General features: G+C 36.1%; 2 protein-coding genes across 2 annotated transcripts; both read right to left on the bottom strand.

Annotated features, from left to right (window-relative positions):
• Positions 1–19,937: 19,937 nt before the first annotated feature.
• On the bottom strand, positions 19,938–43,080 carry LOC129277220 (uncharacterized). Its single transcript, XM_064110199.1, has 14 exons — positions 42,899–43,080; positions 41,096–41,369; positions 40,219–40,320; positions 38,175–38,312; positions 36,044–36,139; positions 35,367–35,600; positions 34,112–34,260; positions 32,229–32,327; positions 31,713–31,782; positions 29,527–29,656; positions 29,004–29,125; positions 27,643–27,690; positions 26,148–26,341; positions 19,938–24,621 (listed from the first exon to the last, which is right to left on the bottom strand). The coding sequence occupies exons 2-14, from the start codon at positions 41,216–41,218 to the stop codon at positions 24,273–24,275; spliced, it is 1,854 nt and encodes a 617-aa protein (XP_063966269.1). The 5' UTR covers positions 41,219–41,369; positions 42,899–43,080; the 3' UTR covers positions 19,938–24,272.
• A 15,210-nt stretch (positions 43,081–58,290) lies between these two features.
• Positions 58,291–61,349, bottom strand: LOC129278303 (UDP-glucuronosyltransferase-like). The gene has a single exon (XM_054914503.2). The coding sequence runs from the start codon at positions 61,271–61,273 to the stop codon at positions 59,669–59,671; it is 1,605 nt and encodes a 534-aa protein (XP_054770478.2). The 5' UTR covers positions 61,274–61,349; the 3' UTR covers positions 58,291–59,668.
• Between the last annotated feature and the right edge of the window lie 4,291 nt (positions 61,350–65,640).

The following is a 65,640-nucleotide window of genomic DNA, read 5'->3' as shown; positions in this document are numbered from 1 at the left end:
AATATTTTTAAGGATTGTAAACCCTTTCTTTTGAAAATGTTCTCTCTTCAAAACATCCCGATCACTTGCAAATGATGGAGATAATCTTCAACATGTCCATGTTATGTTTAATGAAATTAATCCTCGCAAACAAACCGTGTTCTGAATACTTTGCGTCTCTGCATGACTTTTATTTCGCGATTATAGCCAGGTTAATACTCTAAATCCGGTATCAATCTATCGCTAATACCCCCGCCTGGTACTATTATCACCAAAAAATAACCCTTTAGAAGTTGTATCCCGTTTGTTAACTACTGTCAAGAAGCCCCCCTTTTGAATTTCAGAATACGTATTGAAATCGATGCTTTTGATCTTTCTTTTGAAGCTGAATCATTGAACCGATCGATCGATCGAGCGAGCGGCCGCCGCCAGCTGTACGCGACTTTAAATGAATAGCCAATCAACAATGGCATACGTTGCTAGGGGCGGAGCTTAGTATGAAGCGAAATTCGATCAAGTCGAACGTGCCAAGTATCAGAAATTTTCAAATTGACCAAAAAAAACACTCGCAGAAAAACTGCTTTTTTATCATATTCCCGTCATCAATTTCACTCATCTTTTTCACAGAGTAATTATGAAACATGGAAGAATCAGAAAATTAAAAAAAAAAATCTTCACAATTTTGACTTTTTTATTTGTGTGTCGAATTCCAAGGAATTTTGATTTGCGACTTGTCTCTCATTTCGGTATGATCGATCACATATATGGATGAAAAAATAACCGCCTGGAAGAATACAAAAAATCAAATCCGTGCAGATTGACACTTTCAAAATATCTATGACTGAAATATTCCTGGGATTGGAAAGAAATTTCAGACAGTGTTTCCGGTCATTTTATATTTCACTTTTTTGAAGCATTGAATGATAACTTTTGAGCATGTTTTTGTTTCTGGTCTTCATTTTCATAAAATATCAAAGCCCCCAAATTTTTAGATGGGACCTTGGGACTCAGATTTTTAAAGTCAAATCATTTTAGCCTATAGATGCCTTAACAGCTCAGGATGCCAGCTAACATTAAGTCTGCAGGCACAGAACCTGATTGAAAATTTGATGAACAAGTGGGTCCCCGCGCAAAGAATTGCGCAATCATGCTGTTTCAGAGGGCCTTCAGTACAAAAGGCATTATAGGCTGCACATTCAGACCCTTATTAACTCGAGTGAAGGGTTTGCAAAGCAGACTATGGGATGCCAGCTAGCAGTGTAGGCCTATTGATACGATAGAAGCTGTGACCTCCACGGGTGACTCAGATAGGTCATCTAATGGTTCATTACCCTAATTAAGGAAACAATTAAAAGATAATCTTGAATGGTTTCCATGCTATTATTTCAGGGTTAGCAGGAATAGACAAGATTAAATTTGAAATTTTTCAAATTTATCATGGTCACATAGTAAAAATAAAACAACAAACTTTGCCATTGTTGAGCATGCTTTAGAAAAATCCATATTAGTATGCATGTAATTGTAAAGCTATCATGTAATGGTACATATACATATTACACATACATGATATGACTCAAGTCCACACACAAGTTCAAACAGAAAAAATGACAACTCTTACATCAGTATTCAATTAACAAGGGGAAAAAAAATCAAGAATTCCATCTATGAATTCATTTCTTTAAAATATTTTTAAAAATTAAATATTAATTCAAGTCATTGTGTGAGGTAAAAAGTATTGCAGTTTATTCCAACCTACAACTCAGCCCCATATTTGTCGAGAGACCAGCCATAATTATCCTCCAGAGAAGATAATATTCAGATGGCTGAAATGGTAAAAATGAAATAAACATGTTTGTGCACGTTTAACTATTTTTTTCTTTAAAATGCAATGGAAAGTTTTCTAAAAGCTAATCGCCCATTATTAGGAATGAAATATGAGATCTTGATATAATTCATCAATTTCCATTTTGCTTCAAGCTTTTGAAAAAAATTACTTATTTCCATGTCTCTCAGCAATTCACCGCAATGGAGCAAGAGTGGGTAAGAATTTTTGGAGGGATTCTCCATTAGAAGTCAGAGGGATTAATTATTTTTTCCCGAAAATAGATCAACCTACAAATCCGAATGGAGCCCGCTTGGCTAGCTTTAACCCTGTCAAAGCCAGACATGTTGACTCCCCTTAAGACACTTTTTACGTCATTCTAAATGTTTTTTTTTCTTAAAACTAATTCAAGATTACCTGGAAATTAATTGAGCTGACTACATGTACATTCCTAGAGTGTACCTTTGCATATTAATAATTTATGCTTAAAGTTTCCTTTGCTTTGAAAAATAAACAAATATTTATTCCATAAAAATAATTAAAGTGATATGATATGAATGAAATTGAAAGTTAAGAAAGTCACTTTTAATAGCTAGTTGAAGCAATGTATGCAGGACTGCTAATTTCTCATGTTTATATCATTTTCAAAATTCATATGAAAACTCTGTTCTTTGAAACTCACAACTTTTTCAACTTCATTATATAGAGCTCTACCTTTTACTGGGGTTGAAATGAGTTGTCAATTTACTATTAGATTTCAGATAAAAATACATAAAAGGATTCTTGTAAAATTGCATATCGTACGTACAGAAACAGCTTTGGTTATTAAATGCACTTGACTAAAATGATTGACATGACTGTTTTTATAAAGAGGTCATTTGGAAATAACCACAACATATTGAATTGCATGACTTGTACATATCATGTACATACTGCCACACTCGGGCACCCTCCCAGCCCTACTTGCACAGAAACAGATTGGGATGTCAATGTCATTTCTACAAACTCAATCTTTCTTTGTTAATTCCCAATATCATAACTACGATCTACTCCCTTGCTCTCACTGACATCATCATAGCTGTCCATTTTTTTCAAATTTCTTTTTGGCAACAGACAACAATGATTCGAGACCTTGGTCAAATTATCAGGGCAGATGAAAGAGGAAATATGGAGAAGCAAAGAGGGAGAGAGGGAAGGAGGCAGGGAGAGAGAGATGATGATTAGAGGAAAGACAATGGAAGAAAGGAAAGGTATCTATGAAGTGAAAAGAGAGGCAAAAAAAGATACACAGAGAAAAGCAAACACTGAAAAAATGCTATTCAAAGTTTTAAGCATGTTGCTTTAATAGCCTATCACACTAATAATTCAGCAAGAAGGTAGGGGAGGGAGAGGAGAGAGATATGGAAGGGATGGAGAAAGATAGGGAGGGGGAGGAGGGGGAGAGATAGGGAGGGGAGGAGGGGGAGGGAGAGGAGGGAAGGTATGGGGAGAGGGGGAAAGATAGGGAGGGGAGGAGGGGAGAAAGAGGGGGAGGGGAGGAGGGGAGAAAGAGGGGAAAGATAGGGAGGGGGAGGAGGGGGAAGGAGAGGAGGGAAGGTACATGTATGGGGAGGGAGAGGAGGAGAGGGGGAGGAGGGGAGAAGGAGGGGGTGATAGGGGGGAGACAGGGAGGGGAGAGGGGACAGATAGGGAGGGGAGAAGGAGGGGGAGTGAGAGGAGGGAAGGTAAGGGGAGAAGGGGAAAGATAGGGAGGGGAGGAGGGGGAGGGAGGAGGGAAGGGAAGGTATGGGGAGGGGAGAGGGGGAGGGGGAGAGATAGGGAGGGAGGAGGGGAGAGGGAGACAAGGGAGGGGAAGAGATGGGGAGGGGAGGGAAAACTTAATGCAATTTAACAGACAATGAATGATGACGGATCAGAATGCTGATATATGCTGGACAAAGCTCTCATCGGTCATAATTGGTTAGATTGTTATCCTTGGAACTGAATTACAAATATTTGTCATTATGTCATCAACCAATTTCTATCCTACTCACGCAATTCCGCTGTGGACAGACTTTCAAATATTATGACTAAGTTATTATTACTTCACTTTTCTTATTAACAAGAAAAAGAATGGAGAGAATACAATGTAGATGCATGAAATATTAATGGATGTATGCGTGTAGGCCTGGTGAATCGTACATTTATTCCTTGAAATTAAATGTCGTATTGACCCGGGTTCGATTCCCAAGTGGTGCGCTAGTGCCCTTTGGTAAGGCATTTATCCTCATTACCAGGTCCCTCGGAGAGGACTTTAAGCCGTCGGTCCCCTGGTTGCTTGCTCACAGGCATTCGTGCTTTCTTAGCAGTCAGGTAAAAACCTCGGTATAACAATAACAATTGAGGCACTATTGCATGCACTTGTTGGTTTAATCATGGTTTAATAGATAAATGTCCTCAATTTTATGTACACTCTTCAAACAAATTGGTAAAAGCAAGGACCTACTAATAATCCATCTGGTGGTTAATACAGTATGTGTTCAACTGATAAAAATGGTCTGATAACAACTGAAATTCTGGTATATTCCCATCATTCTAACCATTATTGATTTTGACAGATTTTCGTCAGTCGGACACACACATGTATTCATCAGTTGACGCATGTCGTATTGGTTATTCTTACCAATCCTTATAAAGAGTGTAAAAAATAAAAACTCACTAGTATATACAGTGTAGTCTGCAAACAGACTCATTATGTAGGTCTAGAGTGAAGACTAAATGTTCTGTCTGCCTTATAGCAAGCCACAGTACATAGTAAACCTAGTCTCACTTCTTCAGACTCTGCATTACGCACTATGTGAATTGCAAAAAGTTTAAAACCAAGGGTCTGCATGTGCCTGCAAACTACATGTACAGAGTACATGTAGGCCTACATAACATGACCATTCTATATTTCTACATGTCATTGGCCAACGTACTATACGCATGAGAAACAAGGACTCAAATATCAAACTTGGACCAACTAGACTGGCCTGCACCCAGGCAGGTGCAATAAAACGTAACCAGGTCACGTTTCTTGAAAAAAAATCAACACTTCCTCCTCTACAACTCCGACTGCACAAGTTGCCAAACTTGAAAATATGAGACTTGGAGAAAAAAAAAACCTGCTCCAAAGGGAAAACGAATTACGATCCACTAAAATAATCAATTTCCTTTTTTGCGCATCAAATATCTACTCCCACCCAAGACGAGTTTGTGTATACAATTTCTATTTTGGTTTTCTTTATTAAAGTCTAAGAGCTTGGACCATACAAGACGTTTCGTCACCGTTATGCCTCTTACATGTAAATGACACAGCTCCTTCAATTGTTTATCTATAGGAATATTAAGTACAGTTCATGACTGAAGCTAAACATAGAAGTCTCAAAGTTTAATCTCTTTTTTTTTCTGATCAGAAAACTGATAAGAATGTCTTAAGTTGCAAACGTTTTCTTTTTCTTTTGTGGCACTCCCAACTTACTTGGATTTTCCCCCCTCCCATCTCCTTCCCTTCCAAGGCACTTATTTTGAGGTTTTATGTTTTCTAGATCTTTAATAAACACCTTTTAGTCAGGCTAAAATATCATGAGTGCCTTGGAAATAGATACATACATTATATACAAATATCATATTACAAACCAATTTGAGTTGGTTCAAACCCCTTTTCAACCCTAGAATTGCAATAAAAGAGTTTAAAATGAAATTATTAAAAAAGTTCAAAAAATTGAATTAAAATGATATTACTCCAGTTGACCCCCCAAAATAGAATAATGAAGTTCAATCTCTTTTGAAAATGAATGCCTTCGAAATGTAATATTACCAACTTGAGAGAAGGTGCAACTAATCAGGTTTTTTTCATCCTAGAACTTAAGTTAGACATTTACAATGTAGTTCAAAATAAGAAAGTACTGTATTATAATATCTACGTCAACGTTTGCCCCCTCCCTCCTCAAAAAAAAAGAGAAAAGAATAGAATTACAAAAAAATATGACCTTTGAAAGCACTTTTCATACCCCCAAAGCACCAAGAACTAAAACAAGATATTTTCACAATGACTTGACAATAAAACCAGCTACTTGTACATGTAAGACTAAAAATGTCTACACCTACATAAAGCTCAATAAACATGTTCATTTCCTATGTAATCTTTTCCTGTTTAAGCAATAAAGAAACTTGTATTCCTATGTACATGTAAATACTCCTCAAAACAATCTACATGTACATTATGAAATATTGATTTTCCTGAGTAAATGTGACAGCTGGGATATCTCAAGTTATGCATTAAAGGGGAAGTTCATCCTGAAAAAAAGTATATTTTAAAAGTAGCAGAAAAAAATAATAAAAAAATATTGCCCAAAGTTTGAGAAAAATTCATGAAAGAATTAAAAAGTTATTAGAATTTTAATTATTTAATTTGTGACATCATACATGTATGTGAGCAGGATTCCTACATAACGAATGGTTAAAAATCAATGAAATGTCATTTTCTGAGAAAATTATAAAATTTTATTGTACCTTTGTATACATGTACATGTATAAATCACTTCACACCTGATCATGAATAGAAAACAAAAATAAGACATCAGGAACCATTAACCATCTCCTTGATTACTAATTTCATAATTACTTTAAGGAACCTGCAGACATTACAAGCTCTGCTTTTTATGCAGGTTCCTTCATATTTCACTTTATTTACTGCCATTATCTTTTGTATTTTGTATGTAATCAAATGTATTTCTTGTATTACATGTATGTTATTATGTTGCTTTCTTGTGAAGTATGAAAATAAATTCAATTCATTTCAATTCAATTTATGCATTTTATGCAATTTATGCAATGCATTTTATATTACCTTACATAGAAGCAACTGCTCGTTTGTGACGTCACAAATCCCAAACTTAAAAGTCGAATAATTTTGATCTTTGAAAGATTTTCCTCAAACCTTCACCAATAATTTTAATTATTTTTTCTCCTATTTTTACAGCAAACTTTTCTTCAGGATGAATTTCCCCTTTAAGGGACCATGTTTGAAGAGACATTATTCTGGTGCAGGCCTGGAGTATCGCATTCTGATTCAAATAAAATGTGACCAATTTTAATAACGAATCACTTGATTAAAATTACACAAACTTTGATTTGTATATAGATCTATTACATGAATGATGCTTGGTTTCGGTTGATAACTTTAGCAAAAGGTTGATATTTAAACAGGTTTCATGCTTGACAAACGCACCAAGCACTCATTCAGGCATACAACAAATTAACAGCATACAAGTTGCTCAAAATACCTCATTTAGATGTTGACTTGATTCGGGTGAATGGGCGAATAATCACCCTTCGTTATCATATATTTATTTTTAAAAATACTATTTTACAGTACACGATATGTGTACAGGTACAGTATGAACTTAGCATCTCTTTACATGTACAATACTTTGGGGGATGGTCAATTAATGCTTTCCTTCGTTAATTAAATAAACCTCCAGCTTCCTTGTAAACAAAACACTGTCCCAAATTCGATGTCCATGCACTTCTACGTACTTTGCATACCGACATGTATTGTATGCATCAGTAAAATCCTGACACATGAAAGATATGATTTTCTCTACATGTAGTTTATAGTATTGATACAAGCCTTAGCTTTTAGGGAATATGACTTCTTCTTTAAACGTAACATGTACATATTTATATTCTTCATAACAAACTGATTTTCGTATGAATTTATGTTTACGAAAAATGTAGAAATTCGTGAAATGGAAGAGAATGTTTATTTGAATTGAATTGTATCAAATTTCTGGCTATATGTTCAGTCAGTGTACTGAACAGCTGTATAAATCATTTAACATGATCTGTCCTCAATACACAACTGTTCCCTTGATAAATCTACTTTGTGCTGCATCATTTTGCTAAATAAATGCATGTAGTTTTGGGGGTTAAACTCAACAAATTTAAAGGTTTAAAACATTATCCCCACTGCACTAAGATTTAAATTATGATATAATAAACATGTACTGTAACAAATGAAGATGTTTCCCATTCACTTTTTTTAATATTGCTGCATCTGGAATGCATCGTGAATCAAAATAACCATCTGGCTTTGGACAGAAAATCGCTCACGGATAAATAGGGCAAATAATACACACTTTTGAAGTTCTGGGAGTCATAGATAAATATCTTTTGCAAAAAAGAGAAAAGAATGTACTACATTCAGTACTTGGAAAATATGCTTAACCTGTGACATTGGATAAGCTTCAACATGGCAGTGAATGGGGATTTTCCAAAGCTCTTTTTTTTTAGGGATGGTCCACGCTGAAAGTATGTATAGCTTAATAATAGAGTAGAATTTACTGAGCAAAATGCAGAAAATTTTATCAAAATCGAATAACAATTAACAAAGTTATTGAATTTTAAAGTTTAGCAATATTTTGTGAAAACAGTCGTCATGAATATTCATTAGGTGGGCTGATGATGTCACATACCCACTTGTTCTTTTTTTTAAATTATATGTACATGTTATTAGGTTTATTCAAATTTATTCCTCCAAGAACTAGAAAAATTGGATTGACAACTAATTTAGTGCATTAGATATTTATTGCTGCAACTTATTTCATTATAAGGGAGACATGTTATTCACACAAGTGTGAAATAATGAAAAAATTATGATTTTATGTATAAACATCATAAGAAAACGGAAAGTGGGGATGTGACATCATCAGCCCACCTAATGAATATTCATGACGACTGTTTTCACAAAATATTGTTAAACTTTAAACTTTAATAACTTTATTATTTGTTATCCGATTTTGATGAAATTTTCTGCATTTTGCTCAGTGAATTCTACTCTATGTATTAAGATATAAATATTTTCAGCCCGGACCATCCGTTTAATTTCCAGAGCTCCATTTTTTTTATTTCTAGGGCTCTTTCAATCATTTCAGGGGCGAAATTGCCATAAGTTCCCATACACATGTATCCTCCCCCCCCCCAGTATTTAGATGTAGTTGAGCATACACCTGCAATACTGGTAGCAGAAAATATTGATTGACTTAATGCAATCAACACATACAATTAAAAATAGAATGTTTATCATAAAAAAGACTACTAAACAATTGTAATATTACTGAAAATAGACAAGAACTAATTATGAAGATAATTTTGTTTTGCCCTAGAAATAAAGCTTCAATATTCAATTCAATATACAAAATTCAAGTGAAATTTCACAGGTCCCCCCTACACTTTAGGTATTGCATCTGAATTCGCACTGTGCCAAGCGACATTAAAAATTATTTCAGGAGAAGTTTCAACACAGTCCAGAGCAGTATTTTAAACTGTGCCTTATAAAGAAAGTGCACCAAAATGCAAAACTGGAAAGAGAGAGTGATTAAAATGAAGAGAAAAGGAAAAAATCCCCATAAGAACCTGAATCTTCATATGTTGTTTGTATTGCAAAGAAAATGATTTGTCCATGTTCAGTGATTTCAACTTTATTTAACTCTGAAAATTTGATTTTGAAAACTTTTTCTAACTAATTCTATCCACAATTTTGTCCTATCATAAATGAATTTTCATTTGCTTGTAAAGAGATACAGGTACTGATTATCATTTTCTCATTCTTTAGTCTCTTGCTCTTTCCTGTTATACCCCTTTGTGCAATTTTTAAAGTAAAGTCTTGTTTTTTGTTCAATAATTTTCTTTTCCTTGTTTCAATGATTTTGTTTGAATTTCTTGATTCACTATATGTTGTATATTTTTTGTGTGTGAGGGGGACCAATGTTCTGCCAATCATAGGCTTTTATTGTAATTCCTAGGCCACATTTCACTGCTTTGTATTTGATGAAATTAATAAATCATCGGAAATGGGGAAAAAAATCATAGTATATGTAATGCACAATAATGTAACTTCACTTTTTAACAGTGATAGAAGAATATTTGATTTTACCACACACTGTAGTATAGTATAGTATTTATTTTCCGTATAAAAACAAAAAAAATGCAAAATGCAAAATGCAAAACGGATGGATAGCCCATTTTCAGTTTAGTCGACATGACTATACTGTTCTTCCATGGGGTCCATATACAATACAAAGTAAAAAGTAAAAAGTAAACACATATGAAAGAAGCATATTACATATACGGTAAATCAAACAAAATAACAAAAATGACATGATATATGTTGTTACTAATTAGAAAAGATCATAAAATTAAATAGTTTGGCAAGAATTTACACTAATTTTTTGTTAATGAATGAATTGAATGAATTAGGCTGCTATCACGTTATTGAAAAAGGTTTTCACAAGGAGCAAGGAATAGTAAAATGAATAATATAAATATACAATGAATATACATGAATATGTAATCATTGTAAACTGTCATAATAACACAGGATTCTGGTCCACGCATACAATTTTAAGAGGACAACAATAAAGAGGATAACAAAGGAGATACGATAGCAAACTTACCCGTGAATGTTTCCGATATTGTGCAATGATTGAGACGAGACAACTCATGTGATCATTCAGATAGTTTTGATTTCAACAATCGAATATATATAGATATATTGATTATAGTCGCCCACTTCCTCACCGTCTGCCTCACAAAACAACGATCGTTTCCTGAGTACTTTCCCCCAGAGTTCAAAGACCAAATACAACTCCACTGCGATGGATGGTGCTGGAATCCATATGAAAAAATATTGTAACTCGTTTAAAGTTGGAGTCAAGAGTCTATGAAAGACACTTGACGATGATGAAATGCTGATTTTCCTGCGAACTTTAAAAAAGAGCAGTTGCCAGTATACAGGGGTGGACAATTCGCCAAAATCAAAACACACAAGATGTCTCTGTTGACCGTTGAGGCTACGAAGACACCAAAAAACGTTTAATTACCTCTTCAACAAAATAAATAATGCTTGCACAGTGGGTATATGCATAACGCAGAGGTAGTGAATTACAGTCACAAACTGTGTATGAAGATTTGTTTAGAAGAATGTGCAAAACAGGTTTCGTTCACTGAACTTCATACTACGCAGTGTACATGTGCAGTGCACAAAGTGGTGCTCTGAAAACAGTAGAGGGTTCAACTGGAGTTCTGCACGAGACGGCGGTCTGCGGCACGTGTGACTGTCGAAGATTCCGACTCACCGCAAGTAGAACAGCAGTTTTAATAGGGTAATGCGCTAAATACGGACAGTCCTCCCAGACTTAAGCAATTTGTTCCTCCCCTCTCCCTCTCTAACTCTCTGGATCTGTCTTAACTTTCCTCCGATACATTTGACCACCTCTCTGTACTCTCTCTGTCTTTCCCCCTTTCTTTCCTCTGTTTTTAATTCTCTCTGATCATCAATGTAAATTTACATTTTTTACCCCTCTCTGGTTCCCTCTGTATGAAACTCACTCTAAATTTTACCCACCCCCCTTCATCTCCCTATTATCAATTTCCTATATTTACTATTAGATTATTTTCTCTCTACCCTCTCTCCTTCTCTCTCTCACATACTATTTCTCTGTATGAACACTCTATCTCTCTCTCTCTCATCTCCCTTTTCCCCTACTATTTCTCTCATTATATTGACTCTTCTCTTACCGTTATCTCTCTCTACCTCCCCCTCTCTTATCTTCTTCTCTTTCTCTCTCCCTCTTCTTCTCTCTCTCTCTCCCCCCCTCTCACTCTCCTTTCTTTCCCTGCCTCTCTCTCTGTTATTCATGGACTGACTCACAGTGGACAGACAGGACTGCTACTTCACAAGCACGCACTAAACTCAAGCTGATGGCACGAGTCATTCCAACATTTGTGACGGTGTAGTGATGACTGATTAATGCTCCCAGGCCAGGGAAATATTTCATATTTTTGCAAAATATTTTTGGATACCAATAGTTAAATGCAAATGTGGTCAATTTTATTGAGAAAAAAATAATAATGTTCACTTGTTACTTAAGTCTTTCACTTTACTAGTCAAATCCCACCAGTAGGAGATTGCAATTGACTTCTATTTTGTACAATATACTAGTAGTTCACGGTTTCAGTTAGGAAGCTATAGTTTATTATTTGACAGCTAAAAAAAAAATAAGGAAAGAGAATGATTAAAGAAATTATGAAGAAAATTGAATCCAACAAATATGAAGAAGTATGATTACTTGCACTGACTAGATTAGAAAATTAAGAAAACTGCATGAGTTATGATTTTGGAGGAGGGGAAAGGGAGGAGACCCTAATTCATTTCTGACGTATTTTTTTTGGTAGAAGGAAAAGGTTAAAAAAATCAATATAAATAACTGGTGAATATATATGTAAATGGGCGTATAGTCAGAGGAATTCATGTGTATGATGTGTAACTACCGTGCAATATCAAAGTACTATCCGAATATATACAGGTAGCTGCTATGCCCCCCCCCCCCCCCCCGAGTATATAAAACATACATTTCTTATCTTTTGATGACTTGATGTGAAATATTATGACACTTTGATGAGAAAACCATATATAGCAAATGTATGTGCAATATCAGTTTTATTCAATGTCAGTTACCGACATGTATCAATAAAAAGTTCAAATCAAAGAAAGGAATTCAGAAAAAACAAAGTTATATTCATTGAAGATTCCTAGGAACTCGGGTACGTGTACACTGTACATTGCATACTGCCACATCAAATACTCTGAGATGTGAAGCCCTGGACAGAAGATACAATGCACTTGATTCCACAAACTTGACTTTCGTGTGTTATCTCTATGGCAAAGTTCAGTGTAATGTCAGTTTACCAGCTTGGGCATGGAAAATTACAACAAATTATTCAATATTTTGACACATCTTAACCTAGTAACGAAGGTACATTTTAATACTTATATTCAACTCATCATTCTATCTGGGGATGAGATATTTCAATTTTACCGAACACCCTAAAATTGCATGTCCTTTTTGTGTAATGTCAGTTACCGACACATTTTTGCTCGTTGAATCGTAACAAATGTGGTTGCATTGAAAAACTTAGTATCGGTTTGTACACCAAGGTTCACTTTATTTACTCTATCAAAACCAAACTCCCGTCATTTGTTGTTTGAGAGATACATTGTATACACAATGAAAGGTGTGTAAAATTGTGCCGTGTAACATCAGTTACCGTGAAAATGCCCTTCAGAGAGCAATTTCAATCACCAAAATCAATTGCGGAGGCGAAGCACAACTTTACACTTCCGATATTTGGAGCAAAAAAAAAAACCTTTGGTAAACGCCCAATATTCGGTCACTTGAAGGAAAAATATGTAGACCAAATATCCAATCAATTTATTAATCCGCAATATCAACAGAAAGAAATAAATAAAACTTTTTGTATCCTTAATTTATTTAATGATTCATGTCATGTGTAAAAATGCAGACTGCAAAAAAAAAAGTTAAGAGGAATACATTGCTTTTTAAAGAAATTTTACATTGAAAAGAATGTCTACAGACAAGGAGCAAAATATCTGTGCCGCTAACATTCACACACATGTAACACAAACATGATGCACACAAAATACCCAGGTAACCAAATACTGAGCGGGTGCCGCCACATGGCAAGGATAATGTGTGATGCCCTGTACCTCCCTGTTGAAGGCAGATTTTAGCTGACCAGTAAAGAGAACATGAATTTACAAGTTATCTTCACAAACTGAACTCATTCTTACCAGCAGTCAGCAGACACATTGGACATTTGCAAGTGCCTATAAACCATGGTCATATAAAGAAAACCAAGAAGTGAAAACCTATGATGACACTGACCACTTGAGAGATCAGGGGGCCGTTTCATAAAACTGTTCGTACGTTAAGAGCGACTTTAAGAACGACTGGTGATCCTTTCTTGGGGTAAATAATATACACAAAAACCTTCATTGGCGAGGGTTTTGCGCGTAAGAAAGAATCACCAGTCGTTCTTAAAGTCGCTCTTAACTTACGAACAGCTTTATGAAACACCCACCTGTTTGACCACTTTAAAAACTCAAGTGGTCAGTGCCTGTTTACCTGAGCAAATACCTCTTAGCTGCTAACTAAATTACCAAATGTATGGTTGGAATTACCCCTTATCAACCACCTAATTTTCTAAGCATTGTATCTGCGAAATTATTTATCAGTTATTACCTAGTTTTCGTCTCATTCGTACTGAATATTGAGCAGATCAGAATCCCATACTGTTTAGATTGGTGACTCTGATGCTATGCGCATATATATCAGCGAACAACGAATGCAACGATTTCACATTTGCTCATTTGCACCCTTCTTTGATACCGACTACCCGCTATACCCTAACTTGATGGCCAATTCTTGTCGTGGTGGCGAAATATTTCGACACAAGTTTCAAAATCATTTCTATGTCACCATGCTAAATTATTGTCTCACTTCTTCCACTGTGAGCTCCCGCAAATGATTCGACGATTGACGCCGGATATTTGTTCTAAAGCCGTTTCCTATCGGATTTCTTGCTATGAACTGTTTTGCAGTGGGGTTTGGGTCTGGTCAATACAATTTTGATAGATTATACGAAATTTTTACCTTTTTATCCCTCTTCTTCTCTCATAAAATTGATTCTTATTGTTCCTACTCTCCCGCACGTATCGTTTGTAATATATGCAATAATCTTACTGCGCACAAGGTGGTCGATTTCAAAAGTGTCGATATGCGGAGGTCTCAGTGTCTCACTATACTTGAAAATAGATGCAGTGAATCTGCAGCCAAGTTTCCAGGTCTACAAATAATGTAGCTCATATCCCACTCACACAAGTGCGAGGTTAGTAGTTACAATGTAGCCGTACCAAGAACCGCATTCGGCAGTGTCGCGCATGCTGCGACACCACTTCTGGCGTCCACAACACACGACTTCTAAGGCTTGATTTTTCTGTGCGCGGCGGCATGTAATGAACCCGTGACATGCTTGAGTGCACATACTGTATCCAAGCTCTATCTCCCTCAACAAAGTATGTATGACAGTGTCAGTGTCTAGTGTACATGGTCACCATGCATTTACAATCAGATTTTTCTAATCATTTCCAAATATTTACTTTTTTTTTCATTTATTATCATGTGCACAACAATCAACATTCACATGGTCATGAATTTTGGAGTAACGTTAGTCTATGATTTCATTTGATTCAAAGTCCAAGATCTATTTAGGTCTAGACCTACCTCAAGCGATGTTCATGCAGGCTCCACTCCACTTCACTACCACTACACTACGCTCCACCTACCTGAACATCGAGCCCGTGAACTCGCTCTGATATTCCGGACCCTCGCGCATGCGATGTTTTGAAATCGGCAGCGAATTATTTATATGTGTGAGGAACTCCATGTTGGCTCTAAACCACCAATTTTGAGACTGATAGAAGCATGGAAAAGAAGTGAAACTTTGTGTAAAGTAAGAATATTAGTTTTAATTGTTTTAAAGATCGTGATGTTGCATGAATTTAATATTTCCCCCCCATAAAATCCCACCTTTGTCACTCGGAATATCAGAGCAAGTTCATATGGTTTTCTCAGAAATTATTTTCTTGGTAGGTGGAGCGTAGTGTAGCGGTAGTGAAGTGGAGTAGAGCCTGCAGCTGCACGAACATCACTTGAGGTACTCACTTGTTCACTGCAACCATCCTGCCTGTGGGGAATCTACAGGTAGGACTATGGTACATGTATGCCAATGCTGTACATAGCACACACTTTTAAAAATCATTAAAATATCACTTTTGTGACCAAAATTAATAATTTCCATACAGTTGCAATGCATTTTTCATTAGTAACTTGGAAATAATTTTTGTATTCACCAGAGCGCTCAAAAACTTGAATTTTGGGCATATTTTTGCGTACGCCCTCTATTGGTGGAAAGTAATATGGCAAGAAAATTTTCATTTTTCAATCTCTATTTTTAATTAAGAAAAAATAATTTAAAGTCTAAAGAATCAAATTTACATAAGAGCCAAGTTATATGATGAATAGCTGTATTGGAAACTGACTGTAAGAAAATCAAGGCATTTGTCCCATAGAAAAAGAGAAAATAAGCCAAAATTGCCACCCTTATTTTGCCACACATGGAGATGTAACTGAGAACAAGGTTATATCATAACCTTCTCCATTGAATGAGTGGAGGTACTCTAAGTCCACCCACGGGTACATTACCGCCGCCGTGCACAGGATAACCACTGGCACAGCACTTGCAATAAGTTTATTCCTCTTTTGTAAAAATTAAAAATAAATCTACTTGTTAAATCAAGTAAGCTTTGGATCACCCAAGGGTTCATTACATGCCGCCGCGCACAGAAAAATCAAGCCATAGAAGTCATGTGTTGTGGACCCAAGAAGTGAGATCCCAACACGCGCGACCCACTAGTTAGAAATCCACTGCCAAACGTGGTTCGTAGTGCGAGGTTAGTATACTAATACTAACCTCGCAATACGTGTGAGTGGCTTTGGATATGAAACTTACCAAACGATATGAAGCCAATTTCATTTCCTCTCTGTCTTTCTGGTACTTTATATCGATGATTTTTCTTGATGTCGAAGCAGGCATGGAGCTAATTCGCTGGTTTTCTCTATGCGCACAGAGAGGGCGCACGATATTATTTAATAAACTTGCTTGTTTACGTCGTTTACGTCAGATCAGCTGTACTGCTGGTTGCGTTCTAGGCGCTCCGCAGTTTTTTTTCGCTGTTCAGCGTTATTTTATGATGTAGCGCCATCAGCGATTATACGTGAGATGCAACCTGTTGATTTTTTGGGTACAATTTCCTATTATGTGCCGACGACTTGAATCTAGACTGTTCGATAGGAAAAATTCGCATTTCGATTGTTGTTTGCGTAATTTCCACCGAAGTATTAAGGATCGGACGGAGTATCTTGGCTGAGATTTGGAGGTAAGCGTTTAAAATCCCTTTTTAATTTTATAATTTATACGTTCGAGCACATTTTTAAAATTAAATTAGATGATAAGATTTAGTTTTAGATGAATAAATTTAGTATATTGACTTATTGTGAAGATTTTGGCGTGTTTCATTCTCTCACATTCGTGTGATGAATGAAAACGGCAAAATTCATTATGAAATGACATGCGTTGTGCGAGGTTAGTACAACTAACCTCGCATGCTTGTGTGAGTGCTCCAACTTCCAAGTCTAACTGTTTGTTACTGAATGTTAGACCTATTTCATTTGAATTTGATCCAAATTAATTGATTGTTTTAAAAACATCCAATCTAACTGTAAGTAACTGTAAGTGTAAGTGTTGCATTCTGACTATACTAGATCTAATTAGGACTGAAACGTCATGCTCGTTTCAGCTTCATTTGTTCAACTCCACTCTCAGCTTTACTCTCAATCTCATCTCATCTCTCATTTTTCTTTATTTTTTATAAGCCGTACCGGTATTCATTACACCAAATTGCGGGCGTGGGACCGGGCAAAATTTCAGGAAATCATTTTTCTTAAATGTTTTAATATTAACATGGTACTAAAATGAGACAATTACCCACAAGTAAATTTTTTTTTAGATTTATGCATACCTTACCTGACTTGATTTCTTATCTAGAAAACTGTTTTCCCGTGTGTAAACTGCTAATTTCCTCGAATGGTACGGCTTCACTTTCAAACGCAAGATTCCCATTCATCCAGTTTCTTAGCGATGGCGTCACTAATTTGCATAAACGGCATTTACATACCATGACAGTCGCCCATAAACAAATTCGCCCGATAGTAATTCCGGTTCATAAGTAGTATTTTACTTGGTTTAGTGCCGTGCTTGCTGTTATAAGACTGGGAAAGGTGCAATTAAAACAGAATTTGGAAATAAAGTTTAGCTCGTCCTTAACGGGCTGAAAACCATAGTTTGAACAGATAAAAAAAATTGAGACAACTCTCAAACATTGAAAATTTCAGTCGGAACAAAGTTAGGCCTATAAACTCTTGTCACGGTTCATGATTTTTTTTATCGCCTGTGGGTGTCCTTTCTTCTTACTTTTCTTCTATTTTTTCTCTCTCTTCCTTCTATTCTCCCCTTCGTGTTGTTATGAAAGGTTGTTGTTGCTGTTTTTTCTGTAGGCCTAGTCATGAGTCGCGTGCATTTGAGTGCCCGAAAGTTCACACACACAGCTTCAACACAGGGAACAGTGGTTTTCATGACGAACGTAATATTGCAGAAATCTGGGTAGGCCTATATCTTTATAACTATTAATAATCTCACACCAGATTGATAACAGTGTGAAAATTTTATCCCCTTCCATTAATTTGATGTAAATATTATTACAATTAATTCGCTATTTACGTCTCGCTGTTCATTTGAAAGTGTCCATGTTCACAACTCTTGCTATATGGCAAACGGTCTGAAACCACCCATATTTTCGAGACACTGGCACCTTTCTTTTCCCACTGGAATATTCCTAAGGGTAAAAAAGGTTGAGATTGATTGTCATCTCAATGCTAAATAGATTACCTACAGTTTGATGTATAAAACTTTATGACTGGTATAATGGTTACATCTCATTTTTCTCCCAAACTTTGAAATCGAGCAGGCAGAACGGCATATTTCTGTGTACAACGTCACGTGACTAACGTATGATAGTTTCCGTTCCTAGACCCTTTTCATTTGAAACAATTAATAAAGTCCAAACAAACTTAATTAACGCATTTAATGTTGAAAGTAACAATGTTCTTGTACTAAAGCTTTGCCTACTGATATTTATAATATAGCTACAATTTGAGGAAGCAAATATCGAGTCCGAAATTGATTTTGATTTGCAATAGGGTCTGCGTAAGTACACTATATACCAGCAGGCTAGCATCGTCTGCTACGTAAACGAAATGAGCGAACATGACCGAAACTAACCATTATGCTTTCTGTGCAAAAGCCTGCATTATGCTAGTATGTTGTGGTGACTTAATTGCCAAATAAAAATGAATCAATAATTTACAAAGGCGGTGAATCAGTACATGCAAGTCTTCATTTGAGCAAAGGATAGGACATTCGGATTTTAGTGTCAGGCATTCAGCCCCGATTTGCAAACGACCTCAGTAAAATTTAACACTTTGCTCAAGTCCGCCTATAAAGTTCAGCTGACATGCGTAAAAGAAAGAATGGGTTCCTATATAAATATATGCAGCAGAAACATTGTTTTGTTTTTGTACCCAGATTATCATACACGATATATATTTACCGAGTTGTGCGTAGGACGAGGTGCTAGGCGCCCTTTATTGACTTTGCGCCACAGCTGTTTTTCCAACGATGTCTTGCGTAATATGACTCATTCATTCATAGGCCATTGTTTACATGGACATCGGACCCACCCAAATCGACTGAGCGCTCGAGTTCAAGAAAGTTTCCATTGGACCCGCCCACTTTATTGAAGATTGACAATTCCAAGGAGCGCCAGACTGAACTAGGATACCCCGCCCACTTTCACGAAATTACGCATTAAGTTTTGTGTAATTCTTTTTTTTAAACATAATGGGGTATGATCTTTGGCGTGTTTCAGCAACTACAAATTATTCAAACACCAGCTCATATTCAAGTATAAACAAAGGCCAAAATTGCATAATTCATGAGTTACCCATATAACTATCTGGGAAAGGAGATACTTTTTTTTTCACAGAACTTTAAAAAAAAAAAATCTGATTCTGAAAATTAATCCTCCTACTACTACTGCTGCTACTACCTCCTCCTCCTGCTACTAACTACCGTGCTACTACAACTACTGCTACTACTACTTCTACTACTACTACTACTACTACTACTACTACTACTACTACTATCACCACTACTGCTTCTACTATATCTACTACTACTACTACTACTATGACGACGACTACTACTCCTCCTACCACTATTACTACTAGTAGTACTAGGGAAGTACTTGGTAAAGATGCTTATTTGAATTAAAGGACATAACCAAAGGAAACTGAAGCGAAGAGGACAGAATTTATTCCCTTTACAAAAGAGTACAGGTTTACACAACTCCTCAAATGCTTCAGAAACCGTTACACAAGTATTCCTCACTTAAGTCAACAGGAAAAAAAATGTAACAACAAAAGATTATGATTTGAAATAATATTTAGTATTGCTAATGTTGAACATTCAGTGTAAACATCAGCTTACTGCACACAAATAATTGGAGCAAAGCACGTTCTTTTATCTGAAACTTCATGTCACATTTATTGAGTTTCTTGGAATGTAAAAATAAATGAGATGCTTATAAAGCCAGCAACATAGGAGCATTTCACGAAACAAACAGTCTGCGGTTTTCACCGACAATCACTATGCCAATCAGATGCATGGATTTCAGTAGCTTAAAACCAATAGCAAAAAATCACAAACCACATGCATTTGTTTCATGAAATGCTCTCAGAGACTGGATGGAGTTGAGGCCAGGGACACTGTTTCATAAAACTTGTCAAAATAACAAATTTGCAGTAACAGTTTAAAGCTACTGCAATCATTCCATTTGATTGGCTAATAATAATAATAAACTTGTATAAATTCTGTTTTGTTATAATAAGTCTTTATGAAACAGTCGCCCGGGGTTTGAATTCCTGCTTGTAATATATATCACTGGAACTACATTTCTTTGGCAACAAAATCATTGGTTTAAGCAAAGGTCACTAAAGAACAAACAAAACACTACAAAACAATACAAATTTTAAGTCGCTTCAGTACCAAATACACTGAGTATTGCTTTCCAGGGTTGAGGGATAATGAGTGCCCCATCCCCCCCTCAACCGATATGAATACATCCTATTCATTTTGATCCATCCCTATATGCAAGGGTTTCATAATGAAGGACCTTAGCCGCTTATACAACACAGAATACTTCACAATGGGTGCTCCAACCTGTAGATATAGAGAGTCATTTCAATGAGCAAAATGCTGAAAATGTCATCCAAATCGGATAAAAAATATTTTTTGGCATAATGAGCAAAAAATTTTGAGGGGGCTCGATATGGTGTTTCGCGTAAAGTTAATAAGTTGCGAGCGATCGAAGCAAGTGAGCAGAAATTTCAACATTTTTATTACAAAAATCCACGTTTGTGATAGATTTTGACATAATATTCAGAAAATAATATATTTCACCCTTATCCCTTACCTTTTCTCTTTTTTTTTCTTGGTCGTGAAAAATTGGGAGGGGGGGGGGGCAAGAGCCCCCCAACCTTTACGCCCATGACATCATCATTACGCAATAGATGGGGTGGTAATATCAAGCCCCCACTTTCCCTTTTCTTATTGTTACATTATGTAGAATTCAACTTTTCTACAACATTTTCACCCAAATTGAACAGATTTCTATAGGCCGAATAGATTTTACAATAGTCAGACTCCTCTGTATCTCATAACATATTTTTTTAAATAATTAACCCCCAAAATATAATCTTATCTCATTCTATTACAATAAGATTATCAAATAATGCTTTAATATTTACTATGAAGTATGCACAATGGTAATAAACATACAGCACATATAATATATAAATCAATTGCAATTTGATACGAAACATAAATTCTTCTTTCCTAATTCTCAGTACTGTAATATACCTCATTATAAAGAAAATAATGATTGCAACTAGTATATTGCAATTGATGAAATTGAAAATGACTAATGAGCAGAGCCTTAAAATTACAAATACATGTAACTGTGTCATAAATGCATCAAGTGAAATAAGTTCAAATAGAAATATATGTCTGCTTTCATATCATTGAAATATCTCAGATTTCCTTTGATAACTACTAATAATTTCAGAAGACTTTCCATCATATCTGACGAGTGTTTCATAAAGTTGTTCATAAGATACCAGCAACTTTATTAATAAACGACTGGTGACCCTTTCTTGTGGTAAATGATATACAACAGATTGCATAGGTATTGATTCAGTTCCTAATAAAGGATCACCAGTCATTCATAAAGTCGCTTGTAACTTACAAACAACTTTATGAAACACCCACCAAATATCTTATACAAAGATAAACGTTAATGGGGCATGTATTATGGAATGCACAAACTGAAGAAAAGGAGTTTTGATTACCAAAGTACTCTAAATTCAAAATTGAACATTGGCAACAACCTATAATTCAATTTCAGTGAGATTAGAAAAATACATCAAATATCTTTGTAAACTCATTCTCAAACAACAAAATACAATTTAAACCTCATTTCTATATAATCTGTATATAAAATATAGCACTGACATTGCATTTACTGATATTAAGCATAAATTTTGAAAAAAAGGAGCTGCATAAATTAAGTACTCTAATACTTGATTGCAAATTAAGGCACAGCAATATACGATTCTCAGTTACATTATAGCACAATTTCAGGGTTTTATACCATTTTAATTAGCCTTCTCGATACTCTCTCAATCTCTCTCTCTCTTTTTTCTCTCTCTCTCTTTATCTCTCATCCACTTCTTTGTCAAACTGCACTATTGATAATACCCATAAATGTGCATGGTAGACATATTCTAAAACATGGTCCATTATTGGGAAGATAAACTTCTGACATCACAATGAATATCTTATGATGTCACAACTTTCTTACTTGATGTCATAAAAGATTTGTTTATTACGTCATGAGTTGTGTGAGAAGAGATTATTTTGGAATACGTGTTATAAAGAATTTGATTGAATGGGTACCTGGCGGGATTAATTCCTTGAATGCACTGAGCACTGGAAGGCAGCTCAATTAAGCTTAGGTAATAATAGTGCACCTCGGGAAAAGATTATTTCTAGATAGATGACTCTAGTGTAGTAGGTTTCACGGTACACCAATAAAGTCGCTTCAAAACGCTCTATGAAAATTGCATTTTTCTTTTGCTCTATTAGGTTATGAATTTGCATGAATACTCCTGGTTTAAAATAAAAAAATATGCAGTTTTACAATAATAACATAGAATTTATAAAGCACAAGTAATGACTTATCCACCTTCTTAGGTGCTCAAGGCGCTCCTACATTACCCTCGCTATGCTAGTCTACCAACTCTGGTCCTCACATCTTTTTGAGGACTTACTTCCTGCTGGTACCCATTTACCTTACCTGGGTTGAGTGCAGTGCAATGTGGGTATATTTCTTGCTGAAGGAAAACACGCTGTGGTTGGGAATAGAACCCACGTCCCTCAGATTGAAAGACGAGAGTCTTAACCACTAGACCACGATGCCTCCACACAAGTAATGTACTTTTCGATACTATAAATATAAGAAATGGCACACCGAATTCAAATCCTTGTGAACTAAATTCTTTCAAAACTGTCTGGTTAAAGTGACTACATTCATACATGTTATTGAAGTAAAGACTTCCATGATAATGTTAGAAGACTGTTTCTGAGAATCCTCATAATGTTGACCTAATTTGTAATGTATCATGGAGTGGGTAAGCATATGAATACATGACAAGGATACATTACAAAATGGAGACTTTATACATGTATGTAAGATAGTCTACGGACACTAGCCCATTGTCAAGACACATCAAAGAGGTCTGATTTTCAATCATATAATGGGCTGAATTGAACTGTACGTCATGTGGCATTTCAAACACAAGATTGAAACAAGTTCTAATTGTGCTAGGCTTGCCTAAAGACCCACTCGTTTCAATCCAGGTCTGTGCCTAGTCTGCTGTGCAAACCCTTTACTCGAGTAAAGTGGTCTGAATGGGCAATCTACAATGTCTTGCGTACAGATCAAGGCCCTCTTGCTAACAGCAAGTTTCATACATCCTAGTCTCATGTGAAGACCCACTTCTTGATCAAAGTTCAAATCAGGGTCTGTGGCTACAGACTAGTCTTACGCCTTCAAAGAATAATCAATTTCTGAAAAATGTTCCTGCTAATCTGTGCTTTTCTTAGGTGTATATAAGAAGGTGACACACATATACAGCAATTTGAAATAAATTATCATCGTTTAATTTTTATGTTTGGCTTGTGAGAGCAGTCTGGATGGAATTATATGTTTTTTGGCAATATAAATGAAAATACATAATACAATCTTGTTATTCACCTGTAGCATACAACATCCATTTGGATGCAATATTGTCTCAATAAAGGCTTGATAATCCTATAAATAGCATTTATTTCTATGAATTTGTACTGGATATATAGAAAATATCTGCATCTTTGACATTTTAATCAACTAAAAACTTAACATCATAGCCTGATATTACCATACATTTATAGTGTAAATGCATTACTATCCATTTTTCAAGATTGCAAATGTTTCAACATTTATACATTCGTGTGCAGTACAAGTTAATACAAGTATAATAAGTCAACACAAATGGACGATAATATTATGAAATAATGATACAATATACATGTAAATAACATTAAATATAAACAACTTGCACTTGGTGCTATAGAATAATTAACATTCAACAAAGTCAATGAGTTGCTTTACTTTATAAAGAGATAATATGATGGAATGGCAAATTGATATGGCTACAAAAATGGGGAAAATGTTCCTTTTGAGATGAAAGTGTCATATTCTGACATCCTTTGTAAGTGTCGGTTGCCCAGGCGACACAACCTGTTCCGTGAACGTGCTGCTTGTTTCATGAACTTCACACTGCTCCAATGTTCTTGCTGCTTCAATAACTTCTGCTTCAACAACTTCATTACTGCTTGCTACTTCAACACCACCATACATAGCACCTTCACATTTTGAGCTGCTAGCTTCAGCATTGTTAGTGTATTCATTTGACTGTTCAAGCACACCTGAAGTCGACGCTTCATTCTCCATGATGATGGAGGTGGACGTCTTGCCCATTATTTTCAAGGAGAATATTTTGGCTCTCTTGTAGGCGTTTGCTATGGTATATCCGAGATACCTGGAAAAGAGGGATGAGGCAGAAAAGAAATTTGTGAAGCTAACCCATTTCAAATTGAGTCTGTATAAAAATGATTTTAATTCTGAAATATATATATCAATAAAATTAGCAAGATCGAAATGATAGATGAAACTCCATGATTCAAAATATTGTACCTTATACCAAAGTTGTATAAACAATGTACAAATTTCTATAAATATTGATTTAAAAAAGTCTTCTACGAAGTTTCCCATTTAAAAAATACTTACAAAGCGCCTACTACACATTATTTCTAAGTACAAGATACATAGAAAATGTAGATTGAAGAGTTGAATGAAGTTAAGTTAATGCAAGAAAGAGTTGAAACAGTTTACACAGGCTTTATTTTGGAAAAAATTGTCCTCATCAAGAATGCAGAACATAAATTGTACAATTTATCATATTTATACCTTTTATTTAAAAAACAAGTGGAACGCCTCTGGCAGTCTTGCCTGCATTACGCAATGCGATATAGCAGCAGTGCTTCCTTTGAAAATAGCTAATGAATATTATTCACAGAAGAAAACACTAATATGATAATAAAATATTATGCCCATTGACCCAAAATGACCTTTGACCATGATCATGGGACCTAAGACATGTGCAAAACAATCATTCATACTTGATTACCCTTATATCGATGTTTCATGAGCTAGATCCATAAACTTCCTTAGTTATGCCAATTCACTCATACTCCCAACACGGCCAGAGTTCATTGACCTTAAATGACCTTTGACCTTGGTCATGTGACCTGAAACTCACACATGATATTCAGGGATACATGGTTGCTCTTATGTCCAGGTTTCAGGAACTAGATCCATAAAATTTCAAAGTTATGATGACAATTCCTCAAATAACCCTAACATGGCCAAAGTTCGTTGACCCTAAGTGACCTTTGACCTTGGTCATGTGACCTGAAACTTGCACATGATATTCAGGGATACATGGTTGCTTTTATGTCCAAGTTTCATGAACTAGATCCATAAACTTTTAAAGTTATGATGACAATTTCTCAAATAACCCTTACATGGACAAAGTTTGATGACCGTAAGTGACCTTTGACCTTAATCATGTAACATGAAACTCAGGCAGGATCTTCAGTGATACACTATTACCCTTATGTCTACGTTTTATGAACTAGGTCCATATACTTTCGAAGTTATGACAACATTTCAAAAATTTAACCTTGGATAAGATTTTGATTCCCCCAACATGGTGTATGTTCATTGACCCTAAATGACCTTTGACCTTGGTCATGTGACCCAAAACTCAGGCAGGATGTACAGTAATACTTGATTACCCTCATGTCCAAGTTTCATGAACTAGGTCCATATACTTTCTAAGTTATGATGACATTTCAAAAACTTAACCTTGGTTAAGATTTCAATGTTGACGCCGCCGCCGCCGCTGCCGGAAAAGCGGCGCCTATAGTCTCGCTCTGCTATGCAGGCGAGACAAAAACCTCATATGAAGTTGCCAATTTAATGAAGCTATAAGGATTTACTCACCTGAGACATGTCATCTCCACTAAAACGCACATTCCGATAGTGACTATGTTGATAGTGCTGGAGGGGTAGGCCTGGAGTATGGCGTAGACGGCCCCTGGTCCGCTTGCCATGGCGAAGAACGCAAAGAAGCAGAAGGTCCCATCCCTGAAACCCAGCCCCTGGTATAACCGTACCTTGCCTTGCTTTACATCATACTGGTTGCCAAGGGTAACAAGAAAACAATAAAAGATATATCACACATGCACATCGAACAAGGGGTCCATGTATGTAATAATGTATAGCATTTACAGGGCACCGATTATCTTGTTGCCTTTTCAATGGCGCACTATCACCCGGCTGTAGCTCCAGCTGCTAAAGCTGCATGGAGCATTCCAAGGAATTAATCCTGCCAGGTACCCATTTACCTCACATGAGTTGGGTGCAGCACCATGTGGTTCAATTTCTTGCTGAAGGAAATTACGCCATGGCTGGGATTCAAACTCACGACCCCTGGTTTCAATGTCTGGATACTAATCCACTGGGCCACAACACTGTTTCTTATCTTCTGGGCCTTTTTTTTCACAAAAACATTGTTTCACTTCTAATGGAGAGTTGCAAGAAACTGATGCTGAATTGCAAGTTAGCCCTTTGATTAAATCTACATGAAACATGGAGATGATTAGCGTTCAGTTGCAACACAATAAGCCTGTTCACGGTTGTAAACTGCGCACGAGCAGAAAAAGGTCATTGGAGACAACCATGAAGGTGGCTTTCAAATTCACTGACATAGGCATTTGTGATTTGATGATTATTCATGTATTCCTTTCAAAATATTTATCACATCCAAGCTGAAGAGTAAAAAATAGAGCCTTCATAATCACTGGTATTTGACAGTAGCCTAAACAATAGTCAAATGTGCCAAAGGCAGAAAATAAAACAGATTTCCAAACTTTATCCCTGATGTTATTCTAGTCACCTGACTATTCTAGTCACCTGGTCTATACAATGCCTTTTGTTCTTAGAATTTGAATACTCTACCAGTAAAGCTTACGCAACATCTACATTTGAAATTGATAGTGCTTATCCTAATGAAAAATCACAAAGGTCATTGGAGAAAAGTTGATCATGAGCTAACCGTGAACTGGCTTATTGATTCCAGCTGCCATTGTTTGCTTCGTTATTTTAATAGCTGATCAAATATCACAAAATTAAAAGGAGCGTCAATTTTTCCACTTTTAAAAACCTAGACAAATATAGAAATGTTGTAGGACCATCTGAAATGCTTTTAATCCTATTAACCCTTTTATTTTAATAGTCCTTGTCATTCTTGATTTTTTTTTCTTTTTATACCAAAAAGATATAGAATGTAATAGCATTTCTAGAAGGGGGTGGATGCGGAATATTATTATTATTATTCAGTTGCAACACGATTTTCCTGTAATCCCCCATGACACTTGTTTTCTTTTACTTATTCTAGATTTGCAAAAAAAAACAAATAGAAAGTATGAATACTTACAGTATTCTTACAGACTTTGCATTTGATGAGTTCCGGGCTATCATCAAGCTGTAACAAAAAAATATCGGAATACCAAGATAAGTCATGGTGGTGCCCCACCTGCACTTTTCTCAATTTGTTTACAGTACCGAATCCCATGTTTCAAACCAAGTTTATAATATCTTCACCTATTTGCATCACAGATATACATAAAGTAAAAAAATTGAAATGGAAAAAGGGTGATTTCATATAGGCAATGCGAAAGGAAACCTGTTTTCAATACCTATGGAAGGCCAGCGAAACCACCATCAAGAATGCACATTTGTTCAAAATGCTTTCTAGATATAATGTATACTCATACATTCATCATTTACAAAGGACCTTGTGCAAATTTTCGGAGGGGAAAATTATGATAATGATGACTTTCCATACAGTTGAGCTTGATTGGATCAATCACGACTCTTTGTACGACGGGACCCTGGCTTCCATATTTTTTTTCTAGGATACACTGTATGATTTTCAGGTATATCTTTTACTTCTGATATCCAGTGTTTAAATTCCTTTATGATTGACAAAAGCGACATCAGACAGATAAAAGTAATAGTGAATACATTGTATAAAATTATCACTTGGGTATCAAAACCTTGTATCTCAAACTGTACACAAGTTTGAGGGCAGGACCAAAAAGGCTGCATTTTTAGAAATAATTTTATGGTGACACGCTCATATTGTCTGAAAACAGTCTTCTAATTCCTGTAGAGAACTCTTCCTAGGCAAAGCCAGGTTGCTTCTTATGTCGTAGCTCTCAAATCACAGTTTTTAAAAGCTGTCCTAAACATTTGTAAATTTGAAGATACCGGAGGGGTGTTAATTCACAAAGGCCCGTACTCTGAAGTCAGGTTTAACTTAGACCATGGTCTAACTCTGTGCTAAAATTATGGGAAGCCAAAAGTATTAAGTTGTACATTTCTTACTGTGCTCTTTACTGATTCATCGATGGTGGAGACAATCATCTATTTATACTTCCTAGATAATTATGAATGATTTGAGAGCCAAATGAGCTGAAATCTCTACTCTTAGTGATTTATGTATTTCAATTGGCCATCCATACTTAAACCACAACTTTAAACCTGGGTTTAAGTTAAACCTGACTTCAGAATACGGGCCAAAGAGTTTAGTGTGACAATGTCCACAGAGTAACTAACATGGAATCTCATTGTTCACTGCGTGTCGTCAGAGGATGGTTTCACCGATGCGGTGAAGCGTTTTGTAACCAACACAGCTTCAAACTCAAGTGCAAATCTAAGTCACATTTCAACCCTTTGTGAAACATTCCCTAGAATTGAACATTTGATATAAAACTTAAGAATGGAATTTCTGACCTCCAACATCCATTTTCTGAGGCATTCATGATGGACGAACGCTACGTCTCCTTTACAAGTACAAGGTGTGATCAGAGGGCCAAGGCTTGGGTCTCGGTCATAACAGATCCAACAATCTGGGTCTGACAGAGAGACAGAGTGAGAGAAAGAAAGGGGGAGGGGGAAGGAGATTGGGGTGGGAGAGAGAAAGAATGAATTGAAATGAAAAAACACTACTTAAAACCAATGCTCAAAATACACACATGGGATTCCTGATTAGGGACTGTTGCTTAAATAATCACCTCTGTCAAAAAATTGACAGGTAATTTTCTACTAAAAAGCTTGAAAATAATTAAAGTAGCAATGTAGCTTTAACCTATGAAATGTTTGTACTTTATTTGGAATGTCTGATTTCTGAGTAATTCCATATTGTAACATTCACTATTCTTACCCCACAAATATAGTAAATTATCAATTAAAAAGTAACCACCAACATCAAAAAAATTAAACCAATTCAAATTCATGCCACAAAGTTGTTTCCTACCTGTGCTACTTCTGTTTCGAGTATCTGTACTTTGGTAGGAGTTTGTACTCGTTGATGGCTCTTGCTTCGTTCTACAGCTCAAAAGATTGGTTTCCTCACGTTGTTCTGTCTGAATCGGTTGTGCCGGTGGCTGATGAAATAACAAATATTGCAAGGTAACATATATAACTGGTAAATTATGGTTCTCAAACTTTTTCAAGATTTCCATATTTCTAATAGAACTTTCTAGCTATCCTCCTAAATTAAAAACAATCTCATGACAGTTTCCATATTTTACTTCTAAATCATTAAAACATTACAATACAATAATTTTACCAAAAACAAGGTGGAGCGTGAACCACAAGTCATGCCTGATTTCGTGATCAATAATATGCAATGTGATCTTTTGACCCCTAGATGACCTTTCACCCCACCATTCTGAACAACACACATGTGGTATTACCCAAGGATCATTTGGCAAAAGTGTGATCAAAATTGATGCAGAAATAAAGAAATGCGGGCAATGCCGCCGGGCATGTTAAACAAAAACTTCAAAAATGATGTACATTGTACATGACCTCATATCATTTGACCTTTGACCCCATCATCCTCATGGAAACATATGTGGTATTACCCAAGGATCATATCAAGTATGAACTTCATCAATGAAGAAATAAAGAAATGAGAGCAAGATGAACAAAAAACCTTAACATTTTTTTAGCAGACCAACAGACTAACAGGAAAAGTGATTACTACATGTACATGTAGAGGCCACCGCACACCTTACGACTGTTCGCAATCCGATTCTGGAACAAATCGCATTTTGCTTATTTTCTGAAAATGTGAATGGAACATATCATTTTATTTGAGGTTGAAATCATTGAAAGAATACTAATATAACCATTTTGAAAGATTGCAAGCTTTTATTTTTTGAGTAAAGGCCAAATTAGTTTCAAATCGTAGTCAATCGTACGACTGCTATGACGTCATTACGACTAGATATTGAATTCGCTTTTATTCTAAGGAGGATGATAGCATAGTCACAGATTTGAACATAGGTATTCGTACGATGATTTAGAACATTACACAGTAAGATATTCCAAGTCTCAATATTAGCATCAAATTCTACTACATTTTATTCTGAAATCGAGTCGCCGACCAGTCTTAAGGTGTGCGGTGGCCTTAGGTCTCTGCCGAGCTTCGTTCAGGCGAGAAAAAAATTAAGTATAGATGACAATAATCATGGTAAAGAATCATGCCTCATAAAAACAGTATTTTGCACAACTTTGTATCATTATACTTAAATTCACAGAAAACATCACTGTAAATGGAGGAGGCTTTATACAGGAGGTGTCTCATGAAGCTAGCGGGTATTTCACAAAGCTGTTCATAGATTACGAGCGAATTCACGAACAACTAGTGATCCTTTCTTGTGGTAAATCATGTACACCAAATATTCATTGATGTTGATTTGGCACCTAAGAAATGATCACCAGTCATTCATAAAGTTGCTCGTAACTTACGAGAAGCTTCACGAAACACCTACCAGTTCATGGCATTTCAAAATGATTGTGAGAATCTCTATGACAAATCAACAGTTACGTCTACAATTTGAATACATAACTTAGAAACAGCTTTGTGAAAACCAACCAGGCCCCCAAATACCTACAACAAATGCAAGCCACCCCCAAACCAACAATAAGTCACAAGGAAAGGTTCTCTAAACATAGCCAAATTAGTAATTTGGTCTTCAAAAACCAAAAATTAGAAAAATTCAAAGAATTTGTAAGAGTAATTCTTCTAATTTGTACTGTCCAAATTTGAAGTTGTAAGGTTAAAAATTTGAAAAATAAAGACAAGCTACAGGAGCTACTGTGGCTTCTTCCACCCAATCATATCCAGACTGATTGGAAGTTTCACTGAGATTGCATAGTGTGCACATCTCATGCTTGGGTGAATGCCTAACCTCAAACTATGCTTTCCGACCCCTTTTTTGTAAGCTCACTGTCTTTCTTCTACATTCAATCCAAGGTTTTTTATGGGATTTTTAAAATCAATTTTGACAAGCTATATATCATTTTAAAGCTTAGGATGTGTTTTTTAAAGCTAAATGTCTCAAAATTTATTTTGGGCGACTTCTTGGTGGTTTTAGGGTGGCAGGTCACACGTATAGAGATAAATACAAGAAGAATTAATATCATGCTTACCGCAACTCGTTCTTCATCGTTGTTTTCTCTCAAGATTGTTTTCGGGTTTAAAATCCACAGCTTTTCAGGACTACAGGAAAATAATGGAGAAAAGAAAATCAAGATAATGGCTTAAAGTTAACCAGGTCTTCGGAATTTTGCATTGTAATCGGTAAATTGCCACTTGGCCTACACCCACTTTGCCTACTTCTTGTTTGGTCCAATTACAGATGGTCTCCCACATGGTCCAATGAGCTACCAATCTAATTGAACCAAAAATCCTACAATTTTTCTCAGAAAAATTGTAATTTCAACACAAAAATCCCATTTTCGCCACAGGTACGAGACAAGCAAAATCTTAGCATGGAATCTAGCACACCAGTGTTTTTATTAGAATATGCTGCTTAATATACCGTACATGTATATCATTCATTTTAACTCCTGTTGTACCCATATTCATTTTGTATGAAAAGAAAATTAATAACTTTTGCCAATTTGAGGAGCATCAGTAGATTATCTTGATAAAGCTGTATTTACCTTCTACAATTCCAGAGGACACACGGGAACCACATCACCATGGCTAGTTCCACGATACGGAATACAATAACATAGGAGTTCCGCTGCAGGAGAGGAATGCTGGAGGTTAAAAAAAAAAGAGAAATAAATTGATTACTTTTGAATAATCAATGCTAAAGCCCCTTCTTGCCAGATACATGTAAGCTATAAGCAGGTTAATGATTGTGGATTACCAGGAATGCTAGAGGTTCAAAAACAGCAAAAGAAAAAAAATAAAGAGATTACACTTTGAAGAGTAAATGATAACATGCCTTTTGGCAGCTACTAAAGATAAAGCCGGGATCGCCAGGAAAGTCATGTCTTGTAGTCATGAGCACTATGAAAGATTCCACTGCAATCATTATAAACATTAAAGCTGTATATAAAATGATTGTGCAATGAGTCTCTGAATCTTGTTTTTTTTCTTTCACTGTTCAATAACAGAAAACACTAACGGCATTCATGTCAAAAGATTGAACATGGTATAAGCTTCAAGATAAACTCTGGTTAGACTCCTGGTAACAACAGAAAATAAAATGTTTCCAGAATTGAACAAAGCTTACACATAATGGTACAGAACTACAGTCCGACCTCTCTTATCCGGACACGTTGGGACCAGCACCAATCCGGATAAGGGATTTATCCGGATCTGGGAGACCCAATATTAAATACACGAAGCTACATGCCTCCCCGGCCCAACGGCGGTAGCTACATGTTATCTATTGTATTGGGCATACAGACAGTATTCACTGCAGTGTCAGTGCAAATTATAGGCGGTATTTTTTACGGAAATTATATCGGTCGATGGCCAAAACTGTTGGATAATTTACCTGCTAAAATGATTGAGGTATACATCGAGCATACCACGAAAGAGAGAGACTCAATGAAAACTAAGTTTTACAATTAGATCATCGCAGCGGGTATCGCAGCTTCGCAATGTCGGCCATTGTTATACTGACTGTAGGCTCAAACATGATAGATGGCGCTGTCCGTATTGAGGCCTAACGTTAGCTAGCGAGACATGCGTTGATTTTCCCGGGAAACAAAAAGAAAACGTGCTGAAATATTTGCGATGCGCCCTGATTTACTGTCTAAGTCCTTTCGGTGATTTGGGGAAGAATTTTTCATTAAAAATATTGTTGTTGTAGGTAGACTATATTGGAAAATATATGTAATCAAAGAGAGTTTGCGCATAGGATTGAGTTTAGATTGAAATCTCATTTCCTCACATGATAGATTGGATTGAAAAAAAAAAATCTCGGCAAGAGTGCGTCCGGATAATAGAGAGATCCGGATAAGGGGAGGCCGGATAAGAGAGGTCGGACTGTATAAATAAACGATAACTGTCAAAAGATTTTCTCAGGAAAATGTACAATTATAGATAAATGAGCAAATGAAGATGATTGAAAAAAGCCTGTTAGTCTAAAATGTGGTCCCAAATATTGTTTCCAGTGTTGGCTACACCAGGAATAGAATGTGGTAATGAAATAAATACAGTTTCAAGCAGGCCTGAATGATATATATTGAGCTTTGTTATTCTAAATCAGCATTCTTGTGTACGATAAACACGTTAGGATTGCTCCCAACCCATTTCTTATTGAAGTTCGATTTCTACACCAGAACGCGAACTTAGCTTTAAAGTAAATTGGGAATAATTAATGCATGGAATCAGAAACACTTGGAAGTGGTTGGTGGGCAAGTACATACTACTGTCAAATTATCCCATTATAAGGTTTAAATGAATAGATGAACATTGAGTACAAGTGTAAAGATGAAAACAGCATATTATTTGAAGTACCTACATTCATGGTGTGAAAGAACTAGCATAGCAACTAGCAATGGTAGACTTCACACCAGTCACTTACCTCTCATTCCACTTGGCTTCTGTAACACTCATCATTAAGAAGAATGCCGTGATGATTTGAAGTATTCCTTGGAAAAGGAGTCCAAATCGGGAGAGGTGTAAGGTTCGCAGGTCCAACGAGGTGCTGGCATTTGCAAAGGCCCCTTTTACCTAGTGGAAAAAAATGCATTTACAAAATAAAGTTCACATGTTGTGTAACCAAATCGGGAGAGGTGTAAGGTTCGCGGATCTAAAGAGGTGCTGGCATTTTGCAAAGGCCCCTTTTACCTAGTGGAAAAAAATGCATTTACAAAATAAAGTTCACATGTTGTGGAACCAAATCGGGAGAGGTGTAAGATTCGCGAGTCTAAAGAGGTGCTGGCATTTGCAAAGGCCCTTTTACCTAGTGGTAAAAAATGCATTTGCAAAATAAAGTTCACATGTTGTGCAACCAAATCGTGAGAGTGTAAGGTTTGCAGGTCTAAAGAGGTGCTGGCATTTGCAAAGGCCCCTTTTACCTAGTGAAAAAAATGTATTCACAAAAAAGTAAAAGTGTAAATGTTATGTAATAATAACAGTCTGCTTTGATGTAGTGCTCAATACATCAAAATAACGCATCTTAAAGTGGTGCTCAAAAGTTTAATTAAGTGAACCCCAACAGAAAATGAATATATTTGAAGTGTTCAAGTTCTGCCATGTTTTAGATACCGTATTTCAGTGTGTAAACCATCGCCGATTCAATATACCACTTACCGCAAGAAGGGATCACCAGTCGCTCTTAAAGTCGCTCTTAACTTACGAACAGCTTTATGAAACACCCACCAGGATGGAGAGTGGCAAAGTATGGAAGACACCTTGTCTGGATTACAACACCCGATAACATAATGGATCATGAAGACAAACAATTTTCATTTTTCAGGTGCAGATATGAAATATTTTGTCTCAAAAAACAAATTTTCAATTCTTTTCTAGAAAATAGCGAAGACAAAAAAAAATCTTTTTTCAGGTGCAAATATGAAATATTTTGTTTCGAAAAACAAATTTTCATTTTTTTAAAAGAAATTAACATTTCATTGATTTTTTTTAAATTCATGATACATGGGAAGCTGCTCGCATACGACTTAAAAAAAATAAAAACTAATAACTTTCTAAATCTTTGATGGATTTTCCTCAAACCTTCACCAATATTTTTTCATCATTTTTTTCTGCTATTCCTACACTTAAGTTTTTGACAGGGTCAGGGTGAATTCCCCTTTTAATGATGATCTAGCACTTACCTTGAAATAGACTTCCACTCCGTATGCCAGGAACAGGATGACTTCGATGAAGATTAGACTCCCAAAGAAGCCCTGGACCACCTTGAGCAGGTAGGTCGGCTCCGGTACCATCTCCGACGCAACAAACTGGGCAATGAGGGCAGCATACAGGAACACATTGAAGACGAGGAAGTAGACCAGGGATTTGGACAGGGACCCTGGACGTTCGTAGCTTTTGTTGGAGATGTGAAATGCCTGGATTTGGAGATGGTTATGTTCAATGATAAATTGTTATTATAGATATGATTGGTTATGTTAATATTGTTGTGATTACTATATAATCACCATTGTTATCATTATCATATCATATCATCAACATCAACATCATCATCATCATCATAATCACCACCACCATCATCATCACTATGAGAATTTTATCATTAATTATCAGAGTATAATGTTTAGGACTCTAATAAAGAATAATTTTGAAAAAGAAAATATTTCCCCAAAATATGTAAACATGGTTTTACTAAACCTATTATATTTTTACTATATCTTTTGTAAAATAGAAATCTATGCTTTATTAATATTGGTAACTGCAAGGATAATATATATGACAAAATAGCTCTCAGCCAATCAAATTGAATGATTTCAGTAGCTTATAACATTTGCATGTTTTATGAAACATGGCCACGTACCTCAGCCCAGAAGCAGACACAGAGCGAACAGCTTGACAGGAGGAATGGATAGTACATACTCAAGATATTTGCTGCCCAGTGATGGGGGATGTATTTCTGGGAGAAAAAAAAAAAAAAAATGATCGGAAATTAGTATTATTGCAGTCCTTTATTCACAACTTTAGTTGTGTAACACATGTATCTTTGAATAATGGAAAGATCGTCTCTAATAAATGGATTGTTGCAGGACACTTGCAATTGATCGCAAGTCAATTTCTAAAATTTGTGTATAACTTGTAAATTTACAACTGAAATTTGGATTTTATTCATAGATGGCATATATTTTCTTGCAACAACCCCTTGAGTGAATGGGAAATATTGTTTCTAACACACGAAATGACTAGTGTTTGTTGCTACATGTAGGATACTGGTATAAAAAAGATGTCACGTTTTGTTGAGTCACCAGACTAGGCAAACAAATACATGTTCTGGGACTACACACAAATAATTTTAAGGGAGATTGTTTGCAATTGATGTTTTTTTTTTTTTTTAATACAAATTATACTGCACAAAGGGTTTGATTTAATCCAAGTCCGTCCGAAGACACGGCCTAGGATGCCCAACTTTGGCAAAAGTGACACGTCAGTCAAATTTGAGTTATTGTTGTTTCTGAAACACCCTTTGTATTTTGCATGTTCAGGCAAAATTTGGGGAAGAAATGATTGTTAGCTATGGAAAGATAATGAAGAAATTATGCTGTTAAATTGCATATATGCCTATGTAAATGATGAACACACGTTGCTATTTACAACAAATGATACTTTTGTAACTTGCTTCCTTTTGCAAAAGTATGGCAGTACGGCCTCGGATGCCTGGGGCCTATTGATTGCCTTCAACGCCTGCTTCAATGGCCTTAGATCTTTAAATTTTTGCTGTAATATAAACATAGTCTTGCCCTAATAAAATATTGATATTAAAGGCATACGCACATTTCCATTCGTCCTTTTATTGATTTGATGTAGACTTTATGTAAGCAGGAGAATAAGTCATATCTAATATTTAGATTGGTAATAAACATTGAAATTAACATTCAATCATTAAATATATGACCACCAGGATGATGCATTAACAATTAATAATTAATATTCATTTCAAAGATGAGACAAAGGTCAGACTCACCCAACCTATTCAGGGTGATATAACTAAAATGATCATCAGATGTACGATATAAGGTGCAGTCCACCCACACATGGTGGCCTTTTACAATTAAAAAACGATTGCTTTACATATGTACAGTGTAGGGACCTTCTTTAAAACTCAACAGGGAATAATTTTTTCCTGGACCCCGTCTTACAAAAAGTTGCGATTGATCCGATCAATTGCAACTATGGAAAGCCAGCAAAGTCAACATATGAAATGCATGTTTGTTAAAAAAAAATTCTAGATATGAATGCATATCCATAAATTCATTGATTTCTTGATAATTTGGGGTGTTCTCCTTTGATTACAAAGGACATTTTGCAAATTTCCTGTAGAAAAAATTTTGACACTGATGGATTTCCATAGAGTTATGATTGATCGGATCAATCGTAACTCTTTGTACAACGGGGCCCTGGACTCCGTCTTACAAGGAGTTACGATTGATATGATCAACGGCAAGTATATGGGAATCCATCAATGTCATAATTTGTTCTTTAGGAAATTTGCACAATGTCTTTTGAAAACAAAAAGAAGCACTGAATTTTCAAGAAAACTATACACATCATTCATATCTAGAAAATATTTTGAACAAACATGTATTTTAGATGTTGACGCTGCTGGCTTTCCATAGTTCAAGTTGTGGTTGACTGGATCAATCGTAACTCTGTAAGACGGGGCCCTGGTATCGCATCACAAACCGTTCCACATTTTCTTAAGACCAGAAATGCTAATAAAATCCGGTAAGAAATATTACTCCCTGCTCAAATCGTTCCCTGAGGAATCCTATAATATATATTTTCAGAAAGGTATTAAAAACCTGTCTGTTTCGTAGTTTGTAGTTTTATAGTTTGAGTATTATGTAATTTCTAATTATTTTCATTTAAACGCTTCGGTCCTTAAATGGGAAAAGCGCTCTATACATGTAAGTAATAAGTAGTATTATTACTCTTACCAATAGTGTAAAATAGAGTCCTCTGCTGAAGGTAGCCAGAATCACCATGATATAAAGAGTCTTTTGAGTTGAGATACGACATGCTGCCGATAGGGAATGCGTCTTGGCCCGCTGGAATTCTGATCTCATGCACAGAATCTACATGACAAAAACAGATATCTAAATTACATAAAATGACAGAAGCAAATCAAAGGAACCAAATTTTTAGTTTTGACTGAGATAAAATCTAAAATGTAACATTAAGATAGTTCCATCGATTGATCAATACTCAGCAACAGCTCACATAAAACAGGTCATTGGAATAATTAAAAACCATGGTATGTGGAAATGTTGTAATATGTTCACATATATCCATTATTATTAAAGAAAATGATTGAATACACAAATCCACAAAGAGAGAAGATATTAAGCTTTTTACTACATTCACATCAACATCATAGATCTTACTACATAAAGCACTCCCCCAATCATTACTCTTTTTTTTCCAAACCAATCTTTTGCTCAGAAAACTAAGGACCTTCTTTAATCTGTTTTTCTTTGAAACTGTGAATACCTTTTAGATCATATCAATATCCGGTGATGTCCATCAAAATATGCATGTATTAATGTACTACAAAACTGAAGAAGAAATCTAAATGTCATGTACCTGTAATTGAAATTATCTACATGAAGGTATAATATTAGAGAAACAGGACTGGTACAAACTGCAGGAAAGTTACTTTGCAAGGACTTGTTTATTTATTATGATGTATTAGACATCTTTTAACAAAGAAATATTTAAAGACGTTCTATGTTCATTAATTTAAAAAAAAACATTGTTTACAATTTAATCATGTACATAATTGAATGAAAATGCATTTATAAGTGAGCAATATATGAGTAATTTAGTAATACATATAGCTGATGATTAGGGAATTTTTTTTTTTTTTTTTTGGGGGGGGGCCTACTTTTCACAACTTACTGTCTAAATCTTTAACATTGGTTAAGCTTTAACATTGCAATGAATGTGGACTTCAAGGGTTCCTTTAAAAAAATAAAAGATTTTCCAGGGCTCTTTTGAGTATTTTGGGGGCTTACAATGTACTTGCCCTGAGTGCCCCCCCCCCTGTAATTTTTCCCGGCTGATTATAATAAATTCAACACAGCCTAAAACATGTACGTGTATGGTGCATCAAAAAAAGTCAGCAACTGGAAAGACGGACCTACAATGTAATAGTAATACAGAGATCACTCAGTCTGTGCACTCGGCATCTGAATTACAATCTAACGTAAATAATCACAAGTGATGTGGTGTTAAGTCTAGATGACAGAATAAACATGGAAATTATATAAATCATAATTATGAATTCCCCACTATATCATGTAAGTCTATTAATGTACATGTGTACACAGATCTAGAATATATAGCCTACTTCATACTGTGATTATGGATTCAAAAGATAAGATAGAATACAAAGTCAACATTTGCACAAAGTGGCTGATGATCTGGGGAGTGTTTCACAAATAGTTACATGTGACTAAAAGTCATTCTTACATGTACATGTAAAGTGGTCCTGCACATATATCTGACACGTTATCTCATTGATTAATCAGTGGCAGTGCACGTCGTATCAGCGTGATCAGGACAATGAAATGAGCCACTATACACAAGGAATTTAAGTTAAGACTTTTTGTCAGACGTAAAGTTTTGTGAAACACTTCCAATTGCAATGGATTTTAATGGAACATTTTGGATTTTTTCAATCATATTTTCCTAGGCTTGCATTCTCTATATATTGTGGCCTATATACATGGCCACATACTCCATAGGTTTTTTTTACTTGTAATTAAAAACAAATTATCGGAAATCAAGTGTAAAAATATATACATTCTCTATCATTCACTAGCCGAAACAAAACGAGCACAGAAGTGATTATTGTTTGATGTTTATAACAATTTGTAGTTTTGAAGGTAAAATCTACACACCTAAAAAATTACAAATGTCATTATGTATTCTTAACAAACTGAAGAAAAATGAAATAGTTTGAGACATTTTCATACTCACCAATTGGATGATAGCTACACAGCCTAGGAGATAAAAGACTGATCCAAATGCAATGAAGTATGTGTTGTTGTACTCGTCACAATCTCCTCCTTGGAACTGGACCTGGAAGAAATTTTCAGGCAAAATTTAAATTTTCATCAAATTTGAAGTGAATACAATATTTACTAATTATTCTGTATTGACTGTAATCAAACAAATGTATGCCCAAATTTCTAGAAGTGATCATGATGAAAGGTAAAAATCATAAAGAAGACATTGTATCAATTATAGTCAGAGCCATGTCTTTCTCAATACTACTACTACTACTACTACTACTACTACTACTACTACTACTACTACTACTACTTCTACTTCTACTACTACTACTACTACTACTACTACTACTACTACTACTACTACTACTACTACTACTTCTTCTACTACTACTACTACTACTAAATATATCCATTAATATTGCGCAGTTACTGCATATTGTGGGGGATCTTGGTCTAGTGGTTAAAACTCTTTTCTTTCAATCAGACTAGAGGGACATGGGTTCGAAACCCAGTCATCGCGTGTTTTCCTCCAGCAAGAAATTTACCCACTTTGCGCTGCACTCGACCCAGGTGAGCTGAATGGGTACTGTACAGATACAATACGTCTTTCAGATTGGTATTTATAATATAAGCTCCAGGATCATATGACTTTTACATGTAAGTATCAAAATTGGCTTTATCTAAAAAATTGCTTCAGAATAGCATTTGTATGTCGGGTGAAATGACAAGTATATATGATATTTAAACTATGAAAATTGGCTTTATCTGAAAAATGGCTTCAGAATAGCATTTGTATGTTTGGTGAAATGACGAAAAGTATGTACAGTATCAGGAGCATTTACCACACATATGCATGATCCATTTAGGCATTGTCCGTGACCGGAACAGTTTGCAGGGCAGGTGTAGTCTTTGGGGTTGATGATGTTCAGTGTGGCCATGATGCTTGCTACGGTGACGTTCCACATGGTGCAACGGACCTCGGGTATTGGTTGTTGGTTCGATGCCCAAGGAGTTTCTTGCGGGATTTCTCTGCGACGGTGGTATTCCTAAGATGCATGCTGAGGTGTGGTTGTGGATGATTTGATTGTTAATAGAGGTAAAAACTCCTCATTCTGCCTGTGTATACATGTAGGAAAAAGAATAAAGTAATGAAAATACCATAGACAAAAGATTGAAATGGAGTACAGGTTTCAACAGTACACTTTAGCTTGTTGCATTGCGGCTGCATACATGTATGATGAATGTTTGAATCACCACTCGCTAGTTATGCTGCAACTAGGTCTACGTAAACTTACTTTATAAAATAGAATTCCTTCCTCAATATCATGGATTACTGTAACAAAATTATGATATTCTTCAATTGTAGGGCATTGTACAATACAAATACTGAAAATTCCTTTTCGTGTAATGCCACTAATGGTACATGTCGATGATTTTACATCAAATTCTTGTACCATCAAACTCCTGCATATTCACTATTTGTACATAAACTGTTCTACATTCTTAAAGGGGGGCAGAATAAATCTACATGTAGAAAGTTGAGCACTTAAAAAAGTGGGTAAAAAGAAAAATGTAATAAAGACATGCAATATTTAAAGAAAAAATGTCAAAGTAAAAACTAACAAAATAGAGAGATAAAAATTCCACTTCAAAATTAGAGAGGGGAAAGGGATTATTTTACAGGTCTACATGAAGAACAAAAAAATCATAGGAAAAATAGCATAAAGACAAAGAGGAAGATACATGTATGAAGGATAAAAAGAAGTTTAAGGAATAACAAGAAGAGATGATCAAGAAGAAGAGAGAAGAGGACAAGGAGAGGAGGAGGAAGAAGAAGACGAAGAAGAAGTTCTAAGAAGAAGAAGAGGAGGAGGAGGAAGATACTGTAAAGGTGATAAATGGTGGTGATGAAGATATGAAGAAGAAGATGAGGAGAAGAAAGAGGAGAAAGAGAAGAAGGAGAAAGAGAAGGAGGAGAAAGAGAAGAGGGAGGAGGAGGAGGCCGAATGAGAAGAAGAAGAGGAGGAGGAGGAAGATACATGTAAAGGTGATAAATGGTGGTGGTGATGATGAAGATATGAAGAAGAAGATGGGGAAGAAAAATAAGAAAAAAAGAAAGTCAGAGAAAATAAGTTGAAGAAATTCAGAAGAAAAGAATATTAAGATGATAAAGATGTACATAGAGGAAGAAGGAAAAATCATAATGAAATTGAAAATCATTACACAGACTTGTTAAATGGAAACTGTAACAAAATCAATCTAAACTGCTCAAAGAATAGGAATGAGAAGAACAAGTGCAGGCTGGGAAATTGTACATATACTTCCCAGTGTAAAATCTCAGCCAACTCATAAAAAAAACTGGCATGATGCTCCAGTCCAAACGAGTCAAAATTCATCCTAAAATTATATACAAACTTATCAAAAAGAGAAGGAATGCACATGCAAATCACATATTTACACTGATAAAAATGTAGTTATAAACATGCATAAAATAAATTCCTGCTGCATTTCTTTTCTCTCAACACTTAAAAATCAGTGTAATGCTCCAAGAGTCCAAATTCACTTTATAAATCATGCAGACTTTTAATATCACAAAGAGAAGAAATGCACAAGTAGTTCACAAATGTACACTGACCAAAATGTACCTCTTAAAAACAGGCGTAAGATGCTCCAAAGAATCTAATTCATCTTAAAATTAAGTGGATCAAAACTTCACACACACTGATCAAAATATACTGCCTTAAGACCAATTCCTGTTGCATTTCTTTTCTCTAATAACCACAATACATGTATTTTCAGTGATGATCACATGCCTGAATTGTGTACCCAATCACCATCTCAAGTTTGTGCTATATTTACACAATTGCATCATGGGTAATGAAATGTTGGCTCTGCTCTCAATTGGAGCTCATCCAATTTTCCTTGAACCCGTGGTCAGTTTTTTGTTGGCTAAGTGTATTTTTTTTTCTTTTTTTCAAAATGTCAGACACAAGAGAATAAGTTGCTTCCTCCACAATGGTATATTGTCAGTAAGCTCATGATCAATGAAATGTGAAATCAAGTTCACAGGAAGGATGTATGTCCAATACATACAAGTACATTTCCTAAGAAGTTCAAGGAGAGATTTTGTTGAAAGTGTAAAAATTAATGTAGCTCAAACAACTAGAGGCTGCAATTGTGATTGCAATTTCACTTTTTATTGTGATTGCAATTGCAATTTTACTTTTATCCCATTAAACTCTCATTTTCATCTACGTTTTTTTTGGAGCCTTGGATTCTACATGTAGCTATCTGCAAGGTTCTTACAGATGTTTTATTTACCCGGTAACCTATGGTTGGGTTCATCTTGGGGTAGATCTTTCAAACACAAACTTTAATCTGTAAAATCTGCACTAAAAAAAAAGGCATAATCACCTCTAAAATAAATCTACTATTAAAGAGAAATTCCTAGGCAAATTTTTCTTGTGTATTTCTAATAAAATATGCAACATTTATATAGCACTTTAATGTTTAAATGCTGCATACTATTATCCCGACTGTAGCATGGTTACCCTGATCAGACGCTTGAGCATTCAGGGAATCCCTTCCTACCGGGTACCCATTTACTACACCTGGGTGGAGAGTGGCAAATGTAGATAAACGCCTTGCCAAAGGCCGCAGTGGGATTCGAACCCAGGACCTTGCGGTTCAAAGTCTGGAGACCTAATCCACAGAGCCACAACTTTTTCTACTCTTATAACTTTCATAATACTAATATAGTGAAACATGAGAATTGTCTCTTTCAACAAATGTGAAAGAGTTTATATTTCTAAAATGACAAATGCCCTCTCAATATCAATATGGAAGACTCAATCTTTTATTAGAGCAACTTGATGAGATACTGATTAGTAATTTGCTCCGTGATTTATTGCTAATCTAATAGCAGTCAATATAAACATCTTTATGACTAGCACATGATATGATTGATATCAATATGGCAAATTGCCAGTCAAACAAAGAAACATACAGTAGAACATGAGATTGTGCACTATTAAATAATTAGCAAATCAAGTACGGATATGCATTAAATTAGTGGTACGACAGATACTTTACACTTCTAAAGTAGAGAGTCAGTTATTTGTACCAGATTTCAAAAATTTATACTAAATTTAAGAACAATTTCTAGAATGAAAAATACATCGCAGAGTCAAATTGCAAAATAATTTTGATAGCAATATTAGCATTGAAAATCAAGCCTAAATTATTGAATATTCTCATTTATTTTTATTAATATTAAACACAATTTCAAATGGGATAGAACGGGCATGAATCAGCCTTTTCCCCTTTGTACAAAAACTTTTGAATGAATTTAATATTTCAAGGGCTTCGCAGAAAGTTTTATGAAAAAGGCTGACAATCAAGAAGTTCACTATAGTCGCTTGGTCATTCATACGTATTAAAAAGGAGAAAAATTCTACTCAAGATAAAAACACAAAAAGGAGTAAAATGTTCAGTTTACATACATGTATTACTGTAATATTTTGGCAATTTAAAAATTTATTCCCCCTCCATATCTCTTTTTTATCAATGACTATTTATCTAACAGTGAGACATATCATTCATTTTAAACATAATAAAAAACAGTTCTTTTTCTTCAGTTGTAAAAAAATAGGTTGAGTAGCACCAATTTTTTTTATTATTATTATTTTTTTTACTATTTTTTTTGGTGAAAATGTGAATGAACTACATGTATAATCAGTTCTTATATACAGAAATGTGAGAAATTGTATCCAAAGTATTTGAGCTCCATCTTAAGCTTAAAAGTGTCTTAAATCCCCATGTAGTTTTCATCCAAAACCTGTTTGAGACTCTACTCCTGGCACCGATACAAATTCAATTCAATTCTTCAATTCAATTCTTTTATTTCATTTCCATTCAAAAAACATAATACAAAGTAATATAAAGTAATACAAATCAAGTACAATTTTACAGAAGGGCATTCTTACTTCGTAAAAAAAACAAAACAGAAAAAACAGTATAATATAGAGCATAAATGGAAATGAGGGGATCCACTAAAAAGCAAAGCTTGTAAAGTGTGGATCCCCCTTGGAAATGAAAAAAGTATAGTAGACTTATTCTGATATGCGTACATAATTATATGTATTACAGGAAAGAAAAAGAGAACAAAAGAAATCATACGGATGCAAATATAATTACTGAACTAATGCAAAGCTTTTCACACAAAGAGGTCTTCGTAATGACAAATGACACTAAGGTTTCAATAATTATACTTTCAGAGTAAAAATACTTTAAAATTTGAAAACATTAGTCATCTCAGAGAAAATAACAAAGGTCACCAAACTTTTCTTTTTCTACTGTCAGGTTGTAAAATGCACAGGTGTAACACAGTTAGATAAAAGGTGAACAAACTTTTGTGATTACACCGATGCATGATGTTAACAAACTTTCAAATTACCTGGCATAGTGTTTTGTGTACATCGGCAGGAGAGAGACTTTATCAGTTTATATGGACCATTAATCATTAAACTACATGTAGATAAGATATCAAGGAGGCTGGACTCTGACCCTATTACAACAGAGAAATATTCTGAACATAAATATGTAATGCTCTGTTCACGATTCAGTATCTGAATAAAGAACAACCCAAGACAATGTCTCAACTAAATTGAATTTATAAAACTACATGTAGTATGGGATATCATTGCTTCAATATACTGTAAAAGAATGCTAAATTGGTGTATACATGTTGAAAGGGGCTGGAAACTTCCCAGAAATTTTGGAAAATTTCCTTAGAGATTTTTGGGAAATTCCAATTGCCAGGAATTTGGGAAATTTTCAGGAATTTTCTTTTTTTTCCTTACCATCTGGTCCATTGTATTTTTTATTATGAAGTTATTATTGGTATCCTCAAATATCATATTTATTCTTCAATATTTAAATTACTCAGGGTACATGATATTCATCAAACTCACAGACTGTACTATAAATAAGTACATCCAGTATCCTTTACATGTGTAATGTTTATGAAAGAACATAATGTACATATAATGAAGCTTCTTATATCCAACATGAACTTTCTGTGAATGTTAAGAGTTTAAAGGAAAAAAAATATAAAGTTGATTTGAATATTAAAAGAGAAAAATCCAACAAGCATAATGAATACTGAAAATTTCATCAAAATCTGATGTAAAGTAGGAAAGTTATGACATTTGAAAGTTTCACTTAATTTCACAAAACAGTAATATCCACATCCCACTCTGTATGCAAATGAGGGGACAGATTACATCACCCCCTAACTATTTCTTTTGTATTTTCTTCTTATTGTCATGTGAGAAATGTGTTAATCCTCCCTGGAAATGTGGAATTACCATTGCTTTTTATAAAGCATTTTAAGGTTCAGTCAAGTTGGTCCTTCTCTGTAAAATTTGAAATATTTCATAATTCAAACAATAAAATACAAAGGAAATAGTGAGGGACATCATTGACTTTCTCATTTGCATATCATTGAGATGTGCATACAGTGTTTAGTGAAAAATAAGCAAAACTTTAAAATGCCATACAGTGACATAATGTAACTTTCTTATTTAACATCCGATTTTGATTAAATTGTCAGGGTTATGCTCGTTTGATTTTCTACACCAATTCAAATCAATATTTTTCTGGGGTGGACTTGACCTTTAACATGTACTGCCTTCAATCTATAATAAGCTGTTGATAGAACACTATCAAAAGAGACTAAGTAGCCCTGTTGGACCAACCATATTTGGTGTAACATTACTTTGTGACTGTACTTAACATTTCTGAAATTCTGACACTTGGCACAATTTGCGACAAGTGCCTTGTTGCGCTCTGATGCCATGAATAATGTCATGTCTTGTGACTACCCCCCCCCCCCCCAAGATACTGAGAAACGTGTTATTCATTTCAAATCTTTGTGATATATCAAATGACAATCTCATATATCAGTTTCGCAATCATTTGATCAAGTATTTTTAAAATAATGAACAAAGTATCCATTCCCATCAGTGTTAAATAATCTAAAATAACCTTTGACCTTGAACCAGTAACCTTAAAATTACGCAGCCACCAGCACCAATGTCTCGCTTCTGTTATGCACGTCAGACAAAATGAGAAAAAAATAATGATAATATTTAACAATAATAATGACAATCATAGTATAATACTACTATTTTCTGCCTTGTCTGACTCTGTTGAGCATAATTCGACTTGAAACTTGCTGATAAAGCACAATCAAGCAACATCTGCCCAGTACTCCTATTGCGCAACTCCCACTTCCCTGGTTTTTCCGAACTTAATACATAAACATATAGCCATGTGTCCCTGTACAGATCAAGTTTAGAACTTCACATTATTTATGATATCTGCTTGCAAAATGATATCGTGATGCTTGAGAATTTAAGATTTCTTCAGAACGGTGACAAATTTGCCGATCTTGTGTCAATATATTCATGAATATGATACTGCACTCATCCTAAAGAAACTTAATACACCAAAGGCACTTATTCAATGAACAAGGTTATGATATAACCTTGTTCTCTGTTTTTTAATAATAGTACTCCATGTGTGGCAAAATAAGGTTGGCAATGTTTGGCTTATTTTCTCTTTTTCTTTGGAACAAATGCTTGATTGTTTGACACTGTCAGATTCCATTACAGCTAATCATCCTATAACTTGGCTCTTAAGTAAATTTGATTATTTCAATTATTTCATCTAAATTAAAAATAGACATTGAAAAATGAAAATTTTCTTGCCACATTACTTTCCATAAATAAAAAAATTCAAGTTTTTGAGCGCTCTGGTGAATACAAAAATTATTCCCAAGTTACTAATGAAAAATAAATTGCAACTGTATGGAAATTAGTATTTTTGGTCATAAAAGTGTTATTTTAATGATTTTTAAAGTGTGTGTTGTGTACTGCATCAATTGGCATACCATAGTCCTACCTGTAGATTCCCCACAGGCAGGATGGTTGCAGTGAGCAAGTTACCGAAGGGTAATTTTAGGTCGCTTTTCATGTTAATGATGTCAGATTTTAAGGCTATTGGCTAGTTTTTTAGATAATGACCGTCCGCAAAGTACGGACACACGCAAAGTTTGGACCCACTGGGTGATTTCAAGTTCGGTGTTGGTGTTGAGAGCCTAAAAAGGCCACTGAACCGAGCTCCAACACCGAGCTGGGTTCAGAGGAATGATACTGATTGCGTTATCATCATCATCTGCTATAATCTTCGAAGGGCTCTGCAGCCTATCTCGAAGATGAAATTAGAATTGGATGCACGTTATGAGGAGGGATATTTTCAAGGTGATTTTGCAGGATAGCACATGACGTCACGCCTCTACGTTGTGCTGCTATAAAATCATCTCAACTTCACTTCTTCTTCCGTTGAGTACAGTCCTCTTTATAGAGTATAGTCGCACTTGACTGAGGCCGCAATCACAAAAACACATGACATTTGGTGCAGTTGAACAAAACTAAACTGTAGTGCAAGTAAAAAGATGCATCTCAACTGGAGAGCTAACGGAGGGTGAGTGGTTCCAGGTGGCTCCTTAAAGACTCAATTGAAGGAGCCAAAACCACTGTTGTAGGCAGGACATTCCACAAGCAGATGGTACTTGGGAAATAGCTGTGTTGGTAGGAAAGGATTCTACAATGCTGTTGTTTGAATTGTAGGCAATGTCCTCTGGTTGGTTCAGACGAGGCATACAGGAAAGGTGGTGCAGCTGGGATGGCGATTAGACCGCTGACGATTCTGTACATCATGATGACTTTGTTGTGAGCTCGTCTTTCATGAAGAGACTGCCACCGTAGTTTTTTCATTATCCGTGTGACACTGCTCTGTCAAGTATGACTTGCTGTGTACGCCCTTTTAGAAAGTCCTTTATCCATGAGAGTATTAAGTGACCTCGAACTCCATAGTGATTCAATTTAAGAAGGAGATGCTCATGAGGCACTCAATCGAAGGCCTTTGAAAAGTCAAGAAGAATGGCATCGATTTTGTTGCTTGTCTCAGAGTCCTGTCGCAAGGTCATGAACTGTTAATAAAAGTTGCGACTCACAAGATCGTCTCTTTCTAAAGCCAAACTGACTGTTTTAATAGGAGGTTGCATGTATCCAGGTGATGCATGATTTGGCTGTGTACGATATGCTCTGCAACCTTACAGATGATAGAGGTAAGGGAGATACATGTAGGTCTATAGTTCTCTGCCTTGTGTTTATCGCCCTTCTTGAAGATGGGTACAACGTTGGCTGCTTTCCATGCATGAGGTATCTTTCCCTCCTTTAACGATATGTTAAACAAAAGAGAGAGAGCTGGAGCTAGCTCACTTGAGACTTCCTTAAGCAGGTAAGCAGGTAGATCGTCAGGGCCACAGGCTGTATGTGGTTTCAGGTTGGCAAGAAGTTTCCTTACACCTTCACTGTCAATAACAACGGCAGGAACTGAAGGATGTGGACTTTCTCCAAGGTCTGGTAGATGTGATGAGTCCTCCTTGGTGAAGACCAAAATGAATTGATCATTGAGTAAATTTGCCTTGGCTGAGGAATCACACTGGAGTATACCATCCTTCAGCAGGGGTGCAACACTGGTGTTTTCACATCGCATGTTCTTGATGTAGGACCAGAATGTTTTGGGTTTACATGTACCTTCATCACAAAGCATATCGCGTATGTCCATGTAAGCATGATAGGCAGATCTGCATTCACTTTGCATGACTTTCTTGAGATTCTTGTATCTGTCCCAATCTTCAGCTCTATGAGATTTGCGTGTGTTGTTGTATGCTCGTTTCTTTCTCCTAGATAAGGTTTTCAGGTGTTGATTTATCCATGGTTGGCTGAAGCGAGAAGAGTACTTGGAAGGAACCATGGTGTCCAGCACCTTGTGGAGCTCAAAAGATATCTGTTCCCACATATCGGCAACGTTGGTGTTGTTGACATTTTAACTTGGACCAACGCCTTCCCAAATGACAAGATTTCTGACTTGATACTGTCAAAATCAGCTTTTCTCCATAAAAAGATTTTCCGACGGACTCGTTTCAGTTTCGACGACGAAAATGAAATCGGAGAGAAATGCATTAAATTCTCATCGTTCAGAATACCAATGCTTTTGTTACTTCAAGAATTTGAAAGAGTGAATATTATTCTTCATCAAAACATATAAAGCTCAAATGATTTGTACTCATCTTAACTGTTTTAAGCTAATTTTTTTAAGGGGATGTTTCTTGTTCGCGGCCTGTTCACGAGCTTGAGATTGCCAACACCAACACCGAACTTAAAATCATGATTTTCCCAATCCCTAGGGGTTGGTGTTGGTGAATGGGGAAATTGCACGTAGATTGTCAACACCAGCCACAATGCTCGGTTCAGCAGACGACATTCAACATGATCAGCCTTCAACACGAACTGCCGGAAATAAGTCATATTTTCCTAGGTCAATCCCAACACCAGCATGATTTCAAGTACGGTGTTTTGGCTGGTGTTGGTTTTGTCACAACACCAACACCAAATTTCAACAATGTACTTGAAATCACCCACTACCATATGGCAGAACTGTTAAACGTTGTCATTTGGGCAATTCCATAGGTTGGTGGACATGAGCTCAATGTGTCTTTGTACATATAGCCCATCTGAACCGTAACGTGAGTAACCACTTTATCTGCACCCCTAGTAAAAACCATGTGTTCTTTATTTTTTTATTTATATACAATTTGTCTCCCTAATATACTTCTTTGAAATGGATATAATCAACTTTCATAATTGATCCTTGCATGAGGACACTTTTCACTTATGTCCACTTTTCATTTTATGCATGTCCAAATCATGTAATAATAACATTTCAAAGATTTGCCAGGAGCATAATGAAATTTCCCAAGTTTTGTTTTTATACAAAGGATAGTCAGACTGCGTACTATGTTGTGATAAAGAGATGTTTAGTTCCTATCAATAATAATGGAGTTACAGCTCCACGTATGAGTCAAGGTGTCTCCAAATGTAACGTGAGTAACCATGGAATAGCCCATTTGACGTTAGGCCTAACTTAATTTTTTGGTGAGTGGAGCCAACAGCATGCAGCAACAGGCAACAGAGTTCAGCGGAACAACCAATACCAAAGCTTTGGTCTAAGACGCTAGCACTACTAGTAGTGTACGTGTAGCTCCAAATTAAAGGACAAGTCCACCCCAACAAAAAGTTGATTTGAATAAAAAGAGAAAATCCAACAAGCATAACACTGAAAATTTCATCAAAATCGCATGTAAAATAAGAAAGTTATGACATACATATGCACATCCTGAAAGTGATGGGTATGCAAATGAGGAGACTGATGACGTCATCCACTGACTACAGTATTTCTTTTGTATTTTATTATATGAAATATGGAATATTCTATTTTTCTCCTCATCAATCTTGTCAAGTGAAACAACAAATTCCTCCCTGAACATGTGGAATGAGCATTTTTTAAATTATATGATTGTCAAGTTGCTTATTGTCAAATCTATAAAAACTGAAATATTGTGTAATTCAAACAATAAAAAACAACAGAAATAGTGAGGAACATCGACTGTCTCATTTGAGTTGTGCATATCACTGTTTTGTGAAAAATAAGCAAAATTTTAATATGTCATAACTTTCTTTATTCTTATTGTAGTTTTTACATCCGATTTTGATGAAATGTTCAGCTTTTTGCTGGTTTGATTTTTATCTATTTATTCAAATCTACATTTTTCTGGGGTGGACTAGACCTTTAAGTTTAAAGAGAAATTCCAGTAGTTGCAATAACGCTGATTTCATGAGAAAGTCTGTAAAACCAGGCTTAATTGTCAGTATAGTGAGTGATTGTATTACCGACCGGCCTTGTATTACCGAACGCGCGCATCATACGCATCAGAAAAAAATTCATACATTTAAAATTTCGCAACATCCTTCCAAAGAGAACTTGAATAGAAAGATGATGAAAAATGGTCAAAAACACATTTTCAAAGTCTTAATATTCTAAAAACAATAAAATATGGTCAAAATAACTCATCAGTGATTTTGTTGTTTTCTCAACTTTTCCCATAGAAAACCCACGTTCGGTAATACGATACCTTTTTCAAGTGACCAAAATATTTCACATGCGAAGAGGGGTCCGATTGGAAGCAAAAATCGTAAAAAGGAAAAACGATTTCGGCAAAAATTTTACATATTTATATTTTGTAGGTAATTGTGTATTTATGGTGAAAGTTTGGTGAATTTTACAAGAATAATGTGCTTGATATGATTGAATTCATGAAAAGTGTTCGGTAATACGATCCACTTCCATATATCATCGAGGATCTAGATCTGGTACAGTTACATAAACTGAACTTTGTGAAATCTTGAAATCTACGCTGAAAAATGTTCAGACTGAACTTCCCCAACACAGATAAGCGCACGTGGGACAGTGTATAATTATTGCTTTGAGCGTCGGGCCCGACGCTCTACCCGAATCCTGTGCTTATTTGCTGATTTCTCAGCAATTACACAATTTCTTCCAGAATCCTTTGGCACATGCGTTTTATTTATACAAACAGACACTTTGGTGGTCATTTCATTGGATTCTGTACGAACTCATTTCGATATCGTTACCAAAACTAGCATTTACCTTTAAGCCTGTCCAAGTTATCCAATAGTGACAGAACATGTTTCAGTTTCAGAATAAGAGCCTGCGCGCCGGGTTCGTTTTTGTTGAGGGGTGGTCGATGATAAACCCAAGCCCTCAGCAACCCGTGAAAATGAGAGCAGAGTCCGATGTCGCCCACGAAATAACATTCGGGCAACATACCGGTATATTATTATTAATCGATGTTCTTCACCATCAATGACCATCAACCAATGTCATGCCTATTACATTTACAACAACTTTTATCTATGGAAATGCGTCATATAATTTCAAAATACATAAACCAGTGATAAAATAAATAAGAGACTTACTATTTTCAACAATAACATTCAAAATCAGAAGTTGGACACTATAAAAACAGTATTTCGGTATAGCTAGCTTGAGACAACCTCATTCTGACGTCATTTGTCATTATCAGGCCGCGCCGGCGTTTGCATGCAGCGTGCGCGCAAGGTACTAGGACGACGAGGAGGAGAAAGATGAAAAGGAGGAAGAAGAGGAGGAATCACGGAAGAAGAAGAAAAGGAAGGAAGGAGGTGGAGGAGAACTTGCAGGGGCCGCGGAACGGTTTTCAAAGTGGGGGGGGGGGGGGGCTGACCATGCTAAAAATCACAATCATATGGTCATTTTTACATTTTTGTACACGGTTTTGGAAAAAAGTGTGTGGGGGGGGGCTGAAGCCCCCCCAGCCCCCCCCCCGGTTCCGCGGCCCCTGAGAAGGAGCCTGAAGAAGAAGAGGAGGAGGAAGAGGAAGTGGTAAAGGAAGAAGAAGACTTTTTTTTTACTTTTCAAAGTAAAACTTTATTTACAATCAAAATTTTACAAATAAAAAACAACAGAAATAACATGTAACACATGTAAAACAGCAAGCATCGTTAAAACAAAATTAGCATATTATTTAATTAGAGTGATAGATATTGATGAGAACCAAAAAAACTTTTATGCCACTTGGCATGAGTGTAGGGTAAAGGGACTCAATTAAGAGTGTCTAGAAATAGATAGAATACAACGATCAATGCATAAAATATTATACTTAAATTAACCATGTTTTTATACCATTATCATCCGAAATGAAAAAGTACATTATTATAAGACCACTTTTTTTTCGAAATAATGCCAGATTGTTTTGTACCTTATGAAACTCAAAATCGATGAAGAATAAGAAGATGAAAATGAAGAAGAAGGAGGAGGAGAAAAAGAAGAAGAATAATAATAAGAAGGAGGAGGAGGAGAAGAAGAAGAAGGGGGAGAGAAAAGAGAAGCAGGGGTAGAGAAAGGAGAAGAAGAGGAGGAAGCATTCGAGGGGAGGCAGAAGAACAAGAGAAAGGAGAAGAAGAGGCCGAGGAGAAAGAAGAGGAAGATGAAGAAGAAGATGTGAGTGGAAATATAAATCAAATGAAAAATAAACTTGAAGAGAAAAGAATTAGAATTATAAAAACAATTAAGAGAAAGATGAGAAAAATTAAAAGAAAGAGGAAAAGAGAAGAGAGAAATTATCACCTTTTGAAAATACAAAGCTGAAAGGTCTACTCCCCACAGTTTTTTATTTTTATTTTAGATTTATCATAATATTGTGCCAGATAATATGAAATCAACAGGTCACTAGCGTACCTAAGGGGGGGCAGACTGCCCCCCTGACGAATCACAAAGCTCATGCAACTGATACAGGGGACGTGCCCCCCCCCCCTTTGACAAGCCAAATTAATAATTTGTAATGTAAAAATGCAATAAAAACAGACGTGTACCCCCTCTTTTGAACCTGAAGACCTTTTTTTTGTCATTTTTTTCTGGTAAGAAATCTTTTTTTAACCATATCCAGCACTCAATTATTTTAGGCTTAAAATAATGTATCTTCCACTCTTAATCGAGAAAGTTGAATAAAAAGTGCGACGCAAATAAGTCAGCCATGCAGCACTTCCAAACCTACACACACACACGCTTTTTTTTCAACATGTTTTTATTAAGGATTTCATTCAAATGGATTACATAAACTGAAGATATAAATACCAAAAAATAAAAATCTTCATTTTATATCAACAAGGATATTCCAAAAAAAAATATTTACCCAAAACTGAAGCAAGTAAGGATGGAATGAAATTCCTTAAAAATATACTTTTATATCTAAAAAACAAACTAACTAAACTGAGCCCCCAACCCTCTATGTATTTTAATAATAATTGATATTGAATGACTGAATGAAACATACACACACACACACACACACACACACACTCACTCCCTCCCCATAATTGAAAAGGTTCCGTACACAGTTAAAAAAAAGAAAAGAAAAAAAAGCAAATTGTTTAAGTCTGTCACTCTAACAGCAAGTTGTTTAAACTTAAAACAACTTGTTTAAACTTTAAACTTGTTTAAAACTTTGTTAGAGTGATGGGCGCCTTGAACAACATACTTAAACAATTGTAACATCATTTTTACAGTGTATAGTCCCTACCTTCAGTATTTTCCAGGGGCCTGTAAACGATTACTATAGTATCTGTCATACAAGAGGGGATGCTAGTTTGTTAAGAAAACTTTGACAAGGAATTCAAAAGATGTCGTTCACTCCGAAATGAAGGTGGCTTTGGATAAAATTGGACAAGCGAAAAATAACAACACACACACACAAAGTGGTTTTACTCCAAGAGGTTGATTTTGGTCACGAAAAAAATAACTAGCAAAAAAAGAGGGGGGGGGGGTCACTCCAAAATTGAGGTTATTTGGGTAAAACGTTTATTTACATTTCACCCCATCATGATCGGAAGCTTCAGCACCCCAGCACACCGCTTCCCAGGGCTTTGGTGTTTTCCAAAATTCTATCATGTGTGTGTGTGTGTGTAATTGGAGTTTAGTCAGACGTGTATCAATAAAAAATGCTTATTATTCACGTCTGGGACCCACATTCAACGTCAAGATCCGAAAGGCGTGACCAGCTGGAGCTCGAACCTCTTCATAAAATTGTAACTTCTCTTATAGTTAGCTTGGATTACAGGCGCACGTCACAACGCCCAGTTAAAGTTATTTTATTTATTTATTATTTATTCATTCATTAATTTTTTTATTTTTTTATTTATTCATACATTTATTTACTTATTTATCTATTTATTTATCTATTTATTCATTTTTTCATCAATTCACTCATTCATAATATTCATATATATTATATTATATTTATTTGTTTTTTATTTATTTATTTGTTTATTTATTTATTCATTCATTTATTCTTTGCTGCATGTGATTTATGTGTTATAAAATGGTGAATGATCCGAGACCGTTGTACAACTAACTGTCACACATGCCATGGGGAACAGCATCGCAGTAGCCGGATTTGTTCATTCTATACATCGCCTCGGAGAGGCGCCATCTATCGCTGCCAACTCCATGTAAACTTTCGTCCAATCAGAATTCGCCATCCACTTCTATGTTTTCAGTGTTCTTGCTTTCAAATATTCATCTGTATTTGAGAGACCGTATATTTATACGTAACATAACATTGTAATCAAATAGTTAAACCAAGATGAAGTGACAATATCAAAGTGCCTGTAAAATCAAAGAACAGAATAAATAGGGTTTTTTTAAATATACATTTACGTATACAAATATAATTTGTCTTGTCTTGTCTTTGGTTTATGCAGACTTGCTGTACTCCGCCACATTTGAAATCATACCGGTCCTTTCCCAACTTTTTAAATAAAGATTTATAAAACGAAAAGAAATAAAGGAGAAAGGAAATGAAAAATAAAGAAAGGACTTGTAAACGCAACCCGTACATCTCAGAAATCTGTGATACCAAATAAAAAGTCATGGGTTTATTCTAGCACTGGGCAAAATAGAGCCTTTTCAGATGACGTCACAGTGGAGGTCATGAAGCGGAGAAACCTTTGCAAAAAAAAGATTCATCACGGTCATAACGGTTTGATGAATGCAAAATTTTTCATTTGTTTGTCCTCCTTGTCTGACTCTGGGAAGGCTCTCTAAAAGTAAAAGGAAGTTTGATTTTTCACTTTTTTATTTCTCGCATTCTAAATCAAGTTGGGAGATTGTAAGCACATCGACCAAGAGGTGGCGGTCTTCGTTCTGTTATGCCTGCGGGAATAATGGCCCATCGTCATTTTGTTGCCATTATTAGTAGACATACTGGGTCCCGTTTCACATAGACTAGTTATAATGCACGAAAGATAACAAATTATTTATATCAGCCAATCATATCGACGGATTTCTGTAGCTTTTAACTGTTATTTTCAATCTGTTATTGTGAGAAGATTATCAAAGGAGACCCAGGCGTGGCGCCACTAAGGCGGAAGCAGGGGCGATGACCCCGATTACTTTTTTTTCGAGTAATGAATAAAAAGGAAAAGATGAGAAAAAAGAAGGGATGAAAGAAGAAGGAAAGAGAGAAGGAATGAGTAAAAAAAATACCAAGGCCAGGTTATTCTAAAATACCCTATAAAATTAGTTGAGAAAAACATGACGTCCCAGTTCGGTCATCTTTCCCACGTGTAAAACTACACTGGCGCAGCCCCTATATCCATGAGGAAAGGGAAGATCCTAAAACATGAAAATAGATTTAAATGACAACTATGCATTATCTAGAAAGTTCAATTTATGTCCCTGGAATTTTCTGTTTCTCATGCCAATACACGCAGACTAAATCTAAATTTAGCATTTTTGTTATATTTTTCGGCTCTTCAAAACATAGATGATGAATATCATAGCTACAGACGTCTTGACTAACAATATTGTAAAAAAAGAAACCCCAAAAAGTTAAAGTTTACAAAATCTTCCGATACTGTATCCGGTCGACCGTTCTGGGAGTCACAGAGGCGGATCCAGGCAGAGCACTGTCCACGGAGGATTATTCTATCGTTACTCAGATGCTGAGCATTGTCACAGCGCCATAGGCGGCGGAAGCGGGAGGGGGGTTCCCCCTAAATTTGAGGTGGGGGACGATCCCCCCTAAATTTTTTGTCGACCTTTTTTTTTTTTGCTTCTCAATTTTGTTTCCTGTGTCCATCCTAAAATTTTGGTTGATAACCTTTTTTTTTCTTGTCAAAAAATGTTGGTGGTCCCCCCTAATTTTTTTGGCTTCCGCCGGCTATGCACATCACCACAGTAACAACAATAGATACTTCTCCGTGGCCAGGTCCATGGATCGAGGTGGGGGCCCAAGAGGCCGCCCCCTCCTATTGATGGCGCAAAAAAAGGGGGAAGGAGGGAGAAGGGGGGAAAAGAGAAAAAATAGGAGGGATATTGATAAAAGTGACACAATTCTTCGTAAAATGACTCTACAGGTTATATAACAATTGTCACCTGATACCGAAACACATAAAAATATATTAAATTTCAAAACAAATAACTACACATAACAAATTCATATACGATTTCAAATACGTCTTTATTCATTCTAGAAATAGTATAAAAAGCTCATGACATAGTTTACATCTGGTTACCAAACTGAAAACAGGTTAAACAAATCAGATACAAACTAATTATTAATATTAATGGTTTTTTAAGCGCTCATTCGACAGATGGAAATATTTATTATATTTATAAAAAGCATATCTTTTGTGATATTAATTCCGCATAGAAAAATAAATTGCTATTTTCCGACGAAGATTTACAGGTGCTGTACAAAATATACGTATTTGTTGGCTTGTTGTGTTTGCTCCATCTATGGAGCCAAAAGTGTCAAAATTTTTATTAAGTTGTATGTTTTTTATGTTTACTGTGCTTTTTCTTGATTCATCGATGGTGAAGACAATTATCTTTTTATACTTTCTAGACAGTTATGAATGATTTGAGAGCAAAATGAGCTGAAATATGATATCTCTACTCTCAGTGATTTATGTAACAATTGGCTATCCATAATTAAACCGAACTTTAAACCTGAGTTTAAGTTAAACCTGACTTCAGAATACGGGCAAATGTATGTACTGGCATTGCCACACGCTTAGCTCATTGGGACCAATTGAACGAGCTTTTATTCTCAATTGGACACCACAAGTTATGGCTGCCAGAAATACTGAGCTTTCAGGTCGGATTCATCTATAACACAAAAGAAAAACAACAACAAAACATGCACATGAGGGAAGCTGCTGAACCGAAAAAGAAAATGATGGAATGAAATACAAATCAAATAATATTATTAAAACTTGGTCGAAGAAGATGTAATTGTAGGATTATCAAAACAAACTAACGAATTGAGAATTTTAACCGGGTAAAAACGTGATGAAGACCTTTTGAGTAAAATATCGCCAGCTTTAGTTCAAAATCATATGAAATGGAAGGACTGGTTTTAGTGTTATCAATATTTTCATTTCATTCGTTGAATAAAGATAAAACATCACAAAAAGAAAACAAATTGATGATAAACAATTAGGAATCCACCACTGAAATGCCAGGGGCGGTTAACTTAAACCTGTGACTGTTTATTATTTTGTGTTTAAATCTGTGCGTGAACTGAAATAATAGCTATTTTTACAATAGGTTATCACAGTTAGGAAGTGGGTGAGGGTTCATGTTATCAACTCACATCAGTTTTTTATTGCACATTCTTTTAGCTTAGTTTTATTTTTTTGCATTGTGATTTGAAGTTTGATATTGCAAACCTATAGACATTTCCATTTTAAAAAAACGTTTGGATAAATTAACAAACAAGGCCCAAATATTGCAATCAACATAGAGCCTAAAGCCTCTTGCAATCATGAATTTGATTTTTTTTTCTTCTGAAATTATAAAAACGGTTACAAGCAAATTATAGTTCATTCAGACTTTCTATGTCGCGAAACCCTGAAGATACAAAAACTGATGAATGCTTTCAGTATCCGATACAAGAGCCAACAAACTGCACACAGAAATGAACCAATAAACAGAAACACATCAATAAGATTTCGTTGAAAGTAATTCAGCCCATAAGATGTGGAATCCAAATAACTACCACCGTGTTTCATAGCGTGTTCGACCCAAAAGGCAGCCCTATCCGCAGGTCGCTGAGGTCGATCGTGGAAGATGGCCGAGACTCGATTCATCGCTTGTCGGTAGGAGCTGTTGCTGATGACATCCTGGAGGGCTTCCAGGAGGACATCGGCGGTGATCGTCGTTTTGTCGATGTTGCGTCCTATGCCTCGAGCCACCACGCGAGCACCGACATCATATTGGTCCGCGTGGATAGGGAATGTGACGAGGGGCACAGCGTGATAGATGGCCTCAAAGAACCCGTTGTTACCACCCTGGTAAAGCAACACCTTGGTCTTTGGATGTCCTAGAATATCGTTCTGAGGTATCCAAGGTAGGACCCTGACGTTGTTGGGAATGTCATCTAGTTCAGCTGCCAACTGCCAGACGACCTTCTGAGGAAGTTGGGCAAATGCCTCCGAGAACGCTTTGACGATTCTGATAGGGACATCCGTGAAGTAGGTTCCGGTTGTGCAGACTATGACGCCGTGTTCCCCAGAACTTTCCATGAATGTCTCGAGCTCTGGTGACAACGGGGCCGAGGGTCGGGTCGTAAGTCCTCCGACTGGTTTTAATTTTGGATGCAGTGGGCAGGGAAATTCGTGAGCGAAGTCCGTATTCATCAGGAAAAGCTCGTTCTGCGCCATGACGTCTGCAATACTGTCTTCCGTGATGTTATATCTATCGATCAACTCTTCATAGGGCTTCTTGAGATCATAGACTACTCCCATGACAAGAAAAGTTTGTAAAACATTCAGGATACGCTGTCCAAACGTCATTTTGTTGGTAAAACCCGAGAATACTTCAGGAACATAGGATGGGTTCATTGATCCATCCCGGAGGTATATGTCACTGTATGTACAGGGTGAGGGAAAAGAAACCAAAGTGAGATACGGAATCCCAATACTCTTAGCAATCAATGGGCCACAGTACCAAATCAAGTCATAAACCAGAATGTCATAAGAACTGTCCCTGAGGCGATTCATGAAACGTTGGTCCCCCAATATGGTGTCGCAATCAATCGCTCGTCCATCTTTCATGATCTCCAGTAATGTTCTCATCTGCAAAGTGGCCGAAGAGAAGGCTCTCCGGTTGAAAGCGTCAAACTGACCATGGACGTCCTCAAGAGGAATGGTGTGGTTAAATACCTCAAAGGCGAAGATATGTGAATATTTTTCATCCTTGGCCCGGTGCTCGAAAGCATTACTAATCAACATGGTGACACTGTGGTTCTGCCGGACCAGGCTTTCCCCAATCGCCGCCATGCAGTAGAAGTGACTACCTTCGCCTAGAAGGGCATTCATAAGCACTTTGCCTCCAGAGACCAGCTCTGGTGAGAGTATCAAAAGACCGAAAACAGCGAGAGCTTGGAGCACCGACCCACAAGGCGAAAAGGGAGCCATGTTTTTCATGTCTAAAACACAACGTGTAGGCCAACATTCCACCCCCTTTCCACATAGTATAAAAATACCATACTCAGATGTACATGTATGTAAAATGCATATAATACCCGGAAGAAGAGAATAGTTCAACTATGGCGGCACCATGGTATTTTTGGGGGTGAGGAGACAACCCCAAAATGTGACGACATTTTTCCCAATTAAATAGTTATAGGGTATATATATAGCAACACGTACGATCCCGATTTATCTTTTCATACCATGTTTTCTTCCCTTTCTTTCCTCTGTTTTCTCCTCTGTTTCCTTTTTTTTCACGCCCCCCCCCTCCCCTTCCCCACTTTTGCATTTGGACCTTGGTCTGGTATATAAACTTTGCATTTACAAGTCGAGTCAACAAAAGGAAATCCGTAGACAAAATATGACCTTTACCCCTTGTATACTGCATAGGATTCCGATCACACCGGCAAATCCTCCTCTCACACCGACGCGTCGCTGTTACGTTATCATGGTTTCTGACTTCCTAGGCACAGTCATGTGCACTATCGGTCGGTTTTGAGTCTCGTTGGTGTGACAGGAGTTATACGCGGTAGATTTGTCTGGAATCACGTCGCAATCGCATCACAAAGGTTAGCGAATAATCGTAGGCCTACACTTGATTTTCACGACTGATTGTACAGCGCGTCCCCAAAAAAATGTCCCTCTGACATAGGACTGAATTAATTCTAAAATGTGGTAGTATTCTCAAATAAATGTTCATGAGTAGAAAGCTAATTTCATGATCTAACTTCTATGAAAATTTCATCGGTCTCGCTTCAGCGGTTTTGAATACACACTCTGTTACGTAACAGTGGTGCATTTTAGCCCATTCCAAGTTTACAGCATTGATGCATATCTGCATTGTCTATGGCATGTTAACCCCCATTTTTACATCCATCTGAGCAGAGACATTTCCCTAATCATATCCAGGCTCATCAAATTATAAACTTGGGCATGTTCAGAAGAGCAAGAAATATAAAAAAATAAAGTTTTGTGATGATTCATAAGGGGAATCAGTGCACCAACTTGAAAGAAAATGTGAATGATGGATGAGTAAAATAAGCTCAAAAATAAAGGGGAATCCGCAAGTTAAACACCCTTTGCGAAAAAGGAACTTTACCAGAGAAAAATTTGACTTTTTTTCTTTTAAAAAGTTACATTGAATTAACTTGACCACAGTAGCTTATTAACTAAAAAAAAACATTAATAAAAACAAAAAAATACAGTATTAAGCATGAATTACATGTAGGCATGAAACAGACATGACCCGTTGTCTTAATCATTGTGCATCTCCCATTTTCAAACATGAAATGAGCTGTCAAATATTGTTTTTGCCCTTCTAAACATGCTCAAAGTTGTGATTTGATGAGCCTGGTTAGATCATGGAGATTTCCCTGGTCAGATCAGGGAATTCCTTGGTCAGAATGGTCAAAGGGGGTTGATATGCTAGAAAGTGCAGAACACACAGTAGTGCTGCATGCATGCAAACTTGGAATGGGCTGAAAAGCACCACTTTTACATAATAGACTGTGTATTCAAAACCACTGAAGCGAGACCAATGAAATTTTTATAGAAGTTAGAACATGAGATGAGCATCCTAGTTAAATACATTTCATTGAGAATAATTTTTATTTTTTGAAGTAATTTAGCCCAATATAAGAGGGACATTTTTTTTGGGACGCGCTGTACATTGGGTAAATTGCCAATTCATCCACTCACCACATGGTCTATTTTCATTTAGTCTAATCCAATATGCCATCAACATTTCGTCTAACAAACATTTGGTGCAATAAACATTTGGTACAATCGTCACTTCGTCTAATAACCATATCTTCTATGACCGATTCGTATCATAACCAGTGAGGTGGTCTAATATCCATTTCATTTTTATTCATTTTGCACAATAAACACCGAGTCCAGTTAGACCAAATACTATATGGACTAATGGCTGGTAGAGCAACTGGTTATTAGACGAAATGGTGAGTAGACGAATTGGCAAGTAGACCATGTGGATACTCAGACGAACTGATGGTAGACCAAATGATAGTAGAGGAGTTGACAATTGGACGAATTGGAAATAAACCGTACATTGTAGTTAATGCAATCAATCGTAGGTCATTACTAAGCTTTGTGTTACGGGCCCTGTTACAACCGATAATTGCCACCTTTTGCAATCATCACGGACGCTAATATTAGGGTCCCCTAACACAAAAGTTGACGCTTAATCGTACACTTGGTTTTTAAGATTGATTGTACATTATAGTCAATAGAATCAAACGTAGAAAACTGCTCTACAATCAATGCTAAGATTTGTGTTACAGGGGGGTTACAGGCCCTACAGATCTGCTTTTCGTGTGCAAAATTCTTTCCCGCGACACCCGCACGCTATACATGCATGTATTACAACTGATGGCTGGAGATATTCGAAATGCAGGACCTAAAATAGAATATGACATGGATAAGAAAGTGGTTTTTCAAACAAACCGAGTACATATTGAGTGAGGAACAACTTAGTCTTACTAAATTAAGGCCTAGATATAGATCATTACACTCCATCGAATCGATATTGCATTTAATGTGGATTATTGGTGGATGACTGGCAATTGATGCCATGGGTCAGATCACCTCCCTAGCCGAACCCATTTCGCATATGTACACAGCGTATGCAATACGTTTGCACGCGGGTTTCTTTTGTTTCTTTTGTTCACTCCTTCTACACAAACGATACGCCTCTAGCACACGATGTAAAGGGTATTATGTTTTACTTTCCCCAGAAATGGGGGGTTAGATTCAAATTCCGGGGGAACCACTTCGATTATTGATGAGTGGATACCAGGCACGACCATAGGGTTTCGAAAAGTATCCTAAACAAGTGAAGCAAGTCTTTTCCAGATTATGAAAATGCATCTTTTAACAATTATTTGGCTTGTGAAACCCTACACGTATTGGAAATATATCAATTTTTTCAGTATTTTAATCATCGTTTTTGACACCTTTATAACGTTACATAGGCCTATACGTAACGTACTTACCCACTCTTTCCATTTTTATGCGTTGTTGCGCCTGGTATCCACTCTTCAATGAAAGTGGGCCCCCCGGGCGGCCTCTCGAGCTCTGGGAGGAACCAAATGTGGATTTGGAAAGTCGTCCTAAATCGGATATATCGCTGTTACCGTAGTAGCAACCACAATTTTGCACACGAAACGCAAATTAAATGTTTCCGTTCCAGATGCGAAACGAAAAAAAAAACCTTATGTCACACAATTTGCATTGCAGGACAGAGTATTAAGACCATGACGACGGGCCCAAAAGTATCTTCTAAAATCAACTAACGTCGTAAATAGGCGTTCGCGTTCTTCCAACGAAAGGTCGGGAATGTCAACCTTTAAAATACCATACTTGAAGTTTGCAGATTTGGTTCCTCGGCGTTTTTGGTTCTATTGACTATACGTGTAATTCAGACAACCTCGGCAGCGCGCGCATGCGCGGCTCTGGCAATGTCGATCGCAATGGGGGGGGGGGGGGGATTTTCGTCCGCCTTTAGTGAATTTTTATTCAGGGGCGGATCCATACAGCGTTCGACATAGGGCTCGATGGGGGTGAGGATTAATAGGAGAAATAATGTCTCGATATTTCATGTATTACATAGACCTGGCACATACGCCAAAACTTTGCTATTTATTATTATCAGATTTTGATGAAATTTTCATCATTTTGTTTTTGTGAATTTGTATACTATTTTCAGTCCGCAGTATGCATCGATCTCTTTAACTGTGCTTTTTCACACCAATGTTAGTGTCAGTTTGCCAGACTGTTTGGCGAAAATGTGCACCCCCATACAGTGCGTATAAAAAAAACGGGACAGTTTTGAAAAGTCTATAAAAAATTGTTTCAAATTATGATATCTATATTTTGATGTTAATAGATGCTCTGAAATCTTATCTTTGAAATACCATTTAAAAAAAAATTGTTCATGCTTGAGCGAACACGGGACGTTTTTGTCGGGGGTTCAAAGAGAGGCTTGCGCCAAAATGGCAGAAATTAGAAATTTGATGATCAGACTTTTTGCTAATCAGCAGGCTTCCTTTTTACCTTTTCATTATCTTCGCCATGATTTTCGAATTATGCTGTCAAATTTTATTTACAAATGTATTTATATACTTGAATTATTTTGTTTTTTCATTAAAACTTCTTTAACCTTTGAATTTTCCTTCATAAGTAAGAAAAGAAGACTTTTGTCAACCCAAGGAAGAAGATTTGCATTATTAATCATGTTAATTGGGAGAACTTGTAATTATTCAAATCGTATTTTATTAGGTGAAAAAAATTACGTTATGGTACCT

The sequence above is a fragment of the Lytechinus pictus genome, chromosome 15 (genome assembly GCF_037042905.1).
Source record: "Lytechinus pictus isolate F3 Inbred chromosome 15, Lp3.0, whole genome shotgun sequence".
Classification (NCBI taxonomy): Eukaryota; Metazoa; Echinodermata; class Echinoidea; order Temnopleuroida; family Toxopneustidae; genus Lytechinus; species Lytechinus pictus.
Note: the sequence above shows the minus strand (reverse complement) of the source record. Positions and strands in the feature narration are given on the sequence as shown.

Coding starts and splice junctions, on each gene's coding strand:
- LOC129277220 (XM_064110199.1), bottom strand. CDS start 41,218: ATGTGGAACGTCACCGTAGCAAGCATCATGGCCACACTGAACATCATC. Junction 36,140..38,174: donor GACTCTATTTTACACTATTG/GTAAGAGTAATA, acceptor TTTTTCTCCCAG/AAATACATCCCCCATCACTG. Junction 26,342..27,642: donor GCAAAGTCTGTAAGAATACT/GTAAGTATTCAT, acceptor CTTGGCAACCAG/TATGATGTAAAGCAAGGCAA.
- LOC129278303 (XM_054914503.2), bottom strand. CDS start 61,273: ATGAAAAACATGGCTCCCTTTTCGCCTTGTGGGTCGGTGCTCCAAGCT.